This window comes from Phyllobates terribilis, unplaced genomic scaffold (assembly GCF_046119375.1).
Source record: "Phyllobates terribilis strain yellow unplaced genomic scaffold, ASM4611937v1 Scaffold_164__1_contigs__length_4228542, whole genome shotgun sequence".
Classification (NCBI taxonomy): domain Eukaryota; kingdom Metazoa; phylum Chordata; class Amphibia; order Anura; family Dendrobatidae; genus Phyllobates; species Phyllobates terribilis.
The window spans coordinates 558,877-630,965 of record NW_027362924.1 but is presented as its reverse complement, the minus strand read 5'-3'; the positions used below and the strand labels follow the sequence as shown (position 1 = coordinate 630,965).

Sequence of the window (72,089 nt, the reverse complement as noted above, 5' to 3'; positions counted from 1 at the left end):
GAAGCAAATAGAGGACTGGGGGACATAGATATCACTGGGAAGGTCTGGGAGACATATACAGTGGCTTGCAAAAGCTTTTTACCTATTTTGATACATTACAACCTGTGTTTAAATATTTTTGTAATCCAATTTTTGTGTGATGCAACATCACTAAATAGTATAAGTTTGTGAAGTGAAGGGAGAAAAATATAGGCATTAAAGGGAACCTGTCACCAGGTTTGCCCCATGACATACGGCCACCACCTTTCAGCCCTCATATACAGCATACTAATATGCTGTGTATATGCCCCCGATCCGACCTGTAACAATAGAAAAACACCTTTTATTATACTCACCTGCGGGGCGGTCTGGTCCGAGGGCGTCGCTGGTCCTGGACCGACGCTTCCCTTCTTTCGATGCTATCCTCCTATGCTTCATTTAGATCACGTGTCACTACGTCATCCACACAGGGTCCCCGGCATCGTACTATTGCGCAAGTGTACTTCTCTGCCCTGTTGAGTACTGCACTGTGCATGCACCAGAGCTCTTTGACATTTCCCATCACATGCGCACTGCAGTACTTTACTCCGCCCTCAACAGGGCAGAGATGTACGCCTGCACGGAGCGCGATGCTGGAGACTCTAGGAGGATGCCATAGAGATACGTTAACCACACGAAGCACAGGAGGAGGGCGGCATTGAAAGAAGTGGGGAGGCGTCGAACCATGACCAGCAACGCCCCTCGTACCTGATCGCCCCGCAGGTGGGTATAATAAAGGGTGTTTTTCTTTTGTTGGAGGTCGGATCGGGGGCATATACACAGCTTATTAGTATGCTGTATATGAGGGCTGAAAGGTGGTGACCATATCTCGTTACATAGAAAGTTAGAATTGGAGGGGACCTCCAAGGTCATCTGATCCAACCTCCTGCTCCATGCAGGATTCACTTTGCCATCTCAGACACATGTCTCTTCAGCCTGTTCCATTGAAGATGTGACATGGGGCAAACCTGGTGATAGGTTCCCTTTAATTAAATTTATGGGACCAAATAATTAAAAATTGGCATGTGCATACGTGTTCACCCTTTTTGCTATGAAGCCCCTAAAAATTTCTGGCGCAAGCAATTACCTTACCTTAAAAAATCGCATGCTTAGTGAAAGGGCGACCACCTTTGTGCAATCTAAGTGTCATATGGTCTGTCGGTCTATGCACGCCTTTTCTGGAAGGCCACAGAAACTGCAACACCATTATGCAAGATGCACCACTAACGAAATACCACTAACAACAAGGTGAAAACCAAGGAGATTGCCAAATAAGTCAGTGACAAAGTTCTTGAGAAGTACAAGTCATGGTTGGGTTATAAAAAATAAATATCCCAAATTCATAACCATCAAATGGAAAGAACATGGTATCACAACAAACCTACCAAGAGTGGTCCACCCACCAACCAAAACTCTCAGCAAGGGCAAGGAGGGAATTAATCAGAGAAGCAATACAGAGGCCAAAAGGTAAACCTGTAAACCTGAAGGAGATGCAGAGTTCCCAAGGAGAGACTGGAGTATCTATCCATATGACCACAATAAGCCATACATTCCATAGAGATGGACTTTATTGAAGAATGGCCGGAAAAAAGCCTTTAATTACACAAAAAATTGAGTTTTCCAAAAGATGAGGTAGACTCCCCAAATGTATAGAAGAAGGTGTTATGGTCAGATGAGACCAAAGTTGAACATTTTGGCCAACAAGGTAAATGCTATGTCTGGTGCCAAACCAACACAGCTCATCACCCCAAAAACACAAGCCCCACAGTGAAACATGGTGGTGGCAACATACATTTGAGGATTCTTCCACTTGTCTTTTGGCAAACTCAAAACAAGCCTTACAAATTTTTTTGCAAGTAAAGGCTTTTTTTCTGGCCACTCTTCCATAAAGGCTACTTTTATGGACTTTTCAGCTTATTGTGGTTGTATGGACAGATATTCTGCTTGGTAACCCTCTAGGCTCCTTCAGAGTTACCTTTGGTCTCTGTGCTGCCTCTCTGATTAATGTTCTTCTTGCCCAGGCTGAGAGTTTTGCTGGGCAGCCCTCTCTTGGCAGGTTTCTGTTTGTACCGTGCTCTTTGAAGATAATAGATTTGATAGTGCTCCAGAGTACATCAGAGATTATGCCATTTTTGTTATAACCCAATCCTGACTTGTACGTCTTAACAACTTTGTCTCTGTATTTTTTCGGAGATCTCCTTGGTCCTTATGGTGTTGTTTGAATAGTGGTGCCTCTTGCTTAATGGTGTTGCAGCCTCTGTGGCTTTGCCGAAAAGGTGTGTATATACTGATAGACAATGTGACACTTAGATTGCACACAGGGGGCTTCCTTTCACTTAGCATGTGACTTATGAAGGTAATTGCTTGCACTAAAATTTTTTAGGGGCTTCATCACAAAAGGGGTGAACATATTTGCACATGCCAATTTTTAGTTATTTGATCCCATGAATTGAATTTATGCCTATATTTTTCTCACTTCACTTCACCAAGTTGGACTATTTAATGCTGGTGCATCACACACAAATCAGATTACAAAAATAGGCAAAAAATACAAGATGGGTGAATGCTTTTGCAAACCACTGTACATCACTGAGGTGACCAAGGGGACAACGACATCACTGGATAGGACTTGGAGGCATAAACATCACTGGTTAAAAGGCTTGGGGGCATATACATCACTGACGAGGCATGTACTTCACTTAGGAGGGCTGGAGAGCATAGACATCACTGAGGGCATAAATATCACTGGTGGGAGCTGGGAGGCATATACATCATTGGGGAGGCTGGACGCTTATACATCACTGGGGATGTCTCAGGGTCATAGACATCACTTGGGAGGACTGGGGGCATAGATATCATTGGGGAACCTGAAAGCATATAGAGGACTGGGAGGCATAGATATAACTGTGAAGGGCTGGGTGGCATATACAGTTTCTTGCAAAATATTTTTCCTATTTTGTTACATTACAACCTGTGTTTAAATATTTTTGTAATTCTATTTGTGTGTAATGCATCAGCACTAAATACAGTGGGTACAGAAAGTAGTCAGACCCCTTTAAATTTTTCACTCTTTGTTTCATTGCAGCCATTTGGTAAATTCTAAAAAGTTCATTTTTTTTCTCATTAAAGTACACTCTGCACCCCATCTGGACCGAAAAAAAACAGAAATGTAGAAATTTTTGCAAATTTATTAAAAATGAAAAACTGAAATATCACATGGTCATAAGTATTCAGACCCTTTGCTCAGTATTGAGTAGAAGCACCCTTTTGAGCTAGTACAGCCATGAGTCTTCTTGGGAATGGTGCAACAAGTTTTTCACACCTGGATTTGGGGATCCTCTGCCATTTTTCCTTGAAGATCTTCTCAAGTTTCGTCAGGTTGGATGGTGAACGTTGGTGGACAGCCATTTTCAGGTCCATAAAGAGATGCTCAATTGGGTTTAGGTCAGGGCTCTGGCTCTGCCAGTCAAGAATGGTCACAGAGTTGTTCTGAAGCGACTCCTTTGTTGGCTGTATGCTTAGGGTCATTGTCTTGTTGGAAGGTGTACCTTTGGCCAAGTCTGAGGTCCACAGCACTCTGGAAGAGGTTTTCATCCAGGATATCTCTGTACTTGGCGGCCGCATTCATGTTTCCTTCAACTGCAAGCAGTCGTCCTGTCTCTGCAGCTGAAAAACACCCCCATAGCATGATGCTTCCACCACCACGTTTCACTGTTGGGATTTTATTGGGCAGGTGATGAGCAGTGCCTGGTTTTCTCCACACATACCGCATAGAATTATCACCAAAAAGTTCTATCTTCTTCTCATCAGACCAGAGAATCTTATTTCTCATAGTCTGGGAGTCCTTCATGTGTTTTTGATCAAACTGTATGCGGGCTTTCATATGTCTTGCACTGAGTAGAGGCTTCCGTCGGGCCACTCTGCCATAAATGCCCGACTGGTGGAGGCATGCAGTGATAGTTGACTTTGTGGATCTTTCTCCCATCTCCCTACTGCATCTCTGGAGCTCAGCCACAGTGATCTTGGGGTTCTTCTTTACCTCTCTCACCAAGGCTCTTCTCCCACGATTGCTCAGTTTGGCTGGACAGCCAGGTCTAGGAAGTCTTCTGGTGGTCCCAAACGTCTTCAATTTAAGAATTATGGAGGCCACTGTACTCTTAGGAACCTTGAGTAATGCAGAAATTATTTTGTAACCTTGGCCAGATCTATGCCTTGCCACAATTCTGTCTCCTTGGGCAGTTCCTTTGAGCTCATGATTCTCATTTGGTCTGACATGCACTGTGAGCTGTGAGGTCTTCTATAGAAAGGTGTGTGTCTTTCCAAATCAAGTCCTATGAGTTTAATTAAACACAGCTGGGCTCCAATGAAGGAGTAGAGCCATCTGAAGGAGGATCACAAGGAAATGGACAGCATGTGACTTAAATATGAGTGTCTGAGGAAAGGGTCTGAATACTTATGACCATGTGATATTTCAGTTTTTCTTTTTTAATAAATTTGCAAATATTTCTACATTTCTGTTTTTTTTCAGTCAAGATGTGGTGCAGAGTGAACTTTAATGAGAAAAAAAATGAACTTTTTAGAATTTACCAAATGGCTGCAATGAAACAAAGAGTGAAAAATTTAAAGGGGTCTGAATACTTTCCGTAACCACTGTAGTATGAGTTGGTGAAGTGAAGGGAGAAAAATATAGGCATTAAAGGGAACCTGTCACCAGCTTTGCCCCATATGAGATACGGCCACAACCTTTCAGCCCTCATATACAGCATACTAATATGCCGTGTATATGCCCCCGATCAGGACTCCAACAAAAGAAAAACACCTATTATACTCATCTGCGGGGCGGTCGGGTCCGAGGGCTTTGCTGGTCCTGGACCGGCGCCTCCCTACTTTCGATGCTGTCCTCCTTCTGTGTTTCATGTGGATGATACATCCCTACGTCATCCACACAGGGTCCCTTACATCGCGCTATTGCACAGGCGTACATCTCTGCCCTGTTGAGGGCAGACTAAAGTACTGCAGTGCACATGCACCAGAGCTCTTTGAACTTTCCCATCACGTGCGCACTGCAGTACTTTTACTCTGATAAGTAAGCAATGGGTCAAATAGGTAGAACCACTAAATAGAGAATATGATATAGCAAGATGTGGTAAAATAAAACGTAGCTTTGTCATCCAAATAGAGTCCGTGGCATCCATATATAAAGAAGGGAACAACGTCTACATATCGAGTATATGCAACAAAGCAAGAAAAAAGATGAATGTATACAATGGTGATCACCTTCAAAAATAGTTTATTACAATTGACAATGAAAAACAGGGCAAAAACAAATTAAAAACATTTAAAAAAACAAAATGGCTGAGACAAAAACAGACCTAGTCTCTGTAGGACTTAGGTCCACCCAACCTGGAGTGCCCTTAGACCTTAAACAATGCATAACATAATTGGCTTAATAATTATACAAAAAATATGATTACATACACAGTAGTTAGGGCTCATATACGTGATAAATTTAATATACACAAGAATATAGAAAAGTCATAGCATTAATATACAGTTCAATGTGAAGCTAATATGCTTTATGTATACACAGCAGCAAATAAATGAATGACACCTATATCAATCCCCAGTATTACTAATATTAATCTGCAGTTTTGGTATTCAGCACTTATGAGGAATTTTTAGTATAGGGTAAATTAGCATGAGCTCACTATAGGTACAAAGGAGTAATCCAGTACCAGAACCACCAATTTAAAGTGTGTCTGTTTAAGTAGGATACTACTCTGAGGTACTCAGTACAGTATAAGACCAGGAAGGGTGGTCCCCCACCACGAATCGCCGCTATCAGTGCGGCTTCATCAGGGGTAGACACAGTAAAGAAAGAGCGTGTATATGTATATATATAGTATATATAGACTGTACATATACACATAATTCATTAATTAAGGCAACTTACAGCTGGAGGGGCGGCCGCCTCAGCAAACAGACATCCACCAAAATACTCTGACGTAATTTCCTCATAAGTGCCGACCCGAGTACTGTGGTCCCCAGTAATCTGCCTGGGGGCCCACAGAAAAGTTAATCGCAGGCCCGAGGTTCCCCACCCCTGCTCTAATGGAAATGTACTGCAGAGGAAACAAGCTATTGCAATGACAAGGACTCAAAAACATCTTATCAAATAAAAGTGAAAGAACCTAGCTAGGACTGTATGTAGGCTGCATGGGAATTCTTCATTCAGCAAGGAACAGCATCATTCCTTTTTGGAGTGCTTAAAATTATGTATATAATATAACTAAAGTGTCGGTTGCAGGTACAATGCAAACCAAAGCCATTCAAGGTTTTCTTCATGAGTGAATCAGTGGACATCCGTTTAGGAATGAGCGATTGAATTATGCATGGGGAAATTCAGTTTTTCAGACTACATAAGTATAGATATACTGTATATGTAATTTTCCACTTACAGTAGGGCAGCCTGAAATACATTTCTCCCAAAGACAGGGCAAATACAATCATTACATAGCCCTTATTTGTTTACTGTGCAGTTTTTCTGTTATTATTGATTGAATTTATTTAATTTAATATAATATTTGTTAGAAATAATACAAAATATAATAGATAAATATATTTGTCTATTTTTGATCATGGGACGTTCTGATATATTCAGAATTCATAAAAAGTAATAAGAAAAATCCCACTTGTTATCTTTTCAATAACTCAAATAGTTAATTTATGTTCATTTATTTATATCTTGTGGTGTTTACTTTGCTTATGTAGTGCCGGCGTCCCTGCCCTCTGCTAGGCAGGGACGCTGTTCCCCTCACCGCTCTGCTCCGTGCCCGGCGTCCCTCTCCCGCTCTGCTGGCAGCGCGCGCTCCTTCCCGGCCACTGAGCTTAGGGCGCGCACGTGCGCTCTCCCTCCCTCTTAAAGGGGCCGCGCGCGCCGTCCTAAGGAGTCCCCGGCCAATGGCCGGAGGACTTTACCATATATAAGGCACCTCCTCAAAAATGGAGGTGCCCGAGCAATGTTGTTGCACCGTTCTACTCTGCTTCAGCCCTCAGGTCCCGTTGCCAGTTACCTGCCAGATTCCTGCCAGCTTGCTGTCCTAATCCTGCCTGATTTCCTGTTACCTGCCTGCCTGCCTGAGGTCCGACGGTCTGCCTTACAACTCCGGTCAGTCTGTCTATGGACCAGCTTGCCCGCTCACCTGGGAGCGCTTCTCCGCTACCTGCCTGCTTGCCTGTCCGGAGGCTCCGCTGTCACGTGCTGTGACCACCAGCTATTCCAGACTCTTGCCCGCTCACCTGGGAGCGCTTCTCCGTTACCTGCCTGCTTGCCTGCCCGGAGGCTCCGCTTTCACGTGCTGTGACCACCAGCTATTCCAGACTCTTGCCCGCTCACCTGGGAGCGCTTCTCCGCTACCTGCCTGCTTGCCTGCCCGGAGGCTCCGCCGTCACGTGCTGTGACCACCTGCTATTCCAGAGACTCTCGCTTGCTCACCTGGGAGCACACATCCTCCATCTGCCTTGCTAGCCTACCTGGAGGTTCAGCCATCACAGGTCGTACCTACCCTTTACCTAGAGACTGCCCCGGTCACTTGCCGTGACCTCCAGCCCGTTCTTCCAGAGACTGCCCCGATCACTTGCCGTGACCTCCTGCCCGTACACCCAGAGACTGTCCCGGTCACCTGCTGTGACTGCCTGCCTGGTCGCCACCCGCTCCCTTACAAGGACCGCCCCCTTCTATAGTAGCCCAGAGGTTCCGCCTCCCAGACCCGTTACAGTTTGTTCGGGCCATGGAACCCGGTGGCACCCAAGCTCCCTCGCTCTCGGACCTGTGTCATGAACTGTCCCGTCAAAGGTCCCAACAGGAGTCCATCCTGGGTCACCTGCGGAATGTCAATACTCGCCTGGACACTCTGACTGCTCCACCAACAACCTCCGCCAGTGCCATGTCTCGCAATCCGGCAGCTCCGCTGTCCACTAACACCATGATTTCCTACCCCGGACCTCGGCTTTCTGCACCTCCTCGCTTCGGAGGCGACTCCGCCCAGGCTCGGGGCTTCATAAATCAGTGCACCCTGCACTTTGAACTATTGTCCCACCAGTTTAACTCCGACCGAGCCAAAATTGCATTCATCATGTCCCATCTCACCGGGGAGGCCCTGGCCTGGCTAAATCCTCTATGGGAGAGAGGAGACCCCCTGGTGTCCAACTTGCCTGCTTTTCTCACGGCTTTCCGGAAAGTCTTCGACGAACCCGGACGGAAGACCTCATCCGCATCATCATTGCTACGCCTCCGTCAGGAAAGTCTCACCGTGGGCCAATATGCCATACGGTTCCGTACCCTTGCCTCGGAGCTGGCCTGGGATAACGACGCTCTGGTTTCCGTCTTCTGGGAGGGTCTGTCCGGCCGTATTAAAGATGAACTTGCCGGTCGGGACATTCCTACCACTCTCGATGACCTGATAACTCTTGCCACCCGGATTGACCTACGGTTCCAGGAGCGTGCCAGAGAGGTCACCCGTGAGAGGAGGTTACCACGTCTAGCTCCTACTTTTCAGAAACCCGTCACTCCTTCTGTCTCTAACCAGGTACACCCTCCTGAGCCTATGCAGGTCGACCAGACCAAGATGGTCAAGACCCGTCAGGACTTACGCCGTGCCGAGGGGACCTTCTTCTACTGTGGCAGTAAGGAGCACCGGATCCGTGCCTGCCCGGAGAGGTCGGGAAACGCCTGTGTCTAGGTTCGCTCAGAGAGGTCCACCTAGACAAGAATAAATCCTCTCCATCCCTGCTGTTGTCAGTTTCAATCGTCTACGGGGAGAACCGTTATTTCGAACTAGCCCAACTGGACTCTGGAGCAGCCGGGAATCTTATTTCACAGTCCCTGGTAGAGAAATACCGCATCCCCACCAAACCTCTGGCTGTACCCTTGTCTGTTGCTGCCGTGGATGGGGGGCTCTTACCACGCCCCATCCAACTCATCACCGAATCCATTACTCTGCAGGTGGGAATGCTGCATTCTGAAAGTATCTCCTTCCATGTTCTGCCTGGACTCTCTCACGCCCTCTTGCTAGGCCTACCTTGGCTCCAGAGACATGCACCCGTGCTTGACTGGCAGACCGGAGAAGTCCTTCGCTGGGGACAGGGCTGCCATAAGACCTGTCTGGTTCCCGTTCATCCCGTCCGTCCTTCTCCTACCCCAGCTAATCTACCTGGACTTCCGATTCCTTATTGGACTTATGCTGATGTCTTTAATAAAAAGGAGGCAGAGACACTACCCCCTCATAGACCATACGACTGCCCTATCGACCTGTTACCTGGTACTTCTCCTCCCCGTGGGCGTATTTATCCATTATCCGCTGCTGAGACCCGGTCGATGTCCGAATATATTAAGGAGAATCTGGCCAGGGGATTCATCCGGAAATCTACCTCCCCGGCGGGAGCAGGCTTCTTTTTCGTCAAAAAGAAGGACGGCTCTCTCCGTCCCTGTATAGACTATAGAGGCCTTAACCAGATCACGGTGAAGAATAAGTACCCCCTTCCGCTCATTCCGGAGTTATTTGATCGTCTGAGGGGGGCTAGAATCTTCACCAAACTGGACCTCCGTGGGGCGTACAACCTGGTTCGTATCCATCAGGGGGATGAATGGAAGACGGCATTCAACACCCGGGACGGCCACTATGAATATCTGGTAATGCCCTTTGGCCTCTGTAACGCTCCTGCCGTCTTTCAAGAGTTGGTCAATGACATCTTCCGGGACCTTCTCTACTCCTGCGTAGTGGTGTACCTGGACGACATCTTGGTCTTCTCTCCGGATCTCCAGACTCACCGGAGGGACGTTCGTCAGGTCCTGCTCAGGCTCAGGCAGAACCATCTCTATGCTAAATTTGAGAAGTGCCTCTTTGAGCAGACCTCGCTTCCGTTTCTGGGCTACATTATCTCTCAGACCGGCCTACAAATGGATCCTGAGAAACTGTCTGCCATCGAGAAATGGCCCCGACCAGAGGGGTTGAAGGCTATTCAACGGTTCCTGGGCTTCGCCAACTATTACCGCCTCTTCATACCGCACTTCTCTTCCCGGACTGCCCCAATTTCCGCGCTCACCCGTAAGGGTACTAATCCCAAAGAGTGGCCGCCCGAAGCAGAGGAGGCCTTTCTTTCCCTAAAACAGGCCTTCTCTTCCGCCCCGGTGCTGCATCGCCCGGACGGCAACAAGCAGTTCTTCCTGGAAGTTGACGCCTCCTCCTCTGGAGCCGGAGCGGTACTTACTCAAAAATCATCTTCCGGGAGAATGGTAACTTGTGGCTTCTTCTCCAAACTCTTCTCCTCTTCTGAGCGCAACTATTCCATAGGAGACCGAGAGTTATTGGCCATCAAGCTGGCGTTGGAGGAGTGGCGTTACCTACTCGAGGGGGCTCTTCATCCGGTAATAATTTACACTGACCACAAGAACTTGGCTTACCTCCAGCATGCCCAGAGACTGAACCCGCGCCAAGCCCGGTGGTCCTTGTTTTTTGCTCGCTTTGATTTTGTTCTTCATTTTCGCCCGGCTGATAAAAACGTCAAAGCAGACGCCTTGTCCTGATCCTTTCTGGTGTCCGATCTCGAGGAAGAACCTAAACATATCATCGATCCCGCCAGAGTAATGCAGGTGGCTCCCGTGAGTCTAAATCGTCTCCCTCCCGGTAAGACGTTTGTTTCAGTACCTGATCGGGAGAAGATCCTACACTGGGGCCATTCGTCTAAACTAGCTGGCCACGCCGGTCAGAAAAAGACCCTCCAGCTTATTGCCCGGCACTATTGGTGGCCTACCCTGCACAAGGACATAATAGACTTTGTCTCTGCCTGTGTGTCCTGCGCCCGCAACAAAGTCCCGAGACATCTGCCAGCCGGACGCCTCCTTCCGCTTCCTGTACCTGCTGCCCCCTGGCAGCATATAGCAATGGACTTTATAACTGATCTCCCCGTCTCTGCCGGTTGTACGGTCATTTGGGTGGTCGCTGACCGCTTTTCCAAGATGGCTCACTTTATTCCCCTGCCAGGCCTTCAGTCTGCACCCGAGCTGGCTAAAGACTTTATCCGCCACATCTTCCGTCTTCATGGCCTGCCCCTCCACATCGTGTCGGATCGTGGGGTACAGTTCACCTCACGTTTCTGGAGAGCCACTTGTAAACTACTAGACGTCACCCTGGACTTCTCTTCCGCTTACCACCCACAGTCCAATGGTCAAGTGGAGCGGATCAATCAGAACCTGACCAGTTACCTCCGGCACTTCGTTAATGCCCACCATTCTGACTGGGTGGATCTCCTACCATGGGCCGAGTTCTCTTATAATAATCACGAGAGCGAATCCTCCTCCAAATCCCCGTTTTTTGTAGTCTTTGGTCAGCATCCTTGGATTCCTTTTCCTGTCTCCACCTCTGTGGACAACCCGGCTGCGGAATCTCTCGTTAGCAAATTTTCCTCCATATGGGAGAGTACCCGGTCCGCACTCCTTCTGTCATCCGAGCGTATGAAAAGACACGCTGACAAAAAACGCCTGGATCCTCCACAATTTCGTCCAGGAGATAAAGTCTGGCTCTCATCTAAATATGTCCGACTCAAGATACCTTCTTACAAGTTAGGGCCTCGGTTCATCGGTCCTCTGGAGGTCATCAGTCAGATCAACCCGGTGGCCTATAAATTGAAACTCCCGGCCAACTTGCGTATCCCTAACTCCTTCCATGTATCTCTCCTCAAACCCGTGGTGCTTAACTCTTTTTCCAAGTCTACAGGTACGCCTCCTGCTCCGGTTTCTGCTGAGGACGAGTTTGAGGTAGAGAACATTCTTGCCACCAAAAGGGTAAGAGGAAAGACCTTTTTTCTGGTAGATTGGAAGGGGTTTGGTCCTGAGGAGAGAACGTGGGAGCCCCGGGAGAACATCCATGCCCCTCTCATCCTAGCTAAATTTCTATCTGGCCTAAAAAAGGGGGGGCCTAAAGGGGGGGGTACTGTAGTGCCGGCGTCCCTGCCCTCTGCTAGGCAGGGACGCTGTTCCCCTCACCGCTCTGCTCCGTGCCCGGCGTCCCTCTCCCGCTCTGCTGGCAGCGCGCGCTCCTTCCCGGCCACTGTGCTTAGGGCGCGCACGCGCGCTCTCCCTCCCTCTTAAAGGGGCCGCGCGCGCCGTCCTAAGGAGTCCCCGGCCAATGGCCGGAGGACTTTACCATATATAAGGCACCTCCTCCAAAATGGAGGTGCCCGAGCAATGTTGTTGCACCGTTCTACTCTGCTTCAGCCCTCAGGTCCCGTTGCCAGTTACCTGCCAGATTCCTGCCAGCTTGCTGTCCTAATCCTGCCTGATTTCCTGTTACCTGCCTGCCTGCCTGAGGTCCGACGGTCTGCCTTACAACTCCGGTCAGTCTGTCTAAGGACCAACTTGCCCGCTCACCTGGGAGCGCACATCAGCTACCTGCCTGCTTGCCTGAGGTCCGACGGTCTGCCTTACAACTCCGGTCAGTCTGTCTATGGACCAGCTTGTCCGCTCACCTGGGAGCGCTTCTCCGCTACCTGCCTGCTTGCCTGTCCGGAGGCTCCGCTGTCACGTGCTGTGACCACCAGCTATTCCAGACTCTTGCCCGCTCACCTGGGAGCGCTTCTCCATTACCTGCCTGCTTGCCTGCCCGGAGGCTCCGCTGTCACGTGCTGTGACCACCAGCTATTCCAGACTCTTGCCCGCTCACCTGGGAGCGCTTCTCCGCTACCTGCCTGCCCGGAGGCTCCGCCGTCACGTGCTGTGACCACCTGCTATTCCAGAGACTCTCGCTTGCTCACCTGGGAGCACACATCCTCCATCTGCCTTGCTAGCCTACCTGGAGGTTCAGCCATCACAGGTCATACCTACCCTTTACCTAGAGACTGCCCCGGTCACTTGCCGTGACCTCCAGCCCGTTTTCCAGAGACTGCCCCGATCACTTGCCGTGACCTCCTGCCCCTACACCCAGAGACTGTCCCGGTCACCTGCTGTGACTGCCTGCCTGGTCGCCACCCGCTCCCTTACAAGGACCGCCCCCTTGTATAGTAGCCCAGAGGTTCCGCCTCCCAGACCCGTTACAGCTTATACCAAAGACAGGGCAAATACAATCATTACATAGCCCTTATTTGTTTACTGTTATGTATAACATTTCCTGTGCAGTTTTTCTGTTATTATTGATTGAATTTATTTAAATTTAATATAATATTTGTTATAAATAATAAAAAATGTTAATAGATAAATAAATTTCTTTGTCTATCTTTGATTTTGGGACTTTCTGATATATTGAGAATTCATAAAAAGTAATAAGAAAATTCCGTCACTCTGAAGTGAGTATGATGAAAAACATTAAACTTTTTGTAACATCCCTGGCGGCGTGTCGCCATGGCTTCCTATCGCTCACCATGCAAGGCTGCCATCCAGGCTGCGCACTGTGTTCCTCTTCTTGCTGTGTGCATGTTTCCTGGTGGAATGCCTAGAGCGGCGGCATCACTTCCTAATTCTTAAAGGAATATTCCTAATGCATCCCCAGCCTATTGCTGTGAGGCACTGGGTACTTAAGGCACATCCACCCAGTGGGAGGTCCCTGAGGAACAGTCGACGTTGGTATTGCCAATCCTTGGTGAGTTGACCCTCACCCCCATCTTCTAACCCCAAGAACGACAGACATTGTGGCTTGGATACAATTGGCCACAGTGGCCCTTTATTATAGCAGTAGCAATTAAAACCGTGTTATATAAACAAATTGTCTTAGGGTCCTTGAAGCCAAGAAGAGTCTGGTGACCCCAATGAGATAAACCACACTTACTCCCAGCTGCGAACCTCAAGCTCAGGAGCTCCAAGAACCCCCTCGAAAGGGGGTTCAGAAACGGTTAAAACCGCCACACCCGGGACTCGATATTCCTTTGTCATAAGTCCCATAAATCACCAGACCCAAATACCACTTATAACTGAGGGATCCATGTCCTGTTGACACTCCCATACCAATTTATAACCAACTTCAAGGACCCTAAAGCACGCCACCACAAGAGTAATTGACAACCTTAAGTACTCGAGACCCCCTTTCCTTTCATAAACATCGCCTGCTCGATGCCCCCTTGTAAAGCTAATGACCATAAATCAATTCCGAAGTTGTTCAAATGAACTCCGTCAGCCAACCAAAAATCTTCCGAGCCATTCTCCAAATCAAAATGCCGAATTGACGCCCCCCCATTTCTGGAAACAAAATTGGAAACCGCTCTGTTCACCTTCTTCTGTGCTCTATTCAAACTCTTTATGGACCAGGCATTTTGCCATTTCTTTCGGGGAACAATCTCGGAGCAGATCGTTATCATCCCCGGAAAAGATGCCCAAAGCCGTAATAAATCGCGTCTCTGATTAGATCCCTACACGGCCGAACCCTTAAATCATTACCCCCTACGTCCCTACGTGTAATAACAGTATGTCTGGGGGGGCGATCTAAATGGACAAAATTATTCACCTGCCGCAACAACCTGTTCCACCCCATACCCCTAAACCCAAGCCAGCGAGTAACAGCTTTCTCCCTTGAAGCACTGAGTTGCCTTCCATCTCGTCGTATGTCTGCCCACACCGCGCCCAGTGGACATAGGCGTGGCCCATTATCCAAATCAATAGAGGGAAACCTATCCAGAAACAACATGTGATCAGAACACAACAATACACATTTTTTTCACAAGTTAACTGTCGACTCCGGTCTCACGCAAGACAAAATCCGCCTCGATTCCCATCTCCCTATCCATTTTACAATATTCAAATTCAGGACGCAAGCCACCGCCTCCATAGCGGCCCCTATCCAAAAAGAATGAGGGGCACAATTACACGGATCCAACCCCAACTTGTTCAAGCACATCCTAAAAAAGACGGTGAATTGATACTGCAATAATGTTCAATCTTCGTGACACAACAATGGTACGTCTGAATTCTGCCCCAGTCCCCTGGAGGACTCAAAGTTTTTAAAGGACACATCCCTGACCCTTGCACCTCTCCTAACCATACCTTTTTTTCCCCTTCCTAACTGGTCTGTTTTTGAAAGCCTCAACCAAAATTCAACACCTTGTTTTGTTGCAAACACATCTCCTGCTAGTACCCCCCGCCTTTCTTCTTAGATGGAGCTACTAGCTCGCTAACCCTTAGGTTTTTCCTGGGCATTTTTTGGGGCACTAACAGGAAAAGCCTTACCTCATACTCCGAGCTACAAATACCTCCCAGTTCCTTTCCCAAATATTTCAGGAGCTTAAACGAAACCGGGTGCTGATCATCCCTCTGTGCCCGCCCCCTACGAATACCCTTAACTGCTTGCTTCACTAGGAAATTCTTTGTCAGATCCCTACCACCCCTGATCTTAAAGCCGAATGCCAAAGCTGCAATCAACCGATTAACCTTGAGCCCCCTCCCCTAACCGTAGGAGCAGCAAGCCTACCTGATCTTCTTCAGGCAAGGTATTTTTGATACCCCTCAGCCGACCCTCCCACAGCCCCCAAGCAGCTTGATAGGCCTTCCATGTGCTAAGGGATATGGATCATTTAATTAATGGTTGGGCTGCACAAATACCAAGTTCCATAAGTGTTGTGGGCACTCGAGCCCCCTCTCCTCTGCATCTGGGGCCAGCGACCGAAAGCGATCCCACTGGAAACGAGAAAGGGCATCAGCAATTGAATTCCTTTCAGCTGGAATGTGAGAAGCTGTTATACATTATTAAACATTCCAATGCCAGTTACCGTAACACCCTGATTACTGGTGGAGAAGATGCCGTAATATTGTTGATCGCCAACACTACCCCCATGTTATCACAGCGGAAACTAATCCGTTTGTTTTGAAATTGATGACCCAACAGTGTCACCACAAACATTATTGGGAAAACTTCCAGCAACGCTACGTTTTTTAACAGCCCTTCCACTCTCCAACTCTGGGGCCACTCCCCTGCACACCACTGGCCCTTGAAATAAGCGCCAAAACCTGTGCTTTTGTGTCCACTTTGTCTGTTACCTCTTCCATTATCAAAACGCCCATTATACGCTTCGAGGAAAGTGTCCCACACCGACAAATCTAATGTAATGATGAAGAGCCTTTACCCCCGCCGTTGCATTTACCAGCTTCTGGAGAAGACCCTCCCCATGGGCATTACCCTACATGCAAAATTCTACTTGCCTAGCAGCGACTGTGTCTCCCTCAATGTAATCTTTTTCAGCCACCTAGCCCTTGCCACCACCACTTTCTCCTCTTGTAATCTGAGTTTCCACTTCTCTGAATCAATAACGATCCCCAGAAAACAAATACAAGACGCCAGGCCCTCGGTTTTTTCAGAAGCCAGGGGGACTCCAAACAGCTCGGCAATCAATTTCATGGCATGCAATGTGGATTCACACAGCGGTGAATCCTTCGGGCTGAAACACAAAAAATCGTCCAGATAATGAATGATTGGTACCCCCCAGACACGTCTCGGACAACCCATTCCAGGAAGCAACTGAATGCCTCAAACAAGGAGCAAGAAATGGAACAGCTTATTGGCAGGCAACGATCTATGAAATATGCTCCGTCCCAGAAACAATCCAGCAGTCTAACGTTTTTCCTTATTTCTTGACCCATCCCACCGCCTCGTCAAAAGAGGTATAAAACAACGGAACATAATTCTGTTGCAATTCCATCATTCACCGACCTACCCCTTGGATAAGAGACATGATGAATTAACCTAAATTTGTTGGGCTCCGTTCTTGCAGGGAAGATGCTCCTGGTGCCGTCCGGGCTCCACAGTCGGCGATCCAGCCACTTGCTCATCCAGCCAGCCAGGGGGGTGATCCATTGCCGACATCCTAAGGGTCTCCAGCAGCAATATTTGGTATTGCCGCATCTGGAACGACCTGACCTATAAAACTGTCCCACTAGTTAATCTCTTTAGTTAACATGGTAAAAAAAATAAAATAAAGCAAAAAACGATGCTTTATCATCATACTGCCAAATAAAAAATGGAATAAAATGCGATTAAAAAGACAACTGTAAATAAATATGGTGGCGCCGAAAAGGTCATCTTGCCTCCCCCCCAAAAAAAAAGCCGCCATACAGCTCCATCAGCTGAAATTTAAATAAGTTATATCTCTCAGAATAAAGCAATGCAAAAAAAAATATTTTTTCTATTGTGTAAAAGCACCAAAACATAAAAAGAAGATATCAATGTGGTACCGCTGTAAACGTACTGACCCGAAGAATAAAGCTACCTTATCAATTTTACCACACGCAGAACGGCATAAAAAAAATTTCCTGAATTGTTGGTTTCTGTTTATTCTGCCTCCTAAAAATCGGCATAGAAAGCGATCAAAAAATGTCACGTGCCCGAAAATGGTACCAATGGAAAAATTATAGCTCTCTAAATATGGCGATGCAAAAAAAAAGGGATTTTTTAGTGTGTGACAGCTGTCAATCATAAAAACCCGATATGAATCTGGTATCGCTGGAATCGCACCGACCTGGAGAATAAAGTCATCTAATCACTTATACTGCACGAGGAAAGCTGTAAAAAATAAACTCTAGGGTTAAGATTGTGCTGGGATTAAGGTTGTGCTAGGGTTAGGTTTTTGCTAGGGTTATGTTTTGCCAAGTATTTAAAGGGCTCGGATGCGGCTTTAAAGAAGGCAATTAATTTTTATTATAATTAAATGATTACAGAAAATAGGAAATAGTGTGATATTGCGTACACCTTTGCATAATATAAATCACAAAGGTAAAGTACTTACAGCGCACACTATACAGGAAAAACTTCACCAGGAGCAACATACATCATCTGTCTGGGAGACATCAGCCGTGAGGAGCAAAATAGCGAAGACCAAGAAAAGTCCTGGGATGAATCCACACTGCGTCGTCGGGGCATCCCCTTTTAGTCCACAGGTCAACAGGCTTCTGTCTTAGCTGAAAACTTCACTAGCTTATATCTTGTTTAAAAACAAAATGTTTGCGTAACCAAATGTTACACAAGTTCTGACAGAGTCTATTTGTTCAATATAGTATCTTTCTTCTGAGTGACCAGCTCTTCCGATGTCACTTAACACCGATCAAATATAGTTATATGAATAAGTTTGGGCACCCCTATTAATCTTAAGCTTAATGTTTTATAAAAATTGGTGTTTTTGCAACAGCTATTTCAGTTTGATATATGTAATAACTGTTGGACACAGTAATGTTTCTGCCTTGAATGAGGTTTATTGTACTAACAGAAAATGTACAATCTGCATTCAAACAAAATTTGACAGGTGCATAAGTATGGGCACCTCACCAGAAAAGTGACATTAATATTTAGTAGATCCTCCTTTTGCAAAAATAACAGCCTCTAGTCGCTTCCTGTAGCTTTTAATGAGTTCCTGGATCCTGGATGAAGGTATTTTTGACCATTCCTCTTTACAAAACAATTCCAGTTCAGTTAAGTTTGATGGTCGCCGAGCATGGACAGCCCTCTTCAAATGATCCCACAGATGTTCAATGATATTCAGGTCTGGGGACTGGGATGGCCATTCCAGAACATTGTAATTGTTCCTCTGCATGAATGCCTGAGTAGATTTGGAGCGGTGTTTTGGATCATTGTCTTGCTGAAAGATCCATCCCCTGCGTAACTTCAACTTTATCACTGATTCTTGAACATTATTGTCAAGAATCTGCTGATACTGAGTGGAATCCATGCGTCCCTCAACTTTAACAAGATTCCCGGTGCCGACATTGGCCACACAGCCCCAAAGCATGATGGAACCTCCACCAGATTTTACTGTGGGTAGCAAGTGTTTTTCTTGGAATGCTGTGTTTTTTTGCCACCATGCATAACGCCTTTTTGTATGACCAAACAACTCAATCTTGGTTTCATCAGTCCACAGGACCTTCTTCCAAAAAGAAATTGGCTTCCCCAAATGTGCTTTTGCATACCTCAGCCGACTGTTTGTGGCATGCTTGCAGAAACGGCTTATTTCGCATCACTCTCCCATACAGCTTCTCCTTGTGCAAAGTGCGTTGTATAGTTGACCGATGCACAGTGACACCATCTGCAGCAAGTTGATGCTGCAGCTCTCTGGAGGTGGTCTGAGGATTGTCCTTGACTGATCTCACCATTCTTCTTCTCTGCCTTTCTGATGTTTTTCTTGGCCTGCCACTTCTGGCCTTAACAAGAACTGTCCCTGTGTTCTTCCATTTCCTTACTATGTTCCTCACAGTGGAAACTGACAGGTTAAATCTCTGAGACAGCTTTTTGTATCCTTCCCCTGAACAACTATGTTGAATAATCTTTGTTTTCAGATCATTTGACAGTTGTTTTGAGGAGCCCATGATGCCACTCTTCAGAGGAGATTCAAACAGGAGAACAACTTGCAAGTGGCCAGTTTAAGTAGCTTTTCTCATGATTGCATGCACCTGGCTATGAAGTTCAAAGCTCAATGAGGTTGCAAAACCAAAAAAAGTGCTTTAGTAAGTCAGTAAAAAGTAGGAGTATTTAAAACAAGAAAATGATAAGGGTGCCCATACTTATGCACCTGTCAAATTTTGTTTGAATGCAGATTGTACATTTTCTGTTAGTACAATAAACCTCATTTATAGGCAGAAACATTATTGTGTCCAACAGTTATTACATATATCAAACTGAAATAGCTGTTGCAAAAACACCAATTTTTATAAAACAATAAGCTTAAGATTAATAGGGGTGCCCAAACTTTTTCATATAACTGTATATCACCGGAGATGAAACATGGCAAAGGCTCCTGGTACCAGATGTTTTACCATTCTATAAACACAGCATATTCTTACCAAATATTGTTAACGAATATAAACATGCATCGTTCTCACTAAACATTAATAAAAGAGCTATGTGGTACTGCTTGATACTATAAACTAAACATTGATAATAGAGCTATGAGGTCCAGGCGTTTGGAAAATTACAAGGCTAACATAAGCTGAACTGTTAAAGGGTTCTTTAACCACTTCGCACCAGAGCCCGTTTTTGCCTTCGTGACCGGGCCAATTTTTTCAATTCTGACCACTGTCACTTTATGAAGCAATTACTCTGGAACGCTTCAACGGATCCCCCTGATTCTGAGATTGTTTTTTCGTGACATATTGTACTTCATGATAGTGGTAAAATTTCTTTGATATCACATGCGTTTATTTGTGAAAAAAATCGGAAATTTGGTGAAAATTTTGAAAATTTTGCAATTTTCAAACTTTGAATTTTCATGCCCTTAAATCAGAGAGATATGTCACACAAAATACTTAATAAATAACATTTCCCACATGTCTACTTTACATCAGCACAATTTTGGAACCAAAATTTTTTTTTGTTAGGGAGCTATAAGGGTTAAAAGTTGACCAGCAATTTCTCATTTTTCCAACAAAATTTACAAAAACATTTTTTTTAGGGACCACATCATATTTGAAGTCACTTTGAGGGGTCTTTATGACAGAAAATACCCAAAAGTGACACCGTTCTAAAAACTGCACCCTCAAGGTGCTCAAAACCACATTGAAGAACTTTATTAACCCTTCAGGTGCTTCACAGGAATTTTTGGAATGTGGAAGAAAAAAATGAACATTTAACTTTTTTCACAAAAATGTTACTTTAGACCCCATTTTTTTTATTTTCACAGGGGTAACAGGAAACAATGGACCCAAAATTTTTTTGGGCAATTTCTCTTGAGCGTGCTGATACCCCATATGTGAGGGAAAACCACTGTTTGGGCGCACGGCAGGGCTCGGAAGGGAAGGAGCGCCATTTGACTTTTTGAATGTAAAATTTGTTTGAATAATTAGCGGACGCCATGTTGCATTTGGGGAGCCCCTGATGTGCCTAAACAGTGGAAACCCCCCACAAGTGACACCATTTTGGAAACTAGACCCCTTAGGGAACTTATCTAGATGTGTGGTGAGCACCTTGCACCCCCAGCTGCTTCACAGAAGTTTATAATATTGAGCCATAAAAATAAAATTTTCACATTTTTCCCACAAAAAATGTTTTCCTTTCCCTAATTTTGTACTATCATAAGGGTAACAGGATAAATTGCACCATGAAATTTGTTGTTCAATTTCTCCTGAACACGCCGATACCCCATATGTGGGGGAAAACCACTGCTTTGGTGTACGGCAGGGTTCGGAAGAGAAAGGAGCGCTATGTTGGCTGGGATAGGCAGCAGACACCATGTCACATTTGAAGAGTCGCTGACATGTCAAAACAGCAGAAACCCCCACAAGTGACCCCATTTTGTAAACTACACCTCTCAAGGAATTCATCTAGGGAAGTAGTGAGTATTTTTTAATTTTTAAATTTATACCATTGGGCAGTGAAAAAAGCATAATTATATTTTTACCACAAAAAAATGTTTTACCCTCAGATTTTACATTTTCACACAGGGCAATGGGTAAAAATGGTGCCGAAATGTGTCACACAATTTCTTCTAAAAGTGGCAATACCCCATATGTGGCTGTATCGTACCGCTCAGCCATATGGCGAGATCTGGGGGGGACGGAGTGCAATTTGACAATTGGAGAACAAAATATTGTAGAATAGGCATTTGGATTTGGGAGCACAAAATTTTTTGAATTTCTTTTGGGGGGCAAGGGCCATTTCGCTTTTCCAGAGCCTTTCTGCTACCAGTAACTTGGAAGTCCCTTATATTTTTAACAGATGACGGACCTGAGTGGGGACTAGCTTTTTTTGAGGACTGAGTTGAAGATTTTATTGGGAACATTTTACGTAACATTTATCCGGCGCTCTAGGCTGAGCACTTACATCGGGGTTTCCATCTAAATTTCCAAGTGATGTAATTCAGATGAAACCCCTGCGGGATCCATTCACTGTAATGAGGCAGCAGAGTTACTCTGGACTCCATCTGGCCTCTGTTTAGCGGTGTCCTTTTTTTCAGAAGTGCACAAAACTGTGGCCAACCGCACTTTTATGCACGCCTAAAACAAATGACACCGTGGGATCACAGGCCAGAGGGCATCCACAGTGGCCTATATCTGCCTCATTACAGGGAATCTTCCGTCATGGGTTCCGGCTGAATCACATATTTCAGAGATTTACACGGAAACTCTGGCGTAAGTGCTCAGCGCAGAGCGCAGGATAAATGTGTGCCGAGCCATACTGCGATCTTTGGGAGACATAATAAACAAATCAGCAGGTGAAGAATTGGTTTTATTTATTTTTTACGCCGTTCCTAGTGTGATATAACTGATTAGATTACTTTATTCTTCGGGTCGGTGCGATTACAGAGATACCAGATTTATATCGGGTTTTTATGACTGACAGCTGTCACACACTAAGATACGCTTTTTTTTTTTGCAAAATCTAGTTTTTGCATCGCCATATTTTGAGAGCTATAATTTTTCCATATTTCGGCCGACAGAGTCATGTGATGGCTTGTTTTTTGCGGGACGAGTTGACATTTTTTATTGGTACCATTTGTGGGTACGTGACATTTTTTGATCGCTTTCTATTCCGTGTTTTTGGGATGTAAAATTAACAAAAAACAACAATTCAGGAATTGTTTTGAGGTTTTTTTTTATGCCGTTCTGCGTGTGGTAAAAGTGATCAGGCAGCGTTATTCTTCGGGTCAGTACGTTTACAGCGATACTACACTTACTGTATATTTTTTTATGTTTTGGCGCTTTTACACAATAAAACAATTTTATAGAAAAAATATTTTTTTTGAATTGCTTTATTCTGAGAGGTATAACTTTTTTATTTTTTGGCTGATGGAGCTGTATAGCGGCTTGATTTTTGCGGAACAAGATGACGTTTTCAGCGGTACCATTTCTATTTCCATTTTGCTTTTTCATCGCATTTTTTTCCACTTTTTGTTTGGCGATATGAGGAAAAAGCATAGTTTTTTGCTCCGTTTTTTATTTATTTTTATTACGGTGTACACATAAGAAGTTAATTAGTGTGACAGTTTTATAGCTCGGGTTGTTTCGGACGCGGCAATACCAAATATGTGTACTTTTTTTATTTTTGCATAACTATATGGATTTATCGGTTTAATATTTTATTTATATATTTTGTATTTTTTTTTTAACAGTTTCAAAACATTTTTTTTAACATTTTTACTTAGTCCCTGTATGGGACATTAATTTTTATTTTTCTGATCCCTGATCTCATGTAATGTAATAGACATGTATTACATTATATGAGATCTTCACTTCATAGATCGCAGCATATAGAAGACAGCAAAGGGTTAACATCACTGGGACCTGATCTAATCAGGTCCCGATGATGTTCCCTGTCAGAGCTAACGCTCTGCACCGCTCTCACAGCGCTTGCAGGACCCAGGGGGTCCTGAGCACTGCGAGACCACCCACCGTTTTTAAACGTCCGCGCTGTACAGAGCCCAGGCAGCGCGGACGTTTATCTACAGTGGGCGGTCGGGAAGCGGTTAAAGACAGGCTACCAATATGGATTCCTGATGGACATTAAAAACCTTAGTACTATAAACCACCCTTGATCATCTGGAAGCCATATATCATTTACATACAATACCATATCTCAAGAGAATATCTTCAGCAGATGAACGACACGTTGCTATAAAAGAAGGAATACATTGTATACAACAGCATAAGGCGATACAAGCACAGATTATAGCAAAAATTATTCCTAAAATATAGCGTAAATAACCAAAATCAGGCAACCAATAAAATAACCAATCCCACCATTTACCATTACTCTGTGTGATGTGATCAATGTCATCATGTAACTGATCAATCTGAAATTGCAAATCCTGACTATGATCTGACAAGTTAAAACAACACATACCTTCAAACTCTTCACATCCAAGGTGGTGAATTAATAACAAATAATCTATAGTCGCTCTATTCTGTAAGACAGCTTTTCCGGTAAATTTGTAAATCTAATAATATATCTTCTAAGGTTCTACTGGTAGCATTTATTGATCTAGCTACAAGACAAGAAAATCTCCCTACAGTCATAGCAGCATATGGGACTATGGCAGGAGATCCTACAATCGTAAGGGATAACCCTAGAATTTCTGATTTAGTTAAAAGGTTTACATTATACTTATAGGGAAAATATATATTCTTGTACCCTGTTAGCCAGTAGATAAAAAAATATTTAGATTTGAGAGTCTTCAGTGGTTGATACCTTTTAATGGCTAACTGAAAAGATGGTAACAAATTGCAAGCTTTCGAGACTACTCAGGTCTCTTCATCAGGCATAGTATACCATAAAATCTGAAGAGTCACATATTTATACACAATAAGACATACAAAAAAATGCAATAGGTAAGACAGGTGATGAAAAGCAGAGTTATTATGGAAGAGATAAACAGATCTGGCTATAAATATTTTAGCAGTTAATAGATAAAGAGTGTGAAGGTTTTATTGTCCTGCGATTAGGTCCAGTGTTATGATGGCCTCACAAGTCTGAGGAGCAAATTCCTTAGTTGATGTAGAATGACATAAATCCATGCGACACATTCATTCCTGCTCTGAAAGTGTTAAAGGTCACCATCAGTTTATATTCTGAAATTCTTCAGACCCCCAGCTGGACATTTGGTACATATAATTAAGTACACTACATTAGATGTGATGCAGCTGAACGTACCTGGGATCTTATAGTCCTGATGTGAATTGGGAATCTTTATCTTGTCTGTGGTCGTTATAAACGGACAGGTTTAAAAAAATTTCTGGTTGCAAGGAAAGGTTACTGTGCGCCACGGTTGCGGCGGTGGGGCCGCGTCACTCCATGGCCAGGCATGTAGCGGGGATGGCGTCCCTGACGACGGGGGCGGTACTTCCGATCGCGTGACTGTGGATCATGTGACGCCTCTCCATGGTGACTGGGATGCGTCTGTAGGAAGTCAGGTGATTGGCCTGTGCGCGCCGCTGGATACTTCCGGTATGGCGGTATAGCATGCGCACACTTCACTAATTGTCACAGGGTATATTAGGGTGGGTGATCAGTATGCATGAATACCCCTTGAAAAAGGTTCTTACCGAAACGTGCATCGGGGTGACGCCAACAGCGGTTCGTTTGGTGGCCAAGTGACTATCCAGGTATATGTTTGAGCAATGCCATTCATTTGAATATGGGGTATGTTCTTTAATAACCATAATTTATAAGTATTCTGGATGTCATAATTAGATTTAAACAAATTGGGAGGATGAAATACTCTATATTTTATTGACAAATTTACATGCAACATTTATATATTGGAGATAGAATGTATATATTTTTTTCATTACCTCCCCTTAATCATCTACTATACGTAGGCTCACCAATTGTGGCCGCTGTGTCACATGGTTTTTATGGTGTAACTTTGTAATCCAATAGTTTTGGTCTCCAGCATTGTGTCCACATGATGTGGTCTGTTTGTGCATAGATACGAATTGTTTTGATGTGGTATTTATATTTTCAATAAAGATATTTTTATGAATTTGTACGAACTCTAGTGGCCATCTTTTTTTCTCTGCTCAGCAGAGACCTCCTAGTATATTTATATGATGGTCCGTTCTGACTTAAAGTCCAGCATGCAATAACATGGGTCCATATGGATTTTATGTACTTCAACCCTGTTTATTGATTTGGTTCTTTAGCCTTTCATTTCCTGTAGATATATGTTGTTATCAAATTCAATGTAATTGTGTGTGAGGATGAATTCTGTAAGTTTGACCACAGAATCAGCAACAATTCCTGTATTTTCTATGAAGATTTTGCAGGCATTTAATCCATCCTTGTGTGGGATATTAGAATACAAAGATTCCACATCCATGGTGGTCAGGATGGTTCCTTCTGGTAGAGGACCTATTGCTGCTAGTTTATTCAGTAGGTCTGTCATGTCCTGAATGTATCTGGGTGTACTCTTTACCAGTGGTTTAAGAACACACTCTACCCATCCAGAAACTTGCTCAGTAAGGGTGCACACACATGAAATAACTGGTCTTCCTGGATTTCCAGATTTGTGGATTTTGGGGAGCATATAGAATGTCCCTATTCTTGGACTCTCTGGTATCAGGTCATCGGCTCTTATGGATTCGTGAGGCAGACAAGATACCAACTTGTTTAGTTCCTTGTAATAGTCCTGTGTAGGGTCAGACTCCAGTTTTTTGTAGTAGCGCGTGTCCATCAGTTGTCTGTTTGCTTCCTTCATGAATATAAACTGATGGTGACCTTTAACACTTTCAGAACAGGAATGAATGTGTCGCATGGATTTATCTCATTCTACATCAACTAAGGAATTTGCTCCTCAGACTTGTGAGGCCATCATAACACTGGACCTAATCACAGGACAATAAAACCTTCACACTCTTTATCTATTAACTGCTAAAATATTTATAGCCAGATCTGTTTATCTCTTCCATAATAACTCTGCTTTTCATCACCTGTCTTACCTATTGCATTTTTTGTATGTCTTATTGTGTATAAATATGTGACTCTTCAGATTTTGTGGTATACTATGCCTGATGAAGAGGCCTGAGTAGTCTCGAAAGCTTGCAATTTGTTACCATCTTTTCAGTTAGCCATTAAAAGGTATCAACCATTGAGGACTCTCAAATCTAAATATTTTTACATTATACTTACAATCTTCAGCTAAACAGGAAAATCCCCTCTTTGGACGTTTAGCTTTATGGGATGGAAACAAAGGATACATCATTAGGGCTAATCTAGAAATAACACATGGCCCACCTATTATGTTAGCTGAAATATAATTAAAAGTTGTATTCCCACAAGAAAACATCCACCCCTTGGGCAATTTTACATGTTGTATATGTGAGAGAGAGATTACTGTTTTGTTGCACTTCATGTTTTTCGCTACCTCATTCTCTTGAAATTTTTATCTGAACGTGAACCGCACATGATATGTTCATTGTGCCTTTTGTTACCTTCTATTTTTACCTATTTTATTTTGATTACAAGTCATTTGATAACATAACTCAGCAGATGCATTATTTTGAGTCTTTATAGTTATCATGTCTTCAGTAAGGAAGTCCTCTCCAGTACAGTTTATACAAGCGTAATACAGGTTATATGTATCATTTTGGATCACATCTCCTTCAATCTCCTCATCTTGGACAAACCCCCCTATTGAGTTTGTCCACAGTTGTAAGGGAGTTGGTATAGCTACCATACAATTCTCTAGTATATTGGTAGCGGTAGCAGTTTTTGTCATACAAAAATGGCTCATGTTCATCAATTGTGCCAAGTAACTCCATAGGTTCTGTTTAATTTTACACAATGCCACATTTTCTTTGACTGGCACTTCTTCTCTTTGTTGATACTACGGTTGGGTAGAGACAGAGACCGAAAGGACCATGCCTGTAACACCGATCAGCCACCATCTCCATATTTGAATTGGACACTAAAAAGAAAGAGCAGATTTATTATTCTCTGAGATAACACCTGTCTGCTGGAATATGTTCCCATTTTTCCTGTCCTGGCTTCATCACTATTAACACATTACCTGCCCCTCTAGCAATCACCTCTGCAGGCTCTGGGGGACCTTTATCCCCAGCTTGTTTTACCCATGTTTTTGCACCATCATTTAAAGAATGACTGGAACCAAAATCTTTATCTCCTCTGACAGTTATTACTGTGGGGGCTGTTCCCTTGATCACCTTCATTTTCTGGATGGATAAAATCAACAATTGAGCTACCCTGTCTCCTTTTTGAATCAACCAGTCACTATCCCCACTATTCAGCAGGAGTACCTTAATTTCACTTTGATAGTCCTGATCTATCACTCCTCCCATCACCTGAATTCCCTTTAAGGCTAAATCTGACCTTGGAGCTATAAGACCAAAATGTTCAGGAGGCATTTGTAATCCTATAGCAGTTCTGATTGCCTTTATAACTCCTGTTCCAATCTGATTTCCTCATGGGATTGTAGATCTAATCCTGCAGCTTGTGGAGTAGCCCTATAGGGTCCTAGTGCTCCCGTCTCCAATTCCCAATAGAGAACCGTCTGTTCTGTGGTAGAAGCTTTTAAGGGCATTATCTGTAAATTGGGGGTAATCATCCTCATTGATGGTGTTTCCTGTTCTCCAATTGGCCTGTTAAGAATGTTAAGGGCTTCATTTAAATGTTTTCTCCACCCTTTGTAAGTTCCATCTCCCAATTTCTTTAATTGTTCTTTGAATAACCCATTCATCTGCTCTACCAATCCTGCGGCTTGGGGAGAATATGGGATATGAAAGATTCACTCAATGTTATGTTCTGAGCAAAATTCTGCAACCTTCTTGTTCCTGAAGTGACTACCATTGTCACTCTGAATTTGTTACGGAATTCCGTAGTATAATACTATGGTTTCCATTGTTTTGATCGTACTGTTGGCATTGGCCGCTTTACACGGACAAGCCATCATGTACCCTGAGTATGTATCCACAGCCGTGCATACATACACACATCCTCCATCTTGTGGAAGGGGACCAATATAATCCACCTGCCAAATTTGTCCAGCCAATTTGCCTCGGGCTATATGGCCCCTAACCACATGGGGAATAGGTCTCTGTTGTGAATGTTGACACACTGGCCATTTCATAATTGTTTCCTTAATTACATGTAACCTGAGGGGCACTCCTCTGGTTTGTGCCCATTCATAAGTAGCTTTTTCTACAAGATGCCCACATTTCTGATGTGCCCATTGAGCCAATCCAAGTTGCTTTTCAGCTGAGTCAGGCTCCTCACTGGCATCAGCAACTGATATTTTGGAATGTTCATCCGCTATTGAATTGAAGAGTCTTTCTAGGTTATCTGAAGCACAATGGACGTCAACGTGAAATACAGTCACTTTAATTCTTTGCACAATTGCCCAAACATCTTGCCACAGTTCTTTCCCCCACACATCTTTGCTGTATATTTTCCAGCATATGGAGTGGGACAGACTTAGGTCTATATCATCAAAAGGAGTATTTGGCTCTGATCTGATGAGTGTTTATAAATGATGATGGAATAGCAACCTCTATAGGTCATGGGGAATACTAGATGAATCTCTAAATAAAAGCTACAGCAAGAGAGACACTAGAAGAAGATTTATTTGTTGATTTCTCAGTGGAGTAAACAGAAACTGTTATCTGTAATGTGTTATACATAACCATATATTGGCTTGTTAACTTGTGTTGCCCCTGAAGAGCCGCTACGACAGTTGGTGGTGAAACGCGTCGGGCATTAAGCATTTTTCGGGCATTAAGCATTTTTCATCTGAAAGGATGGTTATAGTTGAAATTGGGTACTAGGCATCTTCCTTTGAGTGGATGGTTATAGATATGTCATACTGAAATCATCTAACCAATATACTACTTGTTTAGGTATACCTAGGAGAGTATAGGCTGACCTCGGACAATATAACTACTAACAGTAGATGGGAAGCTGAACCATGATTATAACCTAGGTTATTGGTTGGGGTTTTTTTCTGTTTGATTGGTAATTAGTATACAATGTTTAGTCTGTTAGCCTGTGAGTCAGGGTTGTTTTGTTTTTTTGCACAATTGTTTGGTATGTTTTTAACTTTATACCTTAATAAATATATAATTTTAAAATGTCTTCCCTTTAGTTTATATACTGTGATTGGTTAAGATTAATAACATTTATTGTTGTGAGCCCCTATTCTTATTTTGCCAATTAATGACCAAATTTACATGAGGGCGTCTATCTATGTGGAGGGCTCGGCCAAGAAGTCAATCACTTGTGTCTCCCTCTGACTGGGAAACCTCTCTGGGAGAAAAAGTCAACTCCTGTCGCTGTGTTTTGACCTCCTGCAACAGCAATTTTACTTCAGCGTAAAGATCCTCAAACCCCGGCGCTGTGGGTTTCACTGGGGACGAAGTGGGAGTGGGCCCTCCCGCTCTCTCCGTGTCCAACTACGCCCACGCTGTGGGGATCCAGAATCTTCCACTGTCACCTTTTTATTTTGTGAACTTCCTGATTTCTTATGAAGCCCTCGCTTTTGGTAGAATTTCCACATTTCATCAGTACTAGTGATGGGCGAGCACTAAAATGCTCGAGTCGAGCAAATTGGAATGCTCGACCCGAGCAATGAGCCCAATGTAAGTCTATGAAAAATTCGAACATTTTTCAGGCGGCTCCCCCCGGAGGTCTGCAGAGGCCTAAAAATTGCCCAAATCGATGGGAACAGTGCTCAAATGACATGGGAACAGCATGGGGAAGACCCCTGAAAGCATTTCTGACTCCCAGGTCACTGCTGTGAACAACGTTGTCAGAGGTATTACGCCACTTTTACGAACTCACAATAAAACATACAAAAACGAAACCAAAATGGATTTTCCTGGGAAATATGTTAAGGAACATCCTTTACAGGGTAATGACTTGTATATAAGGCAAAATAAATAACCAAAACCAAAAATACTCCTCCACACCAGCGTTTTTGATGCCTTTTTGCATTCAACCGTGACAAATGCATTCACCGGGAGATGTAATTTTAATATTTTACAACCTTATCTGGCCATGTGGTGTGTGACACATCATCAGACACATCCTGTTTCATTTATGAAGGAGGCACTCTGAAAGTCACAAAGCCTATTTTTATAGGGTTATCAGGCGGCCTTTTCTATTCTTAAAGGGCCAGCAGTCGGCCCTTACCATTCTTAGAGAGCCATCAGCCGGCTGTGCTTTGTTGTTCCCATTACTAAAGAGTGGGTCTCCTATACTATTATTGCGTATGCAGTGAGTGGCAGGGCTGCACAAAATTTGGACGCACCCCAATACCCCTTTGAAAATTTGGACGCACCCCAGTACCCCTTTGAAGAGACTTAGAGGAGGACCTCCTGAAAACAATGTTCCCATTATTAGAAAGTGGGTCTCCCATGCTGTTTGCCTATGCAGTGAATGCAAGGGCTGCCAAACATTGGGAGGCACTCCAATGTCCCTTGGAAGAGACGTGGAGGTTAGAGGGCCTCCTGAAAACAATGTTCCTATTAATAGGAAGTGGGTCTCCCATTGTGTTGGCCTATGCAGTGAATGCAAGGGCGCCAAAAATTTGGAGGCACTCCAATGCACCTTGGAAAAGATGTGGAGGAGGGCCTCATAAAAAAATGTTCCCATTAGAAAGGAGCGGGTCTCCTATACTTGTAATGCCCATGCACTAAGCGTATGGGCTGACAAACATTTACCCCTGGGGGGTATAAATGAACATATTGAAGACCAGAAGCAAATATCCAAAATCAGGAAGCGTATACCCATGTGTGGCTGTGAAAAGATGCATGGGAATACACCTCCCAAAAAAAGACACTGGATTTAAGTTTATGTTACGCTGCTATCATGGTGGTGTTAAGAAGTCTGGCCCAATCCAGCCCTTGTTCATTTTTATAAGAGTCAGCCTGTCAGCTTTTACAGTTGACAGGTGGATGCTCTTATCAGTTGTAATTTCACCAGCGGCACTAAAAACCCTCTCTGATAAAATGCTAGCGGCCAGGCAGGCCAGGACCTCCAAGGCGTAGAGAGTCAGTTCATTCCACGTGTCCAGCTTGGATATCCAATAATTATAAGGCACAGAGGAATCATGGAGGACATTGGTACAGTCGGCAAGGTACTCCCTCAGCATCTTCCCAAACTTTGCACTCCTTGTGAGAGTAACCCGCACCTCAGGGCCTGTGCAATGGGAGGGGCTGAGAAAACTCTCCCAGAACTTTGACAGTGTTCCCCTGCCTCTGCTGGATTGGAGTTGTGTCTCTCTCGGCTGTACTCCTTGGTTGTCCAATGAACTGTGACCTCTGCTGCCAGCGTTTTCAAAAGGGAATTTTTTTAATAGTTCCACAACAAGGGCCTTCTGGTACTGCCCCATTTTTGTAGACCTGTCCGCCTCAGGAATAAGAGATATAATGTTTTCATTGTAGCGTGGGTCTAGAAGTGTCATCAACCAGTAATGACTGTCACCCAAAATTTGGAGAACGCAAGGGTCACGGGAAAGGCAGCGTAACACAAACTCAGCCATGCGTGCCAGACTGCTAACAGGCAAGACTTCCGTGTCCTCACCAAGAGGATGACTGATCATGCTCTCCTCCTCCTCTTCCCTGTCCTCAGGACATCCACGCTGAACTGACGGTATGACAGTTGTGCAGGTAGTACCGTCTATAGCGCAAGAAACTAGCTCCTGTTCTTCCTCCTCCTTCTCTTGCTCATTGTCACCCAATCCCCGTTGGGATGAGATGAGGCTGGACTGTGTGTAATCATCCTGTATGGTTCCTTGCTCCATCTCATTGTGCTCCGCCTGCAATGCATCCTCTTTGCTTCTGAGCAGAGAGCGTTTCAGCAGACAGAAGCGGGATGGTGACGCTAATTATGGCGTCATCACCGCTCACCATCTTGGTGGAATCCTCAAAATTTTGGAGGATGGTACAGATGTCTGCTATCCATGTCCACCCCTGAGGTCTTGTGTGGAGTCTGAACTGAATACAGCCTTGTTGATGCTGGTAGTGAACAACTGCCCTCTTCTGCTAACAAATTCTTTCCAACATCTGCAGTGTAGAGTTCCAACGCGTGGAGACATCACACACCAGTCGATGAGCCGGAAGCTGCAAACGCTGCTGAAGCACGGCAAGGGCAGCGGAAGCTGTACCTTACTTTCTAAAATGGGCACACAGGCGGCGTACTTTGATGAGCAGATCCAGCAGCTCTGGGTAGGTTTTGAGAAACCGATGAACCACGAGGTTAAACACATGGGCCAGGCATGGTACATGTGTGAGCTCGCCTCACCTCAGAGCCGCCACCAGGTTCCGGCCATTGTCACACATGACCATGCCTGACTGTAGGTTCAGTAGTGTCAGACACAGATCTGCTTGCTTTTTCAGAGCTGTCCACAACTTTTCAGCATTGTGCGGTTTGCCACCTAAGCATATTAGCTTCAGCACAGCCCGCTTGGCTGAGGCAGTGCTTCCAGCTTGTGACTGATGAAGTTGACGCGCCCCCTGGGCCATATTCTTTAGGGGAATACCCGGAGCCGGATCAGATGGGGGTTGTAGTCTCCGAGTGGCGGTGACCCGGTCCGTGCCCAGGGCGTCAAGCTCAGTGTGTGGCAGTCCTTACTGATGTTACTAAAGTTCTTTATGTCGACTACGCCACCCGTTGTATTGCGGTCACTATGGCCGCCGCTGCAGCAGGGTCCACTGAGGCTGATGGTGTGTGCGCAGCTTAGGTAGTATAACCCCCAACGGGAGGGGTATAGCCTCAGGGGGTCAGGTGCAGAGGATGGTGGTTGTAGAGGTGCAGAGAGGATGGTAATGAGAGACAGAGTCGGGTTCTGCAGTTCAGGGCTTTTACTTACTGCTGTTGTTCCGGTCACTCCGGCCTTGAGTGACCACCCGAGCCGTGCTGCGTCCACCAGGTCCTGGACTCGGCCAACCCCCAAGTAGTTCTGGAGCGTGGTTCTGAGCTCCCTTTCTGTCCTGTCCTCGTCTCTGGCCGTCCCCACCAGGGATCCACCTATGTCCGGCTCCCTCGGGCCTCTTGTTGGTGAACCCTTGTCACTGGGTTCCCTGACCCTACTCGTGGTCTGCCTTCCGGGTGGATTTAGTGGGTGGTCGTGGCAGATGCTGCCCACGACCTCCGGTCTCTGGCTGAGGTGTGCTGTAGCCTCCACCAGCTTGGGATCCGGTACCCTGTTGCCAACTCTTCACCCTCTGGTCTGATTTGGGTTCTCAGAGTTCTTTCTTTCTCCCCCTCTGGGTCCTTCGTTCTCCTCTCTTTCTCTCTGGGCCTGGGGCTGCTCTGCTCTTCTGCTTCTTTCCTCCACAACAGGCTGGCTGGTGACTGTCTGCCTGTCAGACCCTCTACAAAGACCCTGTTCTAAGATGGTTCCCACCTTATATACTCCCTCTATGTGTGAGCTCAGGTGACCAGCACCCAATGAGCTCCTAGCACTACCCAGACTGCTCCCCCTATCTGCCCCTACACTACTGGGATATTCCACCCCCCTCCCACTCCAGCCAAGGACAGACTCGATCGTACCTGCACATTTCTAAGTGGGAGTACCGTTGGTCTGCCCTCCGGAAATGGGATGTGTGTAGTGCATGCAGCTAACCGAGCTCAGCTCCACACTCCATCCTTACCCGGGAGTGGAATATCACACCTCTGGGTTGAGGTGCAATACCCCTGTAGCAGCCGAATCCTCAGGGTGCTACATGGTCATTTCGGAGATTGAGGCTGAAAAGGAGGAGAAGGATGAGGTGCAGGAGCTGTAGACTGTGGGGGGCAACCCTGATTGACCTAGGGCCTGCAATCCTCGGCATCGGGAGGATGTGTTCCGTCCCAAGGTCCGACTGGGCTTCCACTATGTTAACCCAGTGTGCCGTCAGCGAGATGTACCGTCCCTAACCACAAACACTTGTACACGTGTCCCTGGTTAGGTGGACTTTCCCTGTAACTGCATTGTTGAGGGCATGGCTAATGTTGTGGGACACGTGGTTGTGTAATGCAGGGACGGCACATCAGGAGAAATAGTGGCGGCTGGGGACCGAGTACCGAGGGATGGTCGCTGCCATCAGGTCGCGGAAAGCTTCCGTCTCCACGAGCCTAGAAGGCAACATTTCGAGCGCAAGCAGTCGCAAAATGTGGAAATTTAGTAGTGTGGCCTATGGGGCGTTGTCTGCGTATTTGCGCTTGAGTTCCAAGGACTGGGGTATGGACAACTGAATGCTGCGCTGGGACAAGGACGTGCTTGCTGATGATGCTATTTGAGATTGTGCAACGACAGGTGCAGGGCAGGAGGCATCTTCGCATGCACTATGGACAGGGGATTGGCTTGCACACAAAACAGCGGAAGAAGCAGTGGTGTCACCTGCAGACACTGTTCCTGGACCCTGGGGTTCGGCCCACAAAGTCGTGTGCTTTGCTGCCATGTGCCTAATCATTCTGGCCTAATGCTGGCCTGGCAGGTGGTGTAAATGGCCTTTTTGGGGTTATCGGCAGAGTCTTTAAAAATCAATTAGACTCGAGAAGACCTAACAGTTGCACTGGCAACGTCCGTCGAGTTGGTGTTACTGGGAACTCTTTCTCGCCTTCTGTTTGCGACCACCACAGTGCATCTTCATGCCTGTTGGGGTGCTCTTCCTTCCTCCCCCTGTGTGCTGCTGTCCTCATTCTGCATGTCCTCCTGCCAGGTTGGGTTAGTTACTATATCATCCACCACCTCGTCTTCCACCTCCGCACAATGGTCCTCCTCCTGACTTTCTGGCAATTGTGTCTCATAGTCCACCTCTCGTGACACTTTCCCACCATCGCCTTCGTATCACCGTGGCTGCTCAAATATTTGGGCATTGCTAAATGCGATCTTCTCTTGCCCCGCTTCAAGTGGACCAGGCAAGAGGCCCGAATCTATAAATGGAAAAGTGAACAGCTCTTCGGAGTGTCCAAGTGTGGGATCAGTTGTCTCTGGGCACTCGGCATGGTGGGAGGAAGGGGAGGATCAGGGTGAGGAATATGCAGTCCAGACTCACGGCTACTGAGACTTGACCTGTGTGGAAGACAGGGTGGTGGTGGTGGTGGTGGCTAAGTGACTGGAAGCATTATCTGCTATCCAACCACTAACCTTTTCACACTGCTCTGTGTTCAATAGTGGTGTTCTATGGTCCCCTATTAATTGGGACAGGAAGGTCGAGCGAGAAGCAGTGGGTGTTTGTTGTGGCACAATTTCAGCTTGCCCACGGCCTCGGCCTCTGCATGCACCATCACCATCACGTCCAGTTCCCCGTCTCTTGCCACGTGCCTTGTGCATTTAAAATGGACGACAATATCTTCCACGCTCACTACAAATGGCTCAAATTGGAGCGCAATTATATGTGATCCGTGTGATGGACAAAGCAGTTTTAAATAGCTGCATTTTTAGCGCTGTAATATGAAAAGGACCTGGCTGTACTCTGCAGTGCCAACAAGCAAATGACGATAAAAAATTGTGTTCTCTGGATTGCTTTTTAAGTATATAATCAGGATTAAAATAAAAATATATATATTCCTGACCCGATACCTAGGGCTATTTTCTGGAAATATCTGGAAAAGCAGCAGACAGAACTGGAATGGACCCTCTTGCTATGTGCACTGCAGTCTGCTATATACTCTGCCTGCCTGCCTAGCACTGATATCTCTGCAGCTGGATTAGTCCTCAGAAGGACTGTTAGTTGAGATGAATATGTGTCTCTAATATAGTCTGGCATACCTACACTAACTAGAAACAAGCAAATCTCTCCCTAGCTTAGCAGCAGCTCTCCCTACACTGTCTGATTCCGGAGTGACTGTGACGAGCATGGCGGCGCCAGGTCTGATATAGACCTGATGACGCTGTGCGGCCAGCCAATCACTGTAATGCCACAACCAACATGGCTGCGGCATTACAGTGTGTGGCAGACCATCCCTGCATGTTGCTTGGCGCTCTAAAGAGCACCAAACATGCAGGGAGGAGACCCGAGTTCCCGCCAAGCAACCCCCGGAAATACTCGGCGAGCGCCGAGCATCTGCGACGCTCCAGCCCTCCCTGGGATATGGGTTTACTCGGAGCCGGGTCAGTGTAGGGGTAGCGGGGGAGGCAGTCGTGGCCTGGACCGTTCCGTGCCCAGGGCCGTCACATAAAAATATTGGCCTTTCAAGTAAGAGTGATATTTCGACTACGCCACCTGCGGTTTCCGGTGATGGACACCAGCGCTGCTACAGTCCACTGAGGCTGGTGTTACGGGCTGCTAAGATGGGACAGCTCCCCACAGGCGGAGCAGGCCTCAGGGCAGTGTGAGAAGGAATGGTGGGTGCAGTGCCGCGCAGGAAATAACAGGCTGAGGCGGTGTGTGAAGTCATCCAGGGCTTTTACTCACTTTCAGATGAACTTCAGCCGCAAAAGCTTCCCTCTGCTACTCACGGCGTACTGCGACCACCGGGATGGTGGGTCCAGCACTTTCCAGGTAGATCAGGAGCACCTGTCGAGACCCCTCTGGTGTGTGTTCCTCTCCTTGGTAAGTTCTCCCACTAAATCTTCTCCTGACTGTGTGTGGTTAGAACGAGGTGTAAGGCCGGGTCCCACTGGATAAACGCAGTGTAAGAGATACAGGTGGCGTAAGCCACTCCGTCCGTATCCCCCCTGGGATCCACTAAGCCTCCGGGCTTTTCTGACTGAGACGTGAAGTAACAAAGTCAGATATCGGGGGCCAGTCACCCCTCTTGCAGCAGGAATCCCTCTGACTAGGCCAGAATAAAGAGTACAGGTGGCCACTCCGCTCCGTCCGTATCCCCCCTGGGATCCTTTTGCCTGCTCCCCTCCAGGCCTTCTTAGGTCAGGACCTTGACCGGGTAGAGACAGTGGTTAACTCAGACCCGCTCCTCGTCTCAAGGCCAGAGAACGAGGACCGTGTATCTTCAGTCAGCTGCAGACTTTTGCTGGACTCTGGCAGAAGACCACAATCACAGACGAATACCACAATCACAGACGAATATCACAATCAAAGACCTTGAACTTAAGATGGCCGGAGATTAAATATGAAAGAATAAGTGTTTCCTAAAAGTATGTTCTCCACCCTCACCCACTACATGGTTCCCCCCATCTTTGGTTCCCCCCCATCTCCTCTATCCCGGGCTGGGGCAGCACCCTGGTGCATTTAGACCCCCTACTGGACAGGAGTGGTTTAGTGTTGAGTGGTAAAGTGGGGTCCTGAGAAATGCTCCATCCTTACCTGGAAGAGGAGATACCACACTTCGAGCTGAGGTGCAGTACCCCTGTGGCGACTGAACCCTCAGGGGCGCCACACATCTCGAGCAGTGAAATGCTCGGGGGAGCACCGAGCAGTAGCGAGCATGCACGCTCGCTCATCACTAGTCAGTACCAATCCCATCAATTTCCTCTTTGGGAACCTCATCTTTCAACAAGGCAATAAACATATCCTTGCGTGATATGCGGGAGCCATTGTTATTGTTTTTAGATTCTCTACGCTGCTCTCCGGAAACAAAATTACCACTAGTCCTGGGGCCCCAATCTCCCAAATTACCCAATTGCCGAATTGCCTCTAGGGTGTTGGAGATGGTCTTCCCAGTCTGGTTTACCATTAGGGTCATCATTATATGTTTATAAGCTGGGGAGCAGCCCTGATTATGCGATTTCTGATAGACACACTAACTAGCACTGCCATGTAGTCATCATAGGTCCTTACAGAAATAGCATTTTTTCATGACCTCTTCCTTCAACCTATGGGAACAATCTTTTAATGTAAACCATGGCTTCTTATTAGGGGGCCAATCTGCTTCAGATGGATTTTTAGGCTGTAATGCCATAGCCACAACATCCAGTATACTGCAAGTCGAATGTTGCAACCGAATCCGCAGTGTACAGAACGCTTCCTTCACTACAGGATCATGACTTAGTTGCACAAACTTGGGACCATCTACTGTATCCACTTGTACTCCATGGGCCCCTATCTCCCACAGTCTTACCTCCCAAGTAATCAATGATTCATTGGCTTTTTGAGAAAAACAATCATGAAGATTATTAAGTTCTTGCTGACTATAATCCTCCAACACATCTCTCTGTTGTGCACCTACAGGGGTATCTATGATCCGCCTGCGATGTATGGGATGTGCTTTTACTGAGTCAGTGGGGGAATTAACCTCTCTTTCCGCATTAAAGCACTCATCCTTCTGATCAGAATCAGTGGAATCCCACTTATACACGTAATTTCAGTTATATACATTACTTTCCTATAAAGCTTGTTGTGTGTATATGTGTCACTCCAGGTCTGGATGCCACAAATATTAAAGGCTGTGTCTGAGAGCAGGAGGGAGGTTCCCTGGTTAGGGACAATTAGCATACAGCACCTCCTGTCCTAGGCCAGTAGGGGGAGCTGGCTGCCCCTATAAAAGCTGGAACTGGGGGTAGGGTTAGAGAGAACTGGACGACCTAGCTCAGGACTGAGACTAGTCCCAGAGAAGAAGGGACAGTTCAGCTGTAGCTGAGGAGTCCGTGAGGCAGAGGAGAAACTGCAAGCCAGGGACAGAGGCGATGAGAGCCGCTCCTGGCTGAGAGAATCACACAACCGGACATTGGAGTCCGAAGCTGTCAGGGTTGTAAGCCCAGCAGCAGAGAACCAACTCGCAAGGGATTGCAGGTCCCTTGGCCTAAGAAGCCTGGAGGCTCCACCACACAGAGGGACCAGTACAGCGAGGAGAAAGCAAAAGGTACCCAAGGCCCGAGTCGCAAGCCATACAGGCGAGAAGTACACGGCCAGCTCAGGGACGTGGGCTATTACACCACAAAGAGGGGGATAGTCAGAAAGAGCATAGAGAGAACGGTAGGCCTACACACTCACCCTGACCAGTGGGGCTCGCCCGAATGCTCTCAGACACCCAGGCCCATTCCTAACCTGTACTACTGTTGGGTCATTAATAACACCTACAATAAAGACCCTGGACTGTTTGAAGCGGACTCTGAACTCTTACTATTGTGGCCTGCACTATCACCCCCAGCATTCACCTACACTGCCCTGAGGCTACACTCTTCCCGTGGGGAGTTATCCTACCCCTGTGCTGCACACCAACACCAGCCTCAGCGGTCTGCCTTGCAGCGGCGGTTATCCCTGACCGCAATCCACGGGTGGTGTAGTCGGACATTCACAAATCTATAAATAGACTGCCACAACATTTGGTCTGACCATCCTGAGCCACGGAATCGGGTTGCCACTACTACCCCCAGCGTCGTACAGAAGCCCGGTTCCGGGTATCCCACAGCCCAGGGGGTGAGTCAGCTTTTTGGCGTAGTCGGCAGGATTGTGACCAACCCGCCACAAACGGGTATTGTGTGCCTGAAAAAGACTTTATACATACCTGGGTGAAGTTTCCCGCCATTCGGGCCATTTCCCGCCATCCGTTGCAGTTTCCCGCCATCGGGCGCCATCTTCGGGACGCCGCGCGGGAAGAAGAGGGGCATGGACGTCAAAAATGCGCAAGACCTATAGCCCCGCCCTACGCTGAGACGCTGCGCAATGTCCTGGAAAGAGATCCAGCGGACGCCGGCGTCATCACCGTGCGACGCAAGGTCCTCGCCCAGAGCATCGCGAGCGGAGCCACGGCCTACAGAAGAGGATCGCCGGAAGGTAGGCCACGGTTAACTAGGGGGGAGGAAGATGTCGGACGCGGAGGGACCCTCTACCACCAGCGTAGCCGCTGCAGCTTGTGATGCCGTTTTCCATGCCCTATATCCCCGGAGCGGCCTGGCTGCCACAGTATGCCGGCGAGTCGCATACCTTGGGCGACTTTAAAGAAAGGCTGTATAGCCTGTTCAAAGTTTATCCCCTGACAGAAGAACAGAAAGTAAGCATACTGATAGGGCAGTTAACTGGTGCGGCCCAGCGGGAGGTAAAGTCTTGCACAGCTGAGGAGAAAAGGACTGTAAGGGGGGGTTCTGACCCATCTACGGGACACCTTTGATACCCGTACCTCAGCAGAAATCAAAATGTGGTTCTATGGATGTAAGCAGCGAGCTCAAGATAGCATCAGAGATTATGGCCTAAATTTACAGGAAGCCTTGGGAGCAATCAAGCAAGCTGACCCTGGCAGCGTGCAGGATACAGATAAATTATTGACTGAGCAGTTCATAGAAGGTCTGCTGTCCAGCGCCCACAGAACCCAGCTGCGCCTCATGGCCCTACAGAACCCCGATTTGACTTTTGCACAGTTCAAAGATAGGGCCATCCGGGTGCTCCGAGAACCCGCACCAGGTGGCGCTGTAGTTTCCCGGCGCCCTGCCATCACTTACCACCAGGGGGCGGCGCCCTACCCCGCAGACCTTGTGGGGGCTGATGTGCAGGCTCTAAACCCATCCCCGCCAGCAAACCTGCACCACCAGGTCCAAGAACTAACAAAGAGTGTTGCTGCATTGACCAGGACCGTACAGTCATTACAGATGGACTCGTCAGGACCAATCAAGCTGGCTTCAAGTCCGGAGGATGTCCAGTGGCGTCGACAGAGGAGGATTCTGTCGTTCAGAGGGAGGCCCACCGACTGTTACACTGAGGATGGACAGCCGATTTGCCGCCGTTGCAGCCAGCCGGGACACGTAGCCAGGTACTGTACTTTAAATGGGTCTGACCTGGGGCAGAGGGCCAACCCCCAGGCATAAGGTCATTAGGCCCGTCTAATTGGCGTGATGAATACATGGGGGGACGCACAGTTTTACCCATAGTGCTGGACGGTATCCCCATGAGTGTACCGCTGGATACCGGGTCACAAGTAACTACCATCCCCTATGTACTTTTTAAGCAGTATTGGAGTGACACTGACATAACCCACTACCCAGACAATGACTTGAGCATCATCGCCAGCAATGGCCAGCCCGTGCCGCAGGTGGGGTTCAGAGAGATGACTATCAAGATTGGTAAAGTTGAACTGCCGGCACAGGGAGTGATCATTGTGGACATTGATCGTCGAGAAAGTCACCCTAAAATAACCTTGGGTACTAACGTGATTGAAAATTGTCTTTCAGAAGTAATTGTAATTTTGCAGCAGGTGGCGATGAATGTGAGCTCCAGCCAACAGAGGGTCCTCCAGAAGGAGATAAGAGCCCTGATGAGACAGCAACAGGTAGAACTGTCTGGTGGTGAGATCGGTAGTGTGAGGATGAGCGACCCGTTCCCCATTGCCATGCCTCCCAAAAGTGAAATGATGATCTGGTGTCGGACTGCAATCGGGTTAAGAGGGAAAGACTACCAAGCCATGGTAGAACCAGTGTACTCAGACAGCAGGCCCACCATTTTGACAGCCTGGGGGGTGGTTGATGTCCGCCATGGAAGGGTGCCCGTCCGGATCTTAAACATCGGGGAAAGGGAAGTACACTTGCCCCGGTACGCTACACTTGCCAAATTGTATACTGTTGAACACAATGCTGTCAGGGCCGTGGAACCCTTGCCTCCATCTCCCCAGGCGGAAGGTAATGGCTCCCAGAAACACAAGGAGGACTGGTGCCAGAAACTCCACGTGGGTGCTGACTCCACAGCCCTTGCACCAAAAACAAGGAGTCTACCGGGTGGTTCAGGAGTACAAGAGAATCTTTAGTAAGCACCCGCTAGACTTCGGCAGAGTGAAAGGGGTAGAACACCACATCCCCACGGGGAGCCACCCACCAATAAAAGAGAGATACAGACCTGTACCCCCCGCACACTATCAGAACGCAAAGGGCATGCTGAGAGAAATTAAAGAATCCGGGGTCATTAGAGACAGCTGTAACCCCTGGGCAGCCCCCTTGGTTCTGGTAAAAAAGAGAAAGACGGTACCATGAGAATGTGCGTGGACTATAGACAAGTCAATCGTATCACCCATAAAGACGCATACCCGAGGCCTAGAATAGAGGAGTCTTTGGCCGCACTATAATCAGCTAATTTCTTCTCTACGTAGGACCTTACTAGCGGGTACTGGCAGGTTCCTGTGGCAGAGGCTGACAAGGAGAAGACCACCTTCACCACCCCGATGGGATTAAGTGAATTCAACTGTATGCCATTCAGGCTCTGCAATGCACCCGGGACCTTCCAGAGGCTGATGGAATGCTGTCTAGGGCACCAAAACTTTGAGACGGTCCTACTCTACCTGGATGACGTGATTGTCTATTCGAAGACTTACGAGGACCATCTAAAGCACCTGGCTGAGGTGTTCGAGGCCATGGCAGGCTTTGGCATGAAAGTGAAACCCTCCAAGTGCCATCTGTTAAAGCCGAAGGTACAGTACCTAGGACACGTGGTGAGTGCAGAGGGAGTAGCCGCCGACCCTGACAAGGTTACAGTAATCCAGAGCTGGCCAAGCCCCTCTAACATCAAAGAAGTGAGGCAATTCCTCGGGTTGGTAGGCTACTACCGAAGGTTCATCCCCGGGTTCACAAAGATGGCAGCTCCAATGCAGGACCTCCTGATAGGTCAGTCTAAATCCAGAAGTCACAAGCCACCCTTCAAGTGGGACAAGCCGGAAGAGGAGTCCTTCCGCCAGTTGAAGATGGCCCTCACGGGGGATGAGATCCTGGCCTACCCAGATTATGACCAGCCTTTTATCCTCCACACAGACGCCAGTAATGTGGGGCTGGGAGCCGTACTGTCACAGAACCAACAGGGCAGAGAAAGGGTGATCGCGTACGCCAGTCGGAAGCTGAGGCCCACTGAAAGAAACCCGGAGAATTACAGCTCCTTCAAGCTAGAATTCTTGGCAGTGGTGTGGGCCGTCACAGAACGGTTTAAACATTACCTGGCCTCCGCAAAGTTCACCGTGTACACGGACAACAACCCGTTGACACACCTGGACAATGCAAGACTTGGTGCCCTGGAACAGCAGTGGATGGCCCGGCTATCGAACTATGACTTCACAATCAAATACCGGGCAGGCAGGACCAACGCCAACGCAGATGCCCTATCGAGAATGCCCCACCTACCCGAAGGGGAAGAAGACTCGGAGGAGCTGGAGGAAGTAGAGCTCCCTGCGTTCCACCGGTATGGGGCCACTCAGTATTCTCACCGGGTAAGAGACAAAGACCTAACCACCGTCATGTTCAACTCCTTACCCCACCACGGCTGGGCTGAAACGCAAGATAGTGACCCTGCAATTCGCCTGGTGAAAGACCTGTTGACCCAGGCAGGCGCTAGCCCTGGCCCGGACGCTCTAGAGGAAGCCAAGCAGTTATGGAAGAAAAAAAGCAGGCTATTCCTCTACAAAGGTAAACTGTGCAGTAGGCTTGTCAACCACCGGACGCACGAGCTGACCTGGCAGGTAGTGGTCCCGAGACTAGATGCAGCAATGGTCCTGGAGGCCTACCATAACAGAGCAGGACACTTCGGGTTGGAAGAAACTGGAGTTCCTACTGAGAGAGCGGTTCTACTGGGTCGGTATGAGAGGGGCCATAGAGAAGTGGTGCAGGGACTGCGGCCCATGTAACCTCAGAAGGAAGGACTTACCAGCCAGAAGACACCCTTGAGGCCCATTGTCACCAGGCAGCCTCTTGAGCTGGTAGCTCTGGACCATGTGAAATTGGCTCCAAGCCGGTCGGGCTACGTCTATGCCCTGACAATAGTGGACCACTATTCCCGGTTCCTGGTGGTGGTTCCCGTTAAAGACTTGACAGCCCAAACAGCGGCCAGAGCCTTCCAACAACACTTCTGCCGTCCACACGGGTATCCGGAACAGGTCTTGACAGATCAAGGTCCAGCGTTCGAGGCGGAAATCTTCCAGGAGTTCTGCAACCTCTACGGCTGTAAGAAGATTCGGACAACGCCTGGTTTCAGAGTCAGGAGGGAATTTTTCCTCACGTGAAGATTGGCTAAATCATTTGGGGTTTTTGCCCTCCTCTGGATCAACTTTAGCAATTACAGAACTTACAGGTCGAACTTGATGGGCGCAAGTCTTTATTCGGCTTTACTAACTATGTAACCCGCAAACAAACGGGCTGTGTGAGAAAATTAATAATATTGTCATTGATCTCCTCAAAACGTTGCCCCTAGAGGAACGCAGCCTGTGGCCGGAAAAACTGCCGGACCTGATAGACTTCTACAACCATATCCCGATGAATGCTACCAATTGCACCCCGGCTTACCTGATGCGAACAAGACCAGGTAAGCTGCCGATAGACCTGGAGATGGGAGTCCTGACACCCGAGGACACCTCCCCCAGACGCGGACTGGGATACGGAATGGCGGCTGCAGTACAAGAAGGTACAGGAGAGTGTGGAGAGGAATCTGGCTCAAGCGAGAGAAAAGCAAGAGAGCCCTTGCTGGTCCCCTGAAACCTGGCGAGCAGGTCCTGAAGCGGAAGAGAAAGCTTCACAAGCTGGATGACCAGTGGGAGAGAGACCCGTAAACAGTACTGCCGTCCAACCACGACAACTCGAAGGTATGTGTAATTACCAAGGATGGAGGAGAAACCACTAGCACTGTCTCCAGAGACCACCTAAAACGGAGCCCCGAGCAACTACAGAGTGCAGGAGAAGATCAAGATGACCTTGAACTTGCAGAGGACAAAGAAGAAATGATCAACACAGTTCTTGGAGAGTATCCTGGACTCGGATAAACGATGCAATAGTGGTACCCGTCCTACACTTCCTTCAGCCAACCCAGCAGGAGCCTACAGCAGAGCAGGAAGAACAAGAGGAACAAGCAGCCCCGGAGGCAGAAGAACCCATGCCAGCAGCCCAGGAGAGTCAACCCTCTGCTGACAGTGATCCTGCCATGCCTGCGGTAAGCCAAAGGACCTGCAGACAGCTGCCTGCCCTGCCTGTAAACCCAGCTAGTAGCTGTACCCTAAATGCTAGTGGGGAAAGCCAGGTTAGACCACCACCAGACAGTGGGTTACGCAGGTCAACCCGGATTACTAGGGGTCAAATACCAGCTCGCTGGAAGATCTAAATGTAAAGTATGTAGTTAATGTGTTATACTTGTTACCTGGTTACTAATACTGTTTTCCCAGTTTTCCTAGATACAATGGACTGACAGGTTATGGACGGTGAATAACCGGAACTACCACGTAGATAGTTGCACCTGGTGCCCTCTTGTGAAGATTGCCACAGAAGAAAAACCTGTCCGGCGTGGCCTCCTTGTGGTCCAAAGTAGTTAGCTTTTACCTTGCCGCCATGCCCAAGGCCAGGAACTTGGGGTTTATGGAGACAGGTCCCCACACTGTGGAAAACTTCACCTTGTTGGGTGATATGGACACCCGGTCACGGAAGCGCCGTGGCCTTAAGGACAAAATGTACTTGTAAATATGTTATGTTGTCATTTATACCCTGTATTTGTGTTTCCTGTTTAGTCCGGAGTACTAAATTTTACTAGGGGGGAATGTGTCACCCCAGGTCTGGATGCCACAAATATTAAAGGCTGTGTCTGAGAGCAGGAGGGAGGTTCCCTGGTTAGGGACAATTAGCATACAGCACCTCCTGTCCCAGGCCAGTAGGGTGAGCTGGCTGCCCCTATAAAAGCTGGAACTGGGGGCAGGGTTAGAGAGAACTGGACGACCTAGCTCAGGACTGAGACTAGTCCCAGAGAAGGAGGGACAGTTCAGCTGTAGCTGAGGAGTCCGTGAGGCAGAGGAGAAACTGCAAGCCAGGGACAGAGGCGACGAGAGTCGGTCCTGGCTGAGAGAATCACACAACCGGACATTGGGGTCCGAGGCTGTCAGGGTTGTAAGCCCAGCAGCAGAGAACCAACTCGCAAGGGATTGCAGGTCCCTTGGCCTAAGAAGCCTGGAGGCTCCGCCACACAGAGGGACCAGTACAGCGAGGAGAAAGCAAAAGGTACCCAAGGCCCGAGTCGCAAGCCATACAGGCGAGAAGTACACGGCCAGCTCAGGGACGTGGGCTATTACACCACGAAGAGGGGGATAGTCAGAAAGAGCATAGAGAGAACGGTAGGCCTACACACTCGCCCTGACCAGTGGGGCTCGCCCGAATGCTCTCAGACACCCAGGCCCATTCCTAACCTGTACTACTGTTGGGTCGTTAATAACACCTACAATAAAGACCCTGGACTGTTTGAAGCGGACTCTGAACTCTTACTATTGCGGCCTGCACTATCACCCCCAGCATTCACCTACACTGCCCTGAGGCTACACTCTTCCCGTGGGGAGTTATCCTACCCATGTGCTGCACATCAACACCAGCCTCAGCTGTCTGCCTTGCAGCGGCGGTTACCCTGACCACAATCCACGGGTGGCGTAGTCGGACATTCACAAATCTATAAATAGACTGCCACAACATTTGGTCTGACCACCCTGAGCCACGGGATCAGGTTGCCACTACTACCCCCAACATCGTACAGAAGCCCGGTTCCGGGTGCCCCACAGCCCAGGGGGTGAGTCATATACATATATAGTTCTCCTGCTCTCTTGTCCCCTTTCTCTCTATGACCAGTGATAGACTATTTTTATATCACATTTAGGCATCCATTTAATGTATACGCTGGGACATATAAGATAAACCGATACCTCTGACGGATGATGCACACTTTTAATGTTTCTTTTATGACTCTAAAACTATAAATCTGTTACACAGCTCCTTCCCGATCAAATAATGTGGACAGCTCCATTCCTCCCTCTGTGTATACATTGTGTAATGTGAATGTATTGTGCTCTGTGAACTGTATATGGGCTACAGAGAATGATACTTGCCACACGATGACCAGTAAAAGGATGATGGAATCCTGTAAATCCTGCAAAAATGAAAAAAGGGGAAATGGGGGAGGGTACAAATGGGAGGAAAAGGAAAAAATGACAAAACATTGTGCCTTTATGGCTAAAAACTCTCCGGATGCTCCTTGTAGACAAGTCGCTGTGCTCGCTCTCTCATTGCAGGTGCCAGGAATGACCAGTAACTGCCAATCACATGACCTCCTCACTGCAGCCAGAACATTTCTATTACATTTGAAACTTTCAAGTAAAGATTTAGCCCTGATTCATCAAGACTGGCAGTTCTCATATCGGAATGTGGTGGTTTCTGGTCCCTTAGTCTGACATTTATTTTCTAAACACTGTGTATTCATGAGCTCCTGAGTATTTGGGGGGGGGGGGAATTCAGTATTATGGGTACCACATAGTCCTCCATACAGTATAATGTTCCCCATATAGTGCTCCATACAGTATTACGGGCAACACATAGTCCTCCATACAGTATTATGGACCCCATATAGTCCTCCATACAGTATTATTGGCACCACATAATCCTTGGAACAGTATAATGGGCCCCATATAGTGGTTCATACAGTATAATGGGCACCATTTAGTGCTCCATACAGTATTAAGGGCACCATATAGTGCTCCATACAGTATTATGGGCCCCATGTAGTCCTCTATACATATAAAATAAATAAACAAATACTCACCTCTCCCTTATCCCTCGCAGCTCCAGCCCCTGCACTGCTCAGCACAGAGGGCGTGCTGTAGTGATGTCATCGCGCCTTCTACACTGAGACATCACAGAGTTCAGATGGAGAGGGGGAATGATGGGAGAGGGAGCAACAGCTGATGGCTCCCTTTCCTATTGTTGTTTTCAACTGTATCGGCATCCATGATATGGATACACACGTTCCATTAATTTGGGGCAAAAGCAGAAATTGTTTTTAATTGGTTTTTCACCTTTTCAGCAACAAGCAAAACAGTGAGAGTAACACCAACCAATATTGAGATATGTTCTCACTATAGATTAGATACTAGACAGCAATTAAAGTGAGAATCTAAAACATAACTTTTAATATTTAATAGTTAAGAACAATAAACAGATAATGCCACCCATAAAAAGAGAGATGGATCTCAATGCTGGAATGATTATTACCATTAACACAGTCAGGGGACCATCTCTATATTAAATATGTGTAAAAATACATAAAGAGCTTGTACTCTATCTTCAGGTGTGAAGACCAGGCTCTGGATAGAATCTGTAGAGGGAAGAGGGTGTATACGGGGGACACAGTAAGTCGCCCTCCCCTGAAACACCAATTTTTAACAGATCCAGATATACATCAATTAAACTAGGGGAAAATCTCTGTTCTTCCCTTTATTCCATGGATTAAGCATTTATTTCTATCTCCAGGAATCCAGACATTTAAATGAAAAACAGAGATTTCTCAAAACACAAGTATGAGGTCTGAGTGCAGATCCTACATATTTATAATAATTCATACATGATTGTGTCAACAAAATGTCAAAGGGAAAGTGCAGGGCCTCCATACAGGGCCGGCTGTGGTCTGCCCTTGTCAGAGCGGGAGCTTTGTGGGGATAGTTTAAGTTTGAGCCTAAAGGGACTAACAGGGCCAGCTTATACAACTACTTGGTCCAGAAGGAACTCCCCAGACAGCAACTTTCATCCCGGAGAAACAAAGAATGGGTGAGAGAATTCCATTTTGTTGACACAATCATGTATGATGAGTATTACTGTGTATCTACACAATGTTACTTTACTGTGTCCTGTTTGCTTTTTACACCTTCCACCATGTATTCTAGTTTCAATTTATGCGAGACCCCCCCCCATAATCCCAGGCGTGGGGAGCAGTGAATATTCTGGCAGCTGATGTCGGCATGTGAGGGCCGCTGCGCCGTTTATACACTGAAGTAAGTTGCCAGCCTCAGAAGATGGTGCCGCACCGTGTAGGAGCAAAGGGAAGGTGAGCAGAATGGTTTATTTTTTTTAAGTATGCGGCATGATGGGGATCATATATACTAGAAATGGCGACATATATACCAAGATAGAGGGCCACATATACAAGGATGGAGATCATATATACCAGAATGGGAGTGCCATATACACCAGGATGGGAGGGCCAAATACCAGGTTGGGGAGGACATATATACCAGGATGGGGGGGGGGGGGCATATATACCAGGATGGAGCGCCACACATACCAGGATTTTAGATCATATATACCAGGAAGGAGGGCCACATATACCAGTATTTTAGATCATATATACCAGGATGGAAGGGCCATAAATACCAGGATGAAAGAGCCATATATACCAGGATGAGAGGGCTATATATACCAGGATTGGATGACCATATATACAAGTATAGGGGGAACATATATACCAAGATGGGGGACACATATATAACAGGATGGGGGGGGATATATATATATACCAGGATGGGAGGGCATATACAGTTGAAACCAGAAGTTTACATACACTATATAAAAAGACACATATACATGTTTTTCTCAATATCTAACATGACATCAGGATAAACCTTTCACGTTTTAGATCAATTAGGATTACCATCATTTTTAATATTTGCCAAATGCCAGAATAATGAGAGAGAGAATGTTTTAAAGCATTTTTATTACTTACTGCAAAGTCAAAAGTTTACATACTGTACATTTCATTAGTATTTGGTACCATTGCCCTTAAACTGAATGACTTGGGTCAATCGTTTCTCACAATAGTTGGTCGGAATTTGGGCCCATTCCTCCTGACAAAACTTGTGTAACTGATCCAGGTTTGTAGGTCGCCTTGCTCGCACCTTCGTTTTCAGCTTTGCTCATAAATTTTCTATAGGATTGAGATCAGGGCTTTGTAATGGTCACTCCAAAACATTGACTTTGATATCCTTAAGCCACTTTGTTACCATTTTGTCAGTATGCTTCGGGTCATTGTCCAATTGGAAGACCAATTTATGCCAAAGCTTTAACTTCCTGGCTGATGTCTTAAGATGTTGCTTCAGTATTGCCACATAATCTTCTTTTCTCATGATGCCATCTATTTTGTGAAGTGCACCAGTCCCTCCTGCAGCAAAACAAAACCACAACATGATGCTGCCACCCACGTGTTTCACATTTGGGATGGTATTTTTAGGCTTCCAAGCTTCTCCCTTTTTCCTTCAAACGTAATGATGGTCATTATGACCACAGGACATGTATCCAAAAATTAAGGTCTTTGCTCCTGTGCGTTGCAAACATTAATCTGGCTTTTTATGTTTCTTTTGGAGTAATGGCTTCTTCCTGGCAGAGTGGCCTTTCAGCCCATATTGATACAGTACTCGTTTCACTGTGGATATTGACACAATCTTACCAGCTTCCACCATCATCTTCATAAGGTCTTTTGTTTTTGTCCTTGGGTTGATATGCACATGTTGGACTAAAGCATGTTCATCTCTGGGACACAGAACCGTTTCCTTCCTGAGTGGTATGATGGCTGGACATTCCCATTTTGTTTGTACTTGCATATAATTGTTTGCACAGATGAATGAGGCACCTTCAGGTATCTTGAAATTGTACTCAAGGATGAGCCAGACTTGTGCAAGTCCACAATTCTCTTCCTGATATCTTGGCTAATTTCTTTAGACATTTCCATGATGCTATACAAAGAAGCAGTGCGTTTCAGGTGTGCATTAAAGTACATCCACAGGTGTGTCTCTAATTAACTCAGATGTTGCCAAAAAAATAGAAGCTTACAAACACATGACATCATCATATGGGCAGTCCAGAATTGTTTAAAGGCATAGTAATCTTAGTGTATGTAAACTTCTGGTTTCAACTGTTTACCAGGATGGGTGACATATAACAAAATTGAGGGACATACAGTTATATATTTGGACAGAGACAACATTTTTCTAATTTTGGTTCTAGACATTACCACAATGAATTTTAAACAAAACAATTCAGATGCAGTTGAAGTTCAGACTGTCAGCTTTCATTTGAGGGTATCCACATTAAAATTGGATGAAGGGTTTAGGAATTTCAGCTCCTTAACATGTGCCACCCTGTTTTTAAAGGGACCAAAAGTAATTGGACAGATGAAATAATTGTAAATAAAATGTTCATTTCTAGTACTTGGTTGAAAACCCTTTGTTGGCAATGACTGCCTGAAGTCTTGAACTCATGGACATCACCAGATGCTGTGTTTCCTCCTTTTTGATGCTCTGCCAGGCCTTCACTGCGGTGGTTTTCAGTTGCTGTTTGTTTGTGGGCCTTTCTGTCTGAAGTTTAGTCTTTAACAAGTGAAATGCATGCTCAATTGGGTTGAGATCAGGTGATTGACTTGGCCATTCAAGAATATTCCACTTCCTTGCTTTAATAAACTCCTGGGTTGCTTTGGGTCATTGTCCATCTGTAGTATGAAACGACCAATCAGTTTGGCTGCATTTGGCTGGATCTGAGCACACAGTATGGCTCTGAATACATCAGAATTCATTCAGCTGCTTCTGTCCTGTGTCGCATCATAAATAAACACTAGTGACCCAGTGCCACTAGCAGCCATGCATGCCCAAGCCATCACACTGTCTCCGCCGTGTTTTACAGATGATGTGGTATGCTTTGGATCATGAGCTGTACCACGCCTTCGCCATACTTTTCTCTTTCCATCATTCTGGTAGAGGTTGATCTTGGTTTCATCTGTCCAAAGAATGTTCTTCCAGAACGGTGCTGGCTTTTTTAGATGTTTTTTTAGCAAAGTCCAGTCTAGCCTTTTTATTCTTGATGCTTATGAGTGGCTTGTACCGTGCAGTGAACCTCTGTATTTACTTTCATGCAGTCTTCTCTTTATGGTAGATTTGGATATTGATACGCCTACCTCCTGGAGAGTGTTGTTCACTTGGTTGGCTGTTGTGAAGGGGTTTCTCTTCACCATGGAGATTATTCTGCGATCATCCACCACTGTTGTCTTCCGTGGGCGCCCAGGTCTTTTTGCATTGATGAGTTCACCAGAGCTTTCTTTCTTTCTCAGGATGTACCAAACTGTAGATTTTGCCACTCCTAATATTGTAGCAATTTCTCGGATGGGTTTTTCTGTTTTTTTGCAGCTTAAGGATGGCTTGTTTCACCTGCATGGAGAGCTCCTTTGATCGCATGTTTACTTCACAGAAAAACCTTCCAAATGCAAGCACCACACCTCAAATCAACTCCAGGCCTTTTATCTGCTTAATTGAGAATGACATAACGAAAGGATTGCCCACACCTGTCCATGAAATAACCTTGGAGTCAATTGTCCAATTACTTTTGGTCCCTTTAAAAACAGGGTGGCACATGTTAAGGAGCTGAAACTCCTAAACCCTTCATCCAATTTTAATGTGGATACCCTCAAATGAAAGCTGAAAGTCTGAACTTCAAATGCATCTAAATTGTTTTGTTTAAAATTCATTGTGGTAATGTCTAGAACCAAAATTAGAAAAATGTTGTCTCTTCATTGTATTTACTACTCTTGAGCTAGCTTGGTGCTTTGTTGCCATTCTCTGTTAGTTTTGCTAGGTCTTCTGACCTCTATGCTTTTTGTTGTGTGTTTGTCTTTGACTGCTACTATTTCTGCTAGGAGGTGTCCAACTTATCCCAGTCCCTAGTTCTTGTAGGGATCCCTCCCTCACATCTATAGGTCTTCGTACAGACTAGCCGAGGACTTTAGCGGGTCTGATCGCAGGATCAGGTTCCCCGTTACATCGTAGGGATCTAGTTTAGTTTTATTGTAGGGACAGATATCCTGTATTTCCTTAGTCCCTGTAGCTGATCATAACACTGGTTGCCTGAGCTACAGACGGTACTACCCACACCACCTTCATCCAATCAGTACAGTGAGGATGGCCTGAAGAGGAGGAGTAGAGGAAGGACGAGGTGGAGAAGATGGACAGGTGTCCTCTTGGTGGGGACAGAAGTCTTGGCTGTTGGCAGTCTAACACACATGGCTGAGTTTATGTTCCACTGCATTTCCTGCGACCCTCACGTTATATGCATTTTGGCCAACACTAATTACTGGTTGGTCACCCTTCTAGACCTACGCTACAATGAGAACTTTCCATCTCTCCTTCCCGTGGCGGAGAGGTCTAATAAAATGTTGCAGTACTCGAAGGCCCTAGTTGAGGAATTATTAAAAAAAAAATTCCATCTGACAACGCAGGCAGCAGAGGTCACAGTTCCTTAGACAACAAAGGAGTACTGACGATTGAGACACACACCAGATGGAGCAGAGGCAGGGGAACACTAAAAAAGGTCTGGGACAGTTTTCTCAAACCCTCCCAGCGCCCAGGCCCTGATGTCTGGTGTACTCTGACAAGGAGGGAAAAGTTTTGGAAGATGCTGAGTACCTTGCTGACCGTACCAGCGTCCTTCATGATTCCTCTGTGCCTTACAACTATTGGGTATCCAAGCTGGACACATGGCATGTACTGTCTCTCTACACCTTGGATGTCCTGACCTGCCCTGCTGCTAGCGTTTTGTCAGAGCGGGTTTTTAGTGCCGCCGGGAAAATTATAACTGATAGGCACATCCGCCTCTCAACTGAAAATGCTGACAGGTTGACCTTTTTATGTCCTCCTCCTCCTTCTCCTCCACCACCATATCAACAGGGTGATCATGCTACCCTTACTATAAATCTTTTAAGGGTGTTTATAATACCCGCATTGAGAATTTTGAGAGGCCTATCGCTAACATTTTCTGATATAAATGTATACCCCCTCCGGGGGTAAGGCTGTGTGCCCACGTAGCGTTTTTCAAGCGTATATGCTGCGGAATTTCCGCAGCGTAAACGCTTGAAAAACGCATGTATATCCGCACCCCATGGTCCCCAATGGCATTCCGCAATGTCAATGCCCATGCTGCGGATTTTTCCGCAGCGTATATGCTGCGGTCAAAAATCCGCAGCATGTTCATTAATTTTGCGGAAGCGCAGCGGAATCAATGTGCGGATGGTACCCAAGTCTGGATGAGAGGAGACTCCCATCCAGACCTGGGTACCAAAGAACCTGTAAAAAAAAAGAATAAAATAAAGTTTATACTTATCTTCTGATGTTTTCCCTCCGTCGCGCTGTTGTCTGAAGGACCTGCCACGTCACTGAGTCATGTGACCCACCACATGACACAATGACGTCACCGCAGGTCCTGCACACAACAGCGTGAGCCGCTCAAGCCTCCGGACGGGGCAGAGAATGCATCAGAAGGTGAGTATAAAGTTTATTTTTTACCATTCTGAACAAGTTGTCAAGCACTTTTCCAAGTGATGCTTGGAGAAGTGCTTGATAACCCGCATGCGGAAATGCATGCAAAGACGCCTCACAAACGCTTCTACCTGGCGGGAAAACCGCATGTAATATCCGCATGCGATTTTCCCGCCAGGGAGAAGCGTAAAAAATATGCTTCAGGTCCGAAACGTGGGCACATAGCCTAAATGTTTTCCAGCCCATGCACTTAGTGCATGCGCATTATCAGTCTAGGATACCCACTCATTAATAATGGGAAAAAAAGGTTTTCTGAGTCCCTCCACTACGTCTCTTCAAAGAGGTATTGGAGTGCCTCCTTCTAATTTTTGGCAGTCCTTAAAGCGCATGCATTACCAGTCTAGGACACCCACTCCTTATTAATAGTAAAAAATGCTTTTCTGAGGCTCCATCTTCTTGTTGAGGGAGCATTTTTGGAAACCAAAAGAGCCGGATTCTATTAGTATATGATCCAGTGCCTTGTTGTGGGCTGTCAGGTGGTCGTCACATTGGGAGTTCTCACACTGCATACAGGATGTCACAGCCAGGACAGGAGACTTTGTACAGTAAGTATAGAAGATCCTGGTCTCCTCCATATTAGGCTGAGTAGATACGAAATGCTCCACTATATTCCCCAGCAGGGTTGATGAAATAACAGTCCTTGGTGCTGCTACGTTAAACTAATATCTTTTTTCAGGGCTAATTCAAATAGATTATATTCTCTAATAATACCGTTCTTATCTGTAGTTCATGTAGTTTGAGCTGTCGCAGTAGGGATAGCTATTACAGGCATCTAGTCAAGAATTATTGCCTTATAGTCCTTGCTGCTGCAACCTAAAAAAAATATCAAGGTAACATCTATTCTATTCCCTATTAATACCGCTGTTAGCTGTATTTAGTGTAGGGATAGGTCATAGGTATCATCTGCTGGAAATGAGTGTTCATTTTGGTCACATATATCTCTTCCACAGTCCATAACTTGTTTGCTTTTTCCCATAAACTCATTGACAGATTCGTGTTTTTTATGGTGATCTGTACTCAGAAATTAAGTAATAAAAAGGATGGTGGTGCTTGCAGTTGAGCCCTTGAAACCTGCTGCAAGAAAGGACGATTACCACAGTCGTCTAATGGGTAAAGTAGATAAAATGGTATATATCTGATATATACAGACTTGCGCTTGTAACAGGGCTGGGGTAAAAGGAGAAAGGGAATGACAAGAATCAGGTAGTTAAAAAATGTAAATTCATTAGAGTACAATAAAAGAACTGAAAAAGTAAAAATGGCGGGAGGATATTCTGTTTTTTTATTTTTAATTATATACGGTATATATATGGCGCCCCTGAGGGTTCAGTCGCCACAGAAGTACTGCACCTCACCCCGAGGTGTGGTGTCTCCCTTCTCTCAGGTAAGGTGGGAGTGCTGCACGGAACCCCAAACACCTGCATCCAACACTACCCTACTCCAGGCCGGCTGGGGGGGCAACATGCAGAGCGCAGCTGCTGAGCCTTGTCCCTGGCTGGATGGGGGGAACCAGTAGTGGGTGTGGGTGGAGGAAGTAGTTAGAGAAAGCACTTTGATAGGAGTATAAATAGGGAAGCCATCTTAGAGAGAGTGTGTTCAGTCAGAGGAGGAGAGTGAGATATGAAAGTGGGGTTCTGCCAGGTACACCCGAGCTGCCTGAGGAAGGACTGAAACCTTGCCCGGTGAACGCAGTGCGACGCGGGAGGCTTGCGCCGGTACAGTGCACCTGTGGACTGTCTAAGAACTGTGAGTAAATCTTGGATGACTGCACTGAGCTGCCTCCGCTCCTTTATTTCGCCGGTGCCATTTCCCTCCCTGCACTATAACGCCCAGCACACCTCCTCCATTTATCTACACTGCCCTGAGGCCTGCTCCACCTGTGGGGAGCCGATCCATCACAAGCTGTCCTAACATTTGCCTCAGAGGACTGTTGCAGCGCTGGTGATCCTCACCAGACACCGCAGGTGGCGTCACGGCAAATTCCCCTACAAAATATCCCCCTTTTTACACTGACCCGCCCTGGGTTACGGACCGGGCCAGCCACCGTGATCTCCCCCAAAAGCAGCCATAAGGCTCGGCTGTCGAGTACCCCATGGCCCTGGGGGCGAGTCATATATATAACAATAAGGACACTCGAGGTATATTCCTGTTGGTCCTGGATAAAGTGCGCTGTGCTTCTGATGTTAGAGGATAATAAGTGTGTGTACATATATCTCAGACATTAGCGCCAACAGACTAATCGTTAGCAAAACTGATAGAAGGGACAAAAAAATAATAATTAAGTCAATATAGCGATTCATAAATAAATGTCATAAAAGATTAACTTTATTGATGAAGTAAAAAGGTGCAGTGGACATACAAAAACAGGAAGATGGTGCAGATCACACATATAAATAGTAAAATGTAAAGGAGACTCACTGCTTAGTATAAAATCACAAATACAGTATACTGTATATAACCATCATCTGAAATATATATAAGCAAATATGTGTAAAAATACATGTATACTATTGATGATGCTATGAGAATATACGGGGGTATGGGGACTAAATAATGGTCAAGTATACAAGATTGGGGTAAAAGGTATATATATATATATTCCCATACATGGCACGGTCAAATAGCGTACACTCAGGATGGATGGGAAAAAATGAGTTTACTGCATACTTTGTTCACAGCAGGAGCTGCCTTACAATGTGCCCACCCCGACACATCACAGGAAGAGAGAGAATAAAAATGCTGCGCTAGCCAATAGGAGAGGGACGCAGAGTGTAGTGACGCATGCGTGAACTGGTGAAGTCCGGGAGCTTGCCTCGACCCACATCACATGACCGACCGTGACACAAACTGGATTGTGACGCCGAAGGGAACAAAAGATACAGGAAGAGAACTGGCAGGGCACCAGATGAGAATGCGTGCCACCGGGGCAATCTGCAAAAGTAGTGTAGCATTCATAGTTCATAGAGAGAAATCAACACTGTGCATAGTGGGAGCGTAATACTCAAAAAAGGCCACAAGATGGTGCAAAACAGCATGGTGTTATCTGTATAAAGCACAATGAAGATAACACAATTATGTGATATTATGACAAAAGGATAATAATATTGCCAGGGTCGGACTGGGGTGCCTAGGGCCCACCAGGGTAATTGACTCTAGGCGCCCACACTACAACTCTGTAATCTAACGAGATGCAATTTGCAGCTTGTCACTACATTACAGAACAGGAGGAAGCGCTGGGCATTGTATATGAGTATATGTAAGTGTAATGCCGGCACGATCTTCCTCCAGAGCGGATATACCAGCAGCGTGTTTCACACAGTAGATTCACTTGTGTGAAACTAGCCTAAATTCCATTTAGTATTCATTGTATTTCTGAGTCAATGTTCTACCAGTAAAACAAAAAGCTAGCTATCAATACTAGATTTCATGTATCACCTACCCTGTATCACTTTATAACTGGCTACCAACTGATCCGGTGGTCTACGCAGTATTCTCAGCTCTTGCTTGTTCACAATGCACAGCATTCACATTGGTCCTACATAAAAGAACATGTAATACTATTAGTTCTTTCATTGTAAAGAGGAAACGGTTGTATATTGTCTTATTTTGCAATTGTACTGTTTGCAGCGTACTTTGACCTGTAAAGGGGATGTTCTGGAAAAATTATTTTCTAGCAAGTGCCCTCAGCATGCCTCTCTAAACAGAAGATTCGTACCTAGGCACTGTTCACACCGTGTCTAAAATGTGTACGTTTCATCCATGAAGGGTCCGTTTCACGTCTGTGTGCCCTCAATGGGTCATCCGTATTCCATGGACACTGCTCAGCTCAGAAAATAATTTCCAATGCATCTTTCTGTTAAAAACGGACCAAACATGGATGTCATTCCCGTGATTTTCACAGACCCATAGAATTTAGTGTGTGTGTGTTTGGTCCGCATCACGGACCAAAAATAGTGCATGTGTTCATGAATTTTTTTCATTGACCCATGGTCCGTAAAACAACACTGATGTGTGAACACACATTAAAATCAATGTGTATGCGTGCTGCAAATGAGAAATGTGGACAACACATGTCAGTGAAAAATTGAAATGTGAATAGGTCCTTACCCGCTATGCACCGCTACGGTCTTCTACATCACCTTCTCCATGTCCATGGAACAGTCCACATAGTGTTTCCATCTATCACAGCCGGCACAGGAGCCAATAACTGGTTTCAGTGGTGACATGTGAAGCCAGTCATTGACTGCAGTGGAGCATGTGGCCATTGCTGTGGCAGATATAAGCACAGCGAGACCCAGAGCATTGACATGCAAGAGGCATGGAGGACCTCAGCGGTAGGGAGCAAGTAAGTATGAAACATCTGTTTATAAAAGCAGGATGCAAAAATATGGTAAAAAATCATGAAGATCATCCCAGCATTTTTTCCTTAAATTATACACAGGTACCTGTTACAGCTTACCATGGGAATGTGCCAGGCAGAGGCGATTTCACTGCTCCAATATGAGTCGCCTCCCTCTGCTTTACGTCACAGATTCTACAATTGCTATTGAACGTGGCATCTGAGGGTTTAAATAACTGGGTATGGTGGCATCGCCAGCCCTGATCTTTGCAGTTCGGTGCCTGCTGTATTATACTGCCTGCACCTGGCATGTATAGAGCACAGTCAATGTAGCAGCGCGCTTGCCTATTTTGCTGGCTCACGACCAGCCTCCCTTTATAGTCAAAGGGAGCATCAGGCTGTATCAGGAAAGTGCTGGAATTTTGTGAAATCTATCCGACTCTTTCCAGGCAGAAGAGTTGGACGGATTTCACAACGCAAGTGTGAAAATAGCCTTACAGTGTGAATGACTTGGTGCTGTGGGCTCGGATGCAATACCCGTCCCCGCATCATCAGTGCAGTAACAAACCTACAACTCCCAGTAAACCCTGAAGGATTAAATCTGACAGGGCATGCTGGGAATGGTAAGTTTCAGAGGGGAAACCACTCACATTATTATTATTATACATTTTATTTTAGCAGTGCAGTGTGTATATACAGATACTGAGAATTACACCCAGTATACAGTGCAGGAGAATTGGTACTATCCAGTGTATATAAAGGATAATACATAGAGAATTATGCCCAGTATACAGGACAGAAGTGGTACTCTGCAATATATATAAATATATATATATATTTATACACACACATTATATATACTGTAAGGCAGCGCTTGTCATTATCCTGGGGGATACTCGCTTCGCTGCGTCAATTTAAAACACACCTGCCATATTTTCCGGTATTTCTCAAGTCAGCAGTTTATTAACTCCATAAACTGCTGATTTCCGGGTCCACCTCCGTGGCCCACCGACACAGATATAAAGTCCACGAGCCCAAGTGGCAGACCGGCCCACTTGGCTCTAGTTACAGCCTCCCGCAAGGTAATAATAAAATAATGTCCATGAAAATGTCCATAACACAAATAGTATTACCTACGTCGGGCTTTAGCTGCTTTGGTCCATTTGTTTCCCAGATGGGGTCTCTAGCCTCTGGCCCTCCAAGGCTTACTGACATCCACACGGGATCCAGGCTTCACCCGGCCTCACTAGGCTTCAGACAAACAGTGTCCCACCCACCCGGGGAACAGGCCTCATGCCTCTCTCACAGGTACACTGCACACTGCTCAACTCACCAGGTTTTTATATATCCTGTAGACACAGCCACAGGACCTGTGCTTATCTCACAGTCACGTGTCCATACCTTCTGTGAGCAAAAGGACCTGTGTGATGTCACAGTCATGTGACCAGTCAGCTGAGGGGGAGGAAATAGCCTAAACAGACATACTAGATCATTATAGCAATGCCGCTGCACCACATATTCCCCCCCTCTGTTCAAACCTGTGGGGTTGAACACATAATCTACACAACAGTTTAAAACCCACAGTTCACACAGAGACCATGCACTTGACCCTTACGTTGTCCAGCCCCTGGAACATTATTCATTGACATTAGCCCATTCCTTAGGGACCTCCCATCTGTCAAGGTCACTGACTTCGTCAGGTCACCTTTCCGGGTCGTAACCTTGTCAGGCCTCCCCCGCTCCCAGCGGTCAGTCGAAACCCTGTCAGGTCTCCCCCGCTCCCAGCGGTCAATACGGCAGTGCAACTCACATGTCCTTGTACCTAAGGTCTGGTTCGACTCCGTATTGTCCAGTCCTCTATTGGGTCGTTTGTATGGGCCACCCACACCTGAGTTACTGGAGGTCTCACTACCTCTAAACCCACGCCCACTACTCTCAGGACACCTTGAAGGGTCCCTAACTTCAGGTGTTCTGTTATTTAGGGGCCCCCTTCTCTGTCGGGTCCCACCATTTCCAGACGGCTGCCATCCTCTACTGCTCAGATGATGCTGTCCATCTACTCGCAGTCTAGCGAGACTCAATTGTTCCACCTCTCGCAGGTAGGTCACTCGGTACTCCACCAGCATGCTCATATATGCCAGACTTTCTCCGTTCCTATAGCGTAGAATGACACCATGCCGTCTTCATCCGGTATCCAGTCCTGACGATCATGTGGACTGCTCACCACACCAGACTTCTTCACCATCATCTGCATGGCTCGGCCATTTCTCCCAATGAGCTCTCTCACCAGAACATGAGGCACCCGGATGACCTCTTCTAGCAGACTGTGAGCCTCTCTCATCAGCTCCAGTTGTCTAGCGGCTTGCTCAGTCTTCAACCGGAGAAACCGCTTCGTGCGAATACATCGCCAATGTATGTCACTCAGGATTGCCACCCTCTTCACTGTGACTTCAGGTCGTGGACAGGACCACCAGCTGTTTGGCCTCTGAGGTCAAGTACACCTTCCAGGCTCCCACGGCCTTCTTAAACTCCTCATGCACGAACTCACGGGTGCATTCTTCCCTCAGGTCCTCGGGTACATCTACGAGGCACTTGTACCGAGACGTTTCGGTCTCACCAGTGGTTTCCAGACGATCAACCAGCTCAGGTTTCAGGGACAACTGACTTCCAGCTTCTTCACCCTGGATGCTTCCCCTGAGCGGACTCACAGCTACAACTTCTCAACTTTTCGTCTTGACCACCTCCACTTCACCATTATCTTTCAACACCATACTCTTAGCTCTCCTCAGGTCCACCTTCTCATGGTCTAAGGGAGTAAGTGCAACTTGTTTGCCTTTTCCCTTCTCCAAGGAGACCTCGTTCACCGCGTGACACTTTGCTAGGCGGCCTTAGAGCTCTAAAACTTCTCCTTTTAGCTCAGTTACTCGCCTCTCAGCAGTCCATCTCTGAAGCTCTTCCTGCTTCAACTGCTCTTCCAGCAGGAGAGCTCTCTCAGACCTCTCCGTCTCCAATGTGCCCACTCGGCTCTCAATAGCCAGTCTCTCACGCTTCTCTTGCGTCCACTGGGCTTGTAGCACCTCCTTGAGCTGCTTGATCTCGGCTCCGACATCCACCGAATCATCAGAGCTCACATCACTCGAGGAGGTATCTGCTTCATACCTCCCATCACCAGCGGTCAACTCCTGGCTCTGGTCTGTGGCTTTTCCGATGGACTCCTCCATCTTCTCTCGCTCAGCTTCCATCTTGCTGACTGTTTCCTTAAGGTACGTCTCCGCCTTCTGGAGGGTATCACAGGACATCTGTAGCTCCTTCACCTGAGCTTCCAGATCTAGGGTCTTTCCCCGGAGATCATCATTCTCCTCACGGATATCTTGCAGAGTGGTCTCAACCACTTGGCGCTCTTGCTCTGCATCCGCCTTACCCTCCTCTAGTTTTCCTTTAAGCTTGAGGAGGTCCTCATAATCTCTCCTAATCTGTTGCAGTTCCTCACTGAACCTTTCATGCCTCTTTTCTGCCTCATGGTCGTGAGCAGACACTTCAACTTTTATTGCTTCTTTCAGGGCGGATAGCTCCTGGTCTCGCTGGTACAGAGTCCTCCAGTCGCTCCTTCTCCTGCATTAGAGGCTTTACTTGGTCCTGGAACTGCTGCAGCTCCCTCATGAGTTCATCATACTCCTTTTTAGATTCACACAGCTCCTGGTTGAACTGTTCGCGCAGTCGTTCTAGTTCCGGATGACGTCCAGAAACTCCATCCTGCCGCGTCTCCTTCTCAAGTTTCAACTGCGAAACCTCCTCCTTAATTTTGCGGCGGTCCTCCTTAATTGTGTGGAACATCTCCTTCCACTGGACAACTTCCTCGTTGCTTTCCTTTAGACTTCGCCGTAAGTCCTTCACAACCTGGAATACCCTCTGCCGTTCAGACTCCAGGCTCTGCTGGTCTGAGGACACGTTCTCCAGGTCCGTCACCTCCTCTTCTGCCTCTGAAGTAGGATCCACCCTTGTAACAACGGCACACACCATTACATTTTCTTTATTTTCACTTTTAGTCAAGACTACAGGAGCAACCTTTCTGTGGCCCTTGCGCCGTCTACGTCGAGATGTGGACTCTCTCCCCTCGTCTAGTCCCTCCTGACCGACCTCTCCTACTTCCGTAGTGTCACCGTCAGCTATCAGGTCTGTGTCACTCCCCATGATGTTGTGGACTACCAGGTCACCTCCCACTTTGACTTCAACCCCCTCCACTGGAGTCACACCATTCTCAACGGTCAAATTATCATTTCTAGGAGGTACCAACCCACCATCAACAATTTCCAGTTTTCCACACTCTACGCTCTTGTGAAAATCCGCCCCTTTTTAGACTCCGCCCCCTTTTGTACAACCACACCTGTAAGGGAATTTTTACAAAAAACATCAGCGACAGTCTTAGGACTCAGTTCACAAGACCTCTTACCACCTCCCCGGGCACTCTGGGACAACACGGGCGCCCCCGGAGGGTCCATAGAATGGTCCACGGCCACCATTCTATACGGTGCCCACAGCTCCTGCGGTTCCCGCACCATGTCCAGTAACAGTTTCTCAAATACCTGCTCCGGACCCAACCGTCCCTTCAAACGCTCATTAGCTCCAGACACCTCTGTTGCTTTGCACACAGCCATCACGGTACACTGTTCACACTTGAACTTCACCGCTCCCCCCGAAAAAATCTTCGTGGCCCCGCCGAGCCACCGCAAAACAGGATTTGAGAGCGATGTCAATCTTCGCAACCCCACCGAGTTGCAGCAAGATGCTTTGACTTCGTGAGCCCCGCCGAGCCACAGCAAACCAGGTTTGAGTGTGACAACGACCTTCACAACCCCGCCGAGTTGTAGCCAGATGCTTTGACCTTCGTGAGCCCCGCCGAGCCACAGCAAACCAGGTTTGAGTGCGACGACGACCTTCACAGTTGCTCCCAGCAACCAGACTGCAGATGCTCCCAGCAACCAGACTGCAGCTGCCCGCGCTCTCAAACCACATGTAAGGCAGCGCTTGTCATTATCCTGGGGGATACTCGCTTCGCTGCGTCAATTTAAAACACACCTGCCATATTTTCCAGTATTTCTCAAGTCAGCAGTTTATTAACTCCATAAGCTGCTGATTTCCGGGTCCAACTCCGTGGCCCACCGACACAGATATAAAGTCCACGAGCCCAAGTGGCAGACCGGCCCACTTGGCTCTAGTTACAGCCTCCCGCAAGGTAATAATAAAACAATGTCCATGAAAATGTCCATAACACAAATAGTATTACCTACGTCGGGCTTTAGCTGCTTTGGTCCATTTGTTTCCCAGATGGGGTCTCTAGCCTCTGGCCCTCCAAGGCTTACTGACATCCACACGGGATCCAGGCTTCACCCGGCCTCACTAGGCTTCAGACAAACAGTGTCCCACCCACCCGGGGAACAGGCCTCATGCCTCTCTCACAGGTACACTGCACACTGCTCAACTCACCAGGTTTTTATATATCCTGTAGACACAGCCACAGGACCTGTGCTTATCTCACAGTCACGTGTCCATACCTTCTGTGAGCAAAAGGACCTGTGTGATGTCACAGTCATGTGACCAGTCAGCTGAGGGGGAGGAAATAGCCTAAACAGACATACTAGATCATTATAGCAATGCCGCTGCACCACAATACATACAGTGCTGGCCAAAAGTATTGGCACCCCTGCAATTCTGTCAGATAATACTCAGTTTCTTCCTGAAAATGATTGCAATCACAAATTCTTTGGTATTATTATCTTCATTTAATTTGCTTGCAAGGAAAAAACACAAAAGAGAATGAAGAAAAAATCAAATCATTGATCATTTCACACAAAACTCCAAAAAAGGGCCAGACAAAAGTATTGGCACCCTCAGCCTAATACTTGGTTGCACAACCTTTAGCCAAAATAACTGCAAAAAAACGCTTCCGGTAACCATCAATGAGTTTCTTACAATGCTCTGCTGGAATTGTAGACCATTCTTCTTTGGCAAACTGCTCCAGGTCCTTGATATTTGAAGGATGCCTTCTCCAAACTGCCATTTTGAGATCTCTCCACAGGTGTTCTATGGGATTCAGGTCTGGACTCATTGCTGGCCACCTTAGAAGTCTCCAGTGCTTTCTCTAAAACCATTTTATAGTGCTTTTGGAAGTGTGTTTTGGGTCATTGTCCTGCTGGAAGACCCATGACCTCTGAGGGAGACCCAGCTTTCTCACACTGGGCCCTACATTATGCTGCAAAATTTGTTGGTAGTCTTCAGACTTCATAATGCCACGCACACGGTCAAGCAGTCCAGTGCCAGAGGCAGCAAAGCAACCCCAAAACTTCAGGGAACCTCCGCCATGTTTGACTGTAGGGACCGTGTTCTTTTCTTTGAATGCCTCTTTTTTTTCCTGTACACTCTATGTTGATGCTTTTTCCCAAAAAGCTCTACTTTTGTCTCATCTGACCAGAGAAAATTCTTCCAAAACGTTTTAGGCTTTCTCAGGTAAGTTTTTTGGCAAACTCCAGCCTGGCTTTTTTATGTCTCAGGGTAAGAAGTGGGGTCTTCCTGGGTATCCTACCATCCGCACAATCTTGCGTTGAAATCTCTCGTCAATTTTTCTTTTCCGTCCACATCTAGGGAGGTTAGCCACAGTGCCATGGGCTTTAAACTTCTTGATGACACTGCGCACAGAAGACACAGGAACATTCAGGTCTTTGGAGATGGACTTGTAGCCTTGAGATTGCTCATGCTTCCTCACAATTTGGTTTCTCAAGTCCTCAGACAGTTCTTTGGTCTTCTTTCTTTTCTCCATGCTCAGTGTGGTGCACACAAGGACACAGGACAGAGGTTGAGTCAGCTTTAATCCATGTTAACTGGCTGCAGGTGTGATTTAGTTATTGCCAACACCTGTTAGGTGCCACAGGTAAGTTACAGGTGCTGTTAATTACACGAATTAGAGAAGCATCACATGATTTTTCAAAGGGTGCCAATACTTTTGTCCACCCCCTTTTTTAGGTTTGGTGTGGAATTATATCCAATTTGGCTTTAGGACAATTCTTTTTGTGTTTTTTTCATTGAAGACAAATTAAATGAAGAGAATAATACCAAAGAATTTGTGATTGCAATCATTTTCAGGAAGAAACTGAGTATTATCTGACAGAATTGCAGACGTGCCAATACTTTTGGCCAGCACTGTATACACTGTGTTCAAGAATATAGAGTGGAGCAGTGTATATACTATATAATGTATAGCTATGGCAGTGTATATAGTGTGGATTCCACACTATATACGCAGCACCTTAGTATCTAACCATCTGTACACCATATACTGTGTATACTGTAGTAGCATATATAGACCCTTATACACAGAACGGCCTTCATCTTTTAGAGTCGTGGCGGGAAGACAACTAGAAAATACATAGCTTCTAATGGCCACAAGCCTACTCAATATTAAATATGAATATAACAGGAGAAACAGAGTTTATATAGGCATAAAACCAGTATAGCTTTATTAGATACAAGATAGTAAAAAAGCCACAACAGTGGCGACACAATGTAAATAACAGATTACAAAATACAGTACATGGTAACATATGTAGAGAGTATATGTGGCAAAACCCCCCCCCAAAAAAGAGGGAGTGATAAGCAGAGAACATATAGAATATACCATAAGTAAAGAGTATCCGCACAAGTGTGCAGGTATGCATCAAATGTCGAGGAGAATTCAAATACCGCTTACCAGTCACTAATAAGGGAGGGCCAGCAGAAGAAAGGTGACAAGTAGACCAGGAACAGGATAAACTCAAGGCACCAAGAGACCAAAAGGGAGGCTCGACGCGTGTTTCGCCCCGATGCTATGGGCTTTCTCAAGAGGCATAAGCTTGTAAAGGACAGGGACCTTTTTAAAGTCTTTTCACACGGTCACGTGACCGCGATACTAGTCACGTGACCGGAAGTGAATAAGTGACCGATGCTCGTCGGCGCATGCGCTAGGCGCCGGAAACTGTCGGTGCGGGCAGAATCCGTCACCTGGTAACGCGCACGCCGGAAACACATGGTATGTGCACCGGAAGTGCGCGGCCAGGAGAAAGACGGCCATGCCCGGGCCGAGAGCAGCGTGCCCAGAGCGCATGCGCACCGCATCGTGTGTCACCTAGCAACATAATGGCCAATAGCAGAGGCTGGCATCCAAAAAAATAACAAAGGGTCAAGCAATCATTAGTCCTGCAATGCATTATATATATAATGGCCGATAATACAAGTCACGACAGTATAACATCAAATGTGTAGAGATGTCCATGTATACAGTATGCAGGGCCGGTCTCATTAAATCCAGTGATGTTGATCAGCGCATAAAATAGGATGTGGTTCCGTTCTCATGCTATATATGGACCAAAGAAAAAAGGAGCCAAGAGGAAAAATAAAGAAAAATAGGGATTAAAAGGTAAAAAGCAAATATTGAAAATACCAGATAAATATTAAAAACAAAAATAGCCAAAAGGGCCAAAATTGGTTATATAACATCTAAGGCGGAGAATGATATAACAGGCGAGGCCCATGTCACAGGAAGGGGGCAAAGCTAAGTGCCTCATTAAGGCCCCGAGGAGACATGGTATTCAGACATACGATCCATTTTACTTCCTTTTGACCAAGAGCCTTTGTCCAGTCACCTCCACGGGAGCCAAGGTGTGAAATATCAATTCCACGCACCTTCAAAGATTTTGGATCGCAGTTATGTTTGCATTGAAAGTGACGTGGGATAGTTTTTGGCTCCCGTTGGTCGGCCACCGTTCTGGCCGCGCCAATGTCGCGCACGTGTTCCCGTATCCTCACTCTTAGCTCTCTCGTGGTCAAACCGATGTAAATTAAATCACAGGCACAAGTTGCGTAATAAATCACATGGGTTAAACCACAGGATATATAATTACAAATTTGGTATTCACGAGAGCCGTCGGATGAGGAAAAGGAGACAGAGCGCACGGCATTGGCGCATGCCAGACAGTGGCCGCAAGGAAAAAAGCCAATCCTTGGTCCTCAGGACCCAAAAGGGTTGGTAAGTGGGGGAACATAATGACTCCGTGTCAACATGTCACCCAGGTTATTGGCTTTCCTGGGTGTCATGAGTGGATAGTCCCCCACATATTCTCGTAGGGAGGGCTCCGCACCAAGAACACCCCAATGCTTGGAGAGGATCCGCCGCATCTCCCCCCACTCATGATTAAAGGTGGAGATGTAGCGGATCCTTCCCATGTGTTTCTTCCCAGCGGAAGCTGTTGAATATAACAATTGATTGCGGGGAGTACCCCTTGCCCTTCTATAGCCCTTTTTTTTGGGGGGGGGGTGGTTTGCCACATATACTCTCTACATATGTTACCATGTACTGTATTTTGTAATCTGTTATTTACTTTGTGTCGCCACTGTTGTGGCTTTTTTACTATCTTGTATCTAATAAAGCTATACTGGTTTTATGCCTATATAAACTCTGTTTCTCCTGTTATATTCATATATAAACCCTTGTAGCATCTGTGTACACACCCTCCATGCACTTAATAGTCCCCTGTATTGGTACTGTACACATGCTGGCTGGTGCAGACCCTATTTAGTTTATAATGGTTGTATCGCACAATATCAGCACATTTTATCATTTACCTTTCGTGTCTCCCTATTTCTCCATAGATTGTAGCTTGCGAGCAGCAGGTCCCTCACTCCTCTTGGTATCTGAGTTGTGTGTTATCCTGTACTGTCTTTATTTTCTGTACATGTCCCCTCTGTAATGTAAAGTGCTGCGGAATATGTTGGCGCTAAAAATATATTATATACACAACGCTACATAATATTATACAAACACAGCACCATACTATACACTTTATTATGCTGTATACACTACATAAGGAACAACGAGACTGCGGTCTATACATCATACAGGAGGCAGAGAGTGCGAGTTTATAGGTCGTGTACAGCACTCTCTGCCTCCTCTATGACATACAGACCGCATGCTCGGTCTCCCCTAATATATGCTTTATATAGGAGGCCGCGAGTGCGGTCTGTTTGTCATATATGAGGCAGAAAGTGCGATCTATACATCATATAGGCCCCACACATGACATACACCACTCTCTCGGCCTCCTATATGAGATATAGACCGCACTTTCCTTCTCCTATAATATATACTTTACATAGGAGGCTGAGTGTGTTGTATATGTAATATAGACCCGCACTCTCAGCATCCTATATGACATATACTCTGTATATGTCATATAAGAGGCCAAGAGTGTGATCTATATTTCATAAAGGAGGTAGAGTGCGATCTATACATTATACACAGTAGGCCCCATATATTACATATACCGCACTCTCGGTCTCCTATATGACATACAGACTCTCGGCCTCCTATATGACATGGGGCTCTTTCACATGTCCGGATATTTCCCATACTGGAAAAAACAGTACCGGAGATATCCGTGTCTGTGTGGCATCTTTGTACCGGCGCCTGGGAACAGCACGAACTGTACTGCTGATTCCCAGGCGCCGCTACGTGTCACACGGAAATCATCTGTGTGTCATCAGTGTGTCATCAGTGCGTACGTGTGCAGGCGTTTTTCGACCCGTGCATGGTGTAAAAAAACAAACATATCAGCGTGTTTTTCCCACGGACACACGGTCTGTGGAAACGCACTGACATGTGCACAGACCCATTCATCTGAATATGTCTACGTGTGTCAGTGTCTCTGATACGTGTGGAAACTGTCACAACACATACTGGAAACACTGATGTGTGAAAGAGGCCTTATAGATTGTATATGTGGTATAAGAGGCCAAGAGTGTGATCTATATTTCATATAGGAGGTAGAGAGTGCGATCTATATATCATATAGGCGGCGGCCCCATATATGACGTATACCGCACTCTCAGCCTCCTATAGTGTATACTTTATATAGGAGGCTGAGTGCGTTGTATACATCATGTAGGCCCGTCCCTACTCTAAGCCTCATATATGACATATACCGCACTCTCAGCCTCCTATATTCTGTACTTTATATAGGAGGCTGATTGTGTTGCATACATCATATAGACCCGCTGCCCGCACTCTAGGGCTCATATATGATGTATACTGCACTCTCAGCCTTCTATAGTTTATACTTTATATAAGAGGCTGAGTGCGTTGTATACATCATATAGACCCACCGCCCGTACTCTAGGCCTCATATATTACGTATACTGCACTCTCAGCCTCCTATAGTCTATACTTTATATAGGAGGCTGAGTGTGTTGTATACATCATATAGACCCGCTGCCCGCACTCTAGGCCTCATATATGACGTATACCGCACTCTCAGCCTCCTATAGTCTATACTTTATATAAGAGGCTGAGTGTGTTGTATACATCATATAGACCCACCGCCCGCACTCTAGGCCTCATATATGACGTATACCACACTCTCAGCCTCCTATAGTCTATACTTTATATAAGAGGCTGAGTGTGTTGTATACATCATATAGACCCACCGCCCGCACTCTAGGCCTCATATATGACGTATACCACACTCTCAGCCTCCTATAGTCTATACTTTATATAAGAGGCTGAGTGTGTTGTATACATCATATAGACCCGCCGCCCGCACTCTAGGCCTCATATATGAAATATACCGCACTCTCAGCCTCCTATAGTCTATACTTTATATAGCAGGCTGAGTGTGTTGTATACATCATATAGGCCCGCCGCCCGCACTCTAGGCCTCATATATGACGTATACTGCACTCTCAGCCTCCTATAGTCTATACAACACACTCAGCCTCCTATATAAAGTATAGACTATAGGAGGCTGAGAGTGCAGTATACGTCATATATGAGGCCTAGAGTGCGGGCGGCGGGCCTATATGATGTATACAACACACTCAGCCTCCTATATAAAGTATAGACTATAGGAGGCTGAGAGTGCGGTATATTTCATATATGAGGCCTAGAGTGCGGGCGGCAGGTCTATATGATGTATACAACACACTCAGCCTCCTATATAAAGTATAGACTATAGGAGGCTGAGAGTGCGGTATATTTCATATATGAGGCCTAGAGTGCGGGCGGCGGGTCTATATGATCTATACAACACACTCAGCCTCCTATATAAAGTATAGATCATATAGACCCGCCGCCCGCACTCTAGGCCTCATATATGACATATACCGCACTCTCAGCCTCCTATAGTCTATACTTTATATAGGAGGCCGAGTGCGTTGTATACATCATGTAGACCCGCCGCCCGCACTCTAGGCCTCATATATGACGTATACCGCACTCTCAGCCTCCTATAGTCTATACTTTATATAGGAGGCCGAGTACGTTATATACATCTGACTCGCCATCTGACTCGGCCGTGGGGCACCCGGAACCGGGCTTCAGTGCAATGTTGGGGGTAGTAGTGGCAACCCGATCCCGTGGCTCAGGGTGGTCAGACCAAATGCTGTGGCAGTCTATTTGTAGGGTTTTGAATGTCCGACTACGCCACCCGTGGATTGCGGTCAGGGATGACCGCCGCTGCAGGGCAGACCGCTGAGGCTGATGTTGGTATGCAGCACAGGGATAGGATAACTCCCCATGGGAAGAGTGTAGCCTCAGGGCAGTGTATTAGGATGCTGGGGGTGATGGTGCAGGCCACAATAATAAGGGTTCAGAGTCCGCTTCAAACAGTCCAGGGTCTTTATTGTAGTTAGTACTAATGACCCAACAGGAGTACAGGGTAGGAATGGGCCTGGGTGTCTGAGAGCATTCGGGTGAGCCCCACTGGTCAGGGTGAGTGGGTAGGCCTACCGCTCTCTGTCTGCCCTTACTGACTATCCCCCTTTTCGTGGTGTGATAGCCCACGTCCCTGAGCTGGCCGTGTACTTCGCCTGTATGGCTTGCGACTCGGGCCTTAGGTACCTGTAGCTTCTCCGTGCCGTACCGGTCCCTCTGTGTGGCGGAGCCTCCAGGCTTCTCAGGCCAAGGGACCTAAAATCCCTCGCAGGTCGGTTATCTGCTGCCGGGCTTGCAACCCTGACAGCCTCAGACCCCAGTGTCCGGTTGTGTAGTTCTCTATCAGCCAGGACCGGCTCTCGTCGCCTCTGTCCCTGGCTTGCTGTTCCTCCTCTGACTCCCGGACTCCTCAGCTGCTGCTGACCTGCCCCTTTCCTCTGGGAACCCTTCTGGATGCTTCAGAAGTGGGTCCTGGTCTCCCTAACCCTGCCCTCAGTTCCAGCTTTTATAGGGGAAGCCTGCTCCCCTTACTGGCCTGGGACAGGAGGTGCTGCATGCTAATGGTCCCTGACCAGGGAACCTCCCTCCTGCTCTCAGACACAGCCTT

General features: G+C 46.4%; 1 long non-coding RNA gene across 1 annotated transcript; it reads right to left on the bottom strand.

Annotated features, from left to right (window-relative positions):
- Positions 1 to 26,608: 26,608 nt before the first annotated feature.
- LOC141207892 (uncharacterized) lies at positions 26,609 to 60,167 on the bottom strand. Its single transcript, XR_012278206.1, has 3 exons — positions 60,083 to 60,167; positions 57,850 to 57,945; positions 26,609 to 27,375 (listed from the first exon to the last, which is right to left on the bottom strand). It is a non-coding gene; the product is annotated as an uncharacterized lncRNA (long non-coding RNA).
- Between the last annotated feature and the right edge of the window lie 11,922 nt (positions 60,168 to 72,089).